This window comes from Aedes aegypti, chromosome 2 (assembly GCF_002204515.2).
Source record: "Aedes aegypti strain LVP_AGWG chromosome 2, AaegL5.0 Primary Assembly, whole genome shotgun sequence".
Classification (NCBI taxonomy): Eukaryota; Metazoa; Arthropoda; class Insecta; order Diptera; family Culicidae; genus Aedes; species Aedes aegypti.
Window position 1 is genome coordinate 305,762,329 of NC_035108.1, and position 60,948 is coordinate 305,823,276.

The window sequence follows — 60,948 nt, forward strand, 5'->3', positions numbered from 1 at the left end:
ATACATCCATGTTTCAAAATTTGTGCCCACCCTAAGGAAAGATCCACCTGGAATTTGAATTTTCCTACTAAAGAGTAATAGAAGCAGTAACGAAGAGACGGTATAGGGGCACACACACTGTATTGTTGTGTCAGGCAGAGAAGCCAACGTTCCCAAAATCTGCTACTACTGTTTCACTGTTGGAGTACTGTTCGCTAAAGCCGGTGTTGAACCAGATCATGCACCTCGATTAAAGTGTTCCGGTTTTTGAAACCACCGGACGCACCCAGATATGCTCCTCTATCCAACACAACAGCACCGCTCGAAAAAGCGTGCAAATGCACAGAGCAAAACAAATCGAGCGATAATAGTACTAGTCAGCTGTGACTGCAGACACTTCGTTGTGAATGTAACCGTCTATAACGTTCCAGCGCAACCACAACTACAACTCAGTTATCGGTACTTTTCGTTGTTTCCAGAGCAGTTTCCCCGGAATGGTACACAATTTTGAAACACTTTTGCACTTAAGTTTTAGTAGAATTTGCTTGATCTTCAGTCACGTTTTGCTTAGTGAGTGATACTTCTTCGGATTCCTTACGGGTTTGCCACTATCGATCCAAAAACAGATGGAAAAGCTTCAAATATTCGGAGGTGAGAAAAGCAAGTCTTTCACTAATTGGTATTGGTATTTCAATCAATTTGGTATTATCAATCCTATCAGCTCCACTTTCAATTATTTACGAGCTGACTGGAATATATATACAACGTATGTTGACTCTAATCTTGATGTTAACATTTCTTTAGAAACTAAACTTGATATTGACAATGCTCTTGAAACTTTAACAAATTCCATTGTTGAAGCCCGGAGCATTGCAATTCCAAAATGTGAAGTAAAATTTGAATCCGTGATTATAGACGATGATCTTAAACTTTTGATCCGTCTTAAAAACGTGAGGAGAAGGCAATTTCAACGCACTCGCGATCCTGCTATGAAAATTATATGGCAGGATTTGCAGAAAAAAATCAAGAAACGTTTTGCTCAATTAAGAAACAAAAATTTTGAAAATAAAATTTCTCAATTGGACCCTGGCTCTAAGCCCTTTAGGAAATTATCTAGAATCTTGAAAAAACCTAAGAAGCCAATACCGGCATTGAAAGAGGAAAACAAATTATTACTAACTAATTGCGAAAAAGCTCAAAAACTTGCTATGCAGTTTGAAAGTGCGCACAATTTTAATTTAGGACTTACTAGTCCAATTGAAAATGAAGTTACTCAGGAGTTCGAAAATATTCTCAATCAAGAGAACGTTTTCGAAAATGCCTGGGAGACTGATTTGGAAGAAGTGAGAACTATTATTAAAAAATTCTAAAATATGAAAGCTCCTGGCGATGATGGAATTTTCTACATCCTCATCAAGAAACTTCCAGAAAGTAGCTTATCATTTTTAGTTGATATATTTAACAAATGTTTTCAATTAGCATATTTTCCTGACAAATGGAAAAAATGCTAAGGTTGTTTCAATTTTAAAACCAGACAAAAATCCTGCAGAAGCTTCTAGCTATCGTCCAATCAGTTTGCTTTCCTCCATCAGTAAACTTTTTGAAAAGGTTATTTTGAACAGAATGATGGCCCACATCAACGAAAATTCAATTTTTGCCAATGAACAGTTCGGATTCCGCCATGGACATTCGACCACTCATCAACTCTTACGTGTAACAAATTTGATCCGTTCCAACAAATCTGAAGGCTACTCTACTGGTCTTGCTCTTCTAGACATAGAAAAAGCATTCGACAGTGTTTGGCATGAAGGTTTGATTATAAAATTAAAAAACTTTAATTTTCCAACATACATTGTTAGAATAATTCAAAGTTATCTGTCAAATCGTACACTTCAGGTTAATTATCAGAACTCCAGATCTGAAAGACTTCCTGTAAGAGCTGGTGTTCCTCAAGGCAGCATTTTGGGACCAATATTATACAATATTTTCACATCTGACTTACCTGAGCTACCTCAGGGATGTCAAAAATCTTTGTTTGCGGATGACACAGGCCTCTCCGCCAAAGGTCGAAGCCTGCGTGTCATCTGTAGTCGATTGCAAAAAAGTTTGGATATTTTTTCTTCATACTTGCAAAAATGGAAGATTTCTCCTAATGCTTCCAAAACTCAACTAATAATAATCCCACATAAACCAAAAGCTCTTTATTTGAAACCTTCAAGTAGACATGTTGTCACGATGAGAGGGGTTCCAATAAATTGGTCAGATGAAGTTAAGTATCTAGGGCTCATGCTAGATAAGAATTTAACTTTCAAAAATCACATTGAGGGCATTCAAGCCAAATGTAATAAATATGTAAAATGTCTCTATCCCCTTATTAATAGAAAATCAAAACTTTGTCTCAAGAACAAGCTTTTAATATTCAAACAAATTTTCAGGCCAGCCATGTTGTATGCTGTACCAATATGGACTAGCTGTTGTAATACCAGGAAGAAAGCTCTGCAGAGAATTCAAAATAAAATTTTGAAAATGATTCTGAGGCTTCCTCCCTGGTATAGTACCAATGAGTTACATAGAATATCCAATGTTGAAACATTGGAACAAATGTCAAATACAATCATTAATAATTTCAGGCAAAAATCGTTACAATCTTCTATTGCCACGATTAATACGTTATATGTTTAGGTTAAGTTAGGTTATGTATATTAAAAACGTTTTTTTTTCTCTTATAAGCAGGTGAAATCAACTCACCTGTAAAAAAACTGAACTGCTACGGCAAATGAAATGTGATATGTTGTTAACAAAATGTAAATTAAATCTTAAATTTATTTTACCAAATTAGGATGATAGTGTTGTCTAATAACACAGAACACCTAAATATAAGAAATGAATGTGATGTTATGAATGATACTAATAAAGATATTGAAAAAAAAAATGCTCTAAAGAGGTCAAGAGGCTTTGTTTCGTTTCAATATACCCGTTTTGCCATTAACGCATGGAAAGGTAAAATCAATAAACAAGGTCCTTAAAAATTCACAGTTTTCAATTTTATTTTGAATTTGATTTCAAACATTGGCGTAGCTAGGATTTATTTCTGGAGGGGGCCTTGTAAATACTTGTTTTACAGAAGTAATGTCGGTCGCAATAATCAAGATTATCATACATTTCGTTGTTTTAACAGATTTATATTGATTTTATTTATTTGCTATTTTGTCAGGAACATCAGTGTTAGTAAATTTCAATTTTCGCTACGGAAAAGATTCATTATGTTTGTAATCCAGCCAAAATACTTAAATGCTTCTAGAAAAAAAAAACTCACAAAGAATGTCCTTTGTGATTTTCCATGATTTATTTCAGGTTCAACCATGTGCTTTAAAGAGATTCCTACGGGAATTTCTTCATGATTTTTTTTGTACTTTTCAGTGATTTCTTCAAGAACTCACTGTGTTCTACCTGGGATTTTCTCTGAAAAGCATTCCCAGACTATCTGATCTCAGCAGAAAATTTCTTGAAAAATCCCTATCGAATTGCTTAAAAAATCTTTTGAAGAATTCCGCCAGAGAATGCTTTAGAAATTCATTAAATCATTTCTCCTGGAAGGTTCTCCACGTACTCATTGCATATAAATTCCAATTGTTAGTTAAAATTATTCTCCAGTTTTGTTCATTAATAATTTGATTAAGATAAAAAATAGTACAAAAAATTCTAGGAGTTTTATCTAAAACGTTTTCAAGATCATCAAGCAAGGATTCATTTGACGAGTTCTTTAGAAAGTTCGCCAACAGTTTTTCTTTTGAAATTCTTCCTAAAGTTCCTCTACAGGATTGTTTAAAAAATCGCAGCAAAAATTATCCAGACTTCTGAGAAAAAAAGATTGATTCGTCTAGGTGTAACTCTAAGAAATCCTCGTAATATTCCACAATAATTTCATGAGCAATCAAAAAAAATCAATTGGGAAAATGTTATTCATAATTTATCGAAAAAAATTCTCCGCAGACCAATCTGCATTTTTATAAATAATTATTTTATAGATTTCTCTAATATCAAGAAGCAACATCCTGCATTCTTCAAAACTGTCTCGAAATTAATTATAATAAACGTTTAAAGAATTCTATTATTCCTAGCGGAATCGTTCAAGTGTTCTTTCAAAAACTCTTCCGCGAGAATACCTAAAGATTTCTCGAGTGATTTGTTCAGGGATTTCTTAGAGAATTATATTATTGTTTCCCTAAGATTCTCCGGAAAAAAATTACCAAAGATTCGCCCAAGTATTTACTTGAGATTTTTTTAACCGCACTAATGATTCATTTGGGAATTATTGAAGAAATTTTTCATCAGATTTTGCAATTTATTCTTCAATTTCTCGAAAAAAAAATCTCTTGGAGCCCTACTAAGTATTCTTTCAGGTTCTAGAAATAACTCCGAATGGTTATCTCAGAATTCTTCCATAAATAACAGTATAACATTTATCCACTCTTCATTTTTGGTTCGAAGAACTACTCCAGGAATATCTCAAAATTTTTATGGATTGCTTTACAAATTCCTTCTCCCAATTATTAATTGCAGCATAAATATAATTCAGGAAAAAATACTAAATTTCTGTCGTAAAATTCAACAATTAAACTGCAGAATTTAGGAAATGTGATGACAAATGTACTGCCGTGAATCGCAAGTCAGTCCCATTTGCATTTTCGTCAAAATTGAGTTGAATTCAATTTTCAACATATCTTTCAATGCTCTTTCTAATGCCCTAATGAGATAGTACGATTTGTTCAGAGAAAATAGGGAAAAACAGCAAGACAAATTGTCCCATAATGAAAAGTAACCGCATATCAGTGTCACTTCAGATTTCCAAATCGTATAACACAAAAATGAACCTCGTTTTGGTCATCTTTATATTTTTCATGAAAAGATATCAGAGTAAAAAGCAAATTTCTGAAAGTTTCATTGAGATTGGAACATGTTTCAATCCACACCAATATTTTGATTTTTTGTATGGAAAACGAGTTTGAAAACTTCACAGCCCATTTTCGCAATGCCTACTTACTACAGATGGAACTGATTTGCGATTCACGGCAGTATACCTCACAGAAAAACTTAAGTGGTTCTTGTAGGATTTACTACAAAAATCTTGTTCTCTTTTCTTCGTCGTTTATAGTAGAAAATAATTGGCGTTAAAACGGGTGGAATTTTTACTGAAAGTATTTGTAAGTAAAATCTTAAATAATATTTTATATGAAATCCGAAGTTTCACGATACTATTGTGAACATATTGATGCAGAAAGAATTTTAATTTTTACCTACCTTTAGAAATTACAAACATACTTTTTTTTGAAAGGTCTATTACTGTAGAAGTTTGACGCTAAAATATTGCTGGTATTTTTTTAAGGACATTACCGAAGATGTATTGTGGTGAAATTCGTAGTGTAAGACTTTAATGAATTGAAATCTTAGTGGAAACTTTTGAATTACTTTGATAATATGTTAAAGAATTCCTGATGGACTTTCAGACGCCATACAAATAAGAATTCTGTATTTTTTTAAACTCCTATAATTTACTTTGTTTTAGATCATTTTAAATGTTGCTTTTTAGGGTATGGAAAGATTTAGATATAGAAATAGATGGGTAATGGTACAATGCAAGATCATTTATAATTTTTTATATATAGTTAAATTACAGGATAGTTAAACCTTTCTAATCAATTTACAAATTGAACAAATTTCTCAAGAAGTTCCATCAGAATCTTCTTTATAAATTATCCTTGAAATCTATCCTTCCTTGATTTCTGGTTTTTCTAGAATTCTGTCAGAAAGCCTTTAGAAATTTAACCCTCGTATCGCACAATACAGATCCCTCTACTGTTATGCTAATTTAGGAAGTAAAAATTTTCCTGGGAGTCAATTTCAAATATTGAATAATCCGGGGATTTGAAGCAAAATTAAAACAAACAAAATAACAGAAGAATTTTTCACACAAGTTGCGCGTGTTTTTTTTTTTTTTTTTGAAAACATTTCTTAAACACTTTTGATGAAATTCCCGGAAGAATTTGTATAAAAATTCGGGGGAAAACTATTAAAGAAATTTACAGAAGAATTTCAAGTAGAACTTCCAGCGAAATATCTCAGTATTAGATTTGACAGAATCAATGATTTTTTGGAGAAATTTCGAGGGAAAACTAAAATTTTTGAAGGATTATCTAACATGTTTTAGGTAAATCCGGGAACATATTCCAGAATTAATTTGCTTATAAGAAGTAGACATAGAAGGAATGGATGCTCGCCAGGAGGGATTCGTTTTGCAGGTCGCACAATATTGTTTGACTAATTTCCATAAGATTCCTGAAGCCACCCTTCAATATTCCTTGCAAAATTTGATTATACTAAGATTTTATAAAATAATATCGAAACATTTTTTGAAAAATTTTGCTACAAATCTTCAGGAAATTAATCAAATAATTTATGTAATAATAAGTTTTCTTATGAAATCATAATTTAAAACAATAAATTTACTCATGCGAAAATACCGTTTTGATTCATATTACGGACATTTAAGGCTTCAGTGAAGTGTTACTCATCAAAAAGCATATAAAATAGATCAATTTGTATGATTTCTCCACGTTATCGAGCCTTGAAAACCCTTATCTTTCGGATGGTGGGTGAATATTTTGATTCCGCAACATGAATAATTTTAAATAAATGGAAATGTGTGGAATTCCCATGATTCTTATTCCGGACGCTTCCTTACTTTTGCCTTGATTTCTGGACACTTTGATTCCAATTCCAGACAGCTCATGAAAATCATAAATAGAGAAGTCAAATAATCGATTGAAATCACCAAACCACTAAACAGACGTTGAAGGCAGTTGAGCATTATAATTTTTCATAGAAATTTATGAAAAATGCTTATTAAAATAAGCTTCGAAAGTGCGAACCTTTGGACGGCAAAAATTGAAACATTTCGTGTGAAATGTTTCCCATACAAAGAAAAGTGTCCGGAATTAAAATCTGTCCGTAATATGAATCAAAACGGTACTCTAAAAGTTTAATCAAAGAGAGAATTTATTGCTGGAATAGAACACTAAGATCGATTTTGTAACATTTTTTCACATCAGTAGGCGAATTGCGGCGTGTATTTTCTTCGAAGAAAAGAAAATTTTCTTGCTGGTAGGTACCGTTTTGATTCATTCTGTTCCTAAACCAATGATTTCAAATACTGGCTAATGAATTTTTCAATATTTTTTATTATGTCGTGAGAAATGTGCCACAGAATATACTAGAACAAATATATTGTTTTTATTAGGCACATTTTTAACAGTTTTTTTTTAATTGTTCAAAATTTTCTTTAACGAAATAATACGCCTTATCATTTTTATACATATTGTAAAATATATCTAATAATAGAATTGTTTGTGAGTTCGAATCAATATTAGTTTATTTATTTATTTCTTTTAAATATTAATAGTGCACCTCATGAGAGGTAGGTTATGTTTGTGTTGAAATGCAATGCGAGTATACGTAGTGTCGTAGTAGGTATAGAAAAACACAATCACCAAACAAATTATCGTTTTGTTGCATTCTTCTGCAATTGTTTAACGAGGAGATGGTAAACCTACTCTTCAGAAGCCATTCTGGTCGCTATTCTTTTATGTTTGGTTCAGTTCCGTTATCAAAGACATTATTAAGCTACATAGACATAGCGGAATTTGGGGCAAGTGTGCCACCCTTATTTTTATAAAAACTACAAAATATATTTTTTCTTTGAGCTTAACTATATGGTCCCTAATAGTTCATAAAACGATGATCAAAATTTGACGAAAATTGCTCTATTTTTCATGTATTTACATCGACTTTTGTAAGAACAATCAGATTTCAGTGAATTTTTATAAGATTTCGTTGTTTCTAAATAGCATGGTGAGAGGTAAATTAATAACAGATTTTTCAAACGTATTGTACATCGTGAAGCTATACAAAAGTGTAAGTTAAAAATATTTAGTTGAAATCTATACTTTTTGGGGCAAGTGTGCCACCTATTTGGTAAACAAAAATGGTTGGAGTGGAATTCATAAAAATGTAAACATCATCTACATAATCATAATAATGAACCAAAATGAGGCACCAGTAGTAGTTTCTGAAGTGTAGAACGGGAATAGCGAGCATTTTTGCGCCTAAAGTGATTTTTTCTCCAAATATTCGATAATAACATGGTTTTAGGCGTTTTAAGAACTGTTTCACTTATATTTATCAATATTTTACCGTGTTTTATTGCTGATCTAGTGTAATATTATACAGATCCTCCGTAATAAAAGGTTAATTCATATAGCGTATTAAATGAAGACAAAAATAACCATTCGAGTTATTCGAATACTACTAGTAGAGAGTTCCGCATGTAATGACCCTTGTTATAAAGCTTCCCCTTTTGACGGTAAACTTAAAAATATTTTTTAAATTATCAATAAGTCTCTGCTTTGTAAGTAATATCAATATGAAATAAAGAAATTTTTATTACAAGTAGAATTACATGTGATGTTCATTCGGTGGCCGTCTTGCCCCATATGGGTGGCACACTTGCCCCATAGTGTTGAAAATTAGGTAATTTTGGATGATTTTTGAGGAGCTTCAAAACTAATACTTTTTGAAATTATTTTCATTTTAAATGGCATAGTGCTTATGAAAAGATGCGAAACTAACATCGTGAAGCTAAACTGGTGGGTTTTTTTAAGCTTAAGACTAAGTTAGAGAACAATTTGCTTAAGGTGGCACACTTGCCCCAAATCCCGCTAACCGTGATCTTACTCGAAAACCACACTGCAACAGGTAGAATCACAATGACGTTGATTTGACCATACATTTCATCCATCGAATATCTGTATCTCATTCCTCCTCAAACCGTCGTTCTGAGCGGACCACAAGAGCCAATCAAAAAACCAAGAGTCAAGTGTAGTGAAGCATTTTCAAAACCGCGTGCGCGAAAACTTTTTTCCAAATTTAAATCTCTATCGCCATTTAACATTTCTTTTAATTAATAGTTTTATTTTTCCGTAATTTTTATAAAAAGTACATAGAAGAGAGAAAAATCGGCAAATAAGTGTTAGTTTATAATTTGTGAATAGAAATAAAAAAGAGTATTGATTAGTGTAAGCTAAGTTAAAAAAAAAAAGTGAAAGGGAGTGTAGAATAAGATAGCGATGCAATAAATAGATATGAAAATTGATAAATTATGTTGAAATACTTTTCCTGGTGAAAGAATCATAAATCATCTTGAATTAGAAACCCTCATGAATATGCCTTTACTCGGGAACGAAAACAGTCAATTATTTCTCCAATTTGCTTCTTCTTCATTGCTTCATTTTGCTTGCTTCTGATTGGTCGTAATAACTTGTTTTCTAATTGGCCGTTTCTTATTGGTCTTCGCTGCTTGTTTCTGATTGGCCGTTGTTCATCCGCCATGCTATATAAAGCGATGGCATTGCTCGATCAAGCTCATTCATCAGTGTAACGTTGTGAGTGACACAACTCAGCAGCAGCAGTAGCGGAGAACGGGAGAAAAGCAGAGAAACCAGTCGGCATTGGCAGAGCGTCGATAGCAGCAGCGGAGCGGCGAAAAGTGAGCTGAGCCACACAGTGACACATTGTCGGAGCGAGCTGGTGGCAAAGCGGTACAGTGAGGCGAAGCGATATAGTGACGCACACTGATACAGTGAGTATTGCGGTAAACTAAACGGCCCTTTTTTAGGGCCACAAGTTATTAAGAGAAATCAGTTCACAATGCAACAGTTCTTTTTAGAGCTACAAGATGTTAAAAAAAAAAATCCTAAACGGCCCTTTTTTAGGGCCACGAGTTATTAAGAGAAATCAGTTCACAATGCAACAGTTCTTTTTAGAGCTACAAGTTGTTAAGAAAAAAAATCGGCCCTTTTTCAGGGCTTCCAGTCATACCGGAAAAATATTCACGAAGATCAAGCGGATTCAACAGAAGCGGATACCAAAAAGGAACCTATCCACCATGTCCGGTTACGACAATGGCGCAGCCGGTAGCGAAGTCGACACGGAGGAAAATGTGATAAGGTGAGTAAAAGTATAAGCAGTCAGTGAAAAGTAGGAATCTGATCCCGAAGATTATTGAAATAAATGGACCTCGATTGGAAAGGCGAGTGTCTATATTTGACCCCGATTGGAAAGGCGGGTGTTATGAATTTAGACCCCGATAGGAAAGGCGGGTGTCATAAATCTGGACTCCGATTGGAAAGACGGGTGTCATGAATTAATTAGACCTTGGAACATGATCAAAAATGGAGATCAAGTAGAAAATTTTATTCTCGTGCGAAGTGTTGATTTATAGCATGAATCTAAGGAGAGTGTTGTTTCATTCTACAGGATTACGAGACGGAAAATTACGAAGAAGCACTTGGCTGACGAATTATCCAGAATGAAAGCAGAACTGGAGAGAACACGGCTGGAGAACGAGGAACTGAATCGAATGTTGGAAGACAAAGAACAAGATCAGAACGAATTCTGTGAAGCGAGATCGAGTACGATGCGTGAAAGCCAGACTGTCGCAAATGAGACCTTGCTCAGTACGATGAACAATATGTCCTTGAGCACCCTCAACATTCCCGAGTGTGTACCAACAGCGGGCGAAGCAGAGTTGAACAAGCGAGATTACGACCATTGGAAAAACGTTTTGGATGCATCCATGCATCTAATCCAAGCTACTGACGAATCGACGAAAATCTATCTGTTCCGCATCAAAGCTGGATCGTTGTTGCTTGAACTACTCGATGGTACCACAACTCAGCAAGGAATGCCTGACGAAAAGCAGTTGCCCTACTCAAACGCAATTGCACGGTTGGATGCTCACTTTGGTTCCAGAGCCTACATGCTATCACAGCGGAGCAAATTGGCAAATATGGTACAACGGAGCGGAGAGCTGAACGTCCAATACGTGAAAAGGGTGGCAGCAGCAGCAAAACTGTGTTCTTACAAATCTGATGAAGAATTCGAAGCTATTTCGCGAACTGTGACAAGAGGATCTACCGATAGTCGGGTGAGAACGCTCGCCTACAGAGTCCTAATCGATGGAGGTTCTTTGAACGAGTTGATTGACCAAGTACGCATCCGAGAAGTTGAACTAGAGAACGAAAATGACTACCATAGACTACACCAGCAGCAGTCCGCTACTGTGGCAGCCGTTTCGTATCATCCGGGCGACCATGTTCAGCGACAACGTGGTTCGTTTGATGCATCCAGAGGATACAACGGTGGACGTGGTAGAGGAAATTTTTCCCGTGGTCCCATGCGAAACCAACGGCGTGGCAGATCGTGCTGGAGGTGTTTGAGTATGTACCATGCAGCCGAAGATTGTTTCCATACCGATAAAGTATGTCGTAATTGCAATCGCCGAGGACACATTGCTCGAGCTTGCTCGATTCAAGTAAAACAGGAACCGCGTAAACGAAACTGGACGGGAGAAGAACCAGAACCACCGACGAAGATTGCGATGATCCAGAAAACGGAAGATGTTGAAGAAGACTCAAAGGTAAACGATACAAGTAATGTTTAAGATTTTGAAGTTGATTTTTATTTTATGTTTGCTTTTGAATTCACTGATTAAAACTGATTTATAAATGACTGAATTTCTGAAATAAACCCAAATGCAACAGAAAATAATGTTTGAAAATAATGGTGAACTATTACAGGTGACACAAAACATACAACGAGATCAAGAAACGTCGACCATTGACAGAGTCGTATCTAATGTCCCAGATGAAAAAGCGGCTCATGTCACGGCATATGTGGCTGGGATAAAGGTTCCATTTTTTATTGACTCTGGTGCATAGGTCAATACAATCACATCGGAATCGTTCAATGCTATTCTTCAGAATGGAACTTCCAAAAAGAGCTTGCACGAGCTACAATACGGATCTGATAAAGTCCTGCGCGCATATGCAACCCAGGGTAAGATTGACGTGATAGCGACTTTTTCGGCAGAGCTTTTTGTTTCGGAAGGCCTACGACAGTTGAAAAATTTTACGTTGTACGTGAATCGAGGGCACTTCTTGGATTCAACACTGCCGTCCGCTATAGTTTGCTGGCAGTGGGCATAGACGTTCCAGTAGTCGGAATGGATTCTGAATGGCGATGTGAATTTTCTATACGACACCTGCATGCAGTTTCCTCCCGGGAATTCCCGAAGTTCAACGTTCCTCCAGTTAAGCTGAGCTATGATAAATCGATGCCTCCTTCGAGAAACGTCTATACGCACATTCCGGCAGCCTTCAAAGATTTGACGAAGCAAAAGTTGAATGAGCTGCTAGAAAGTGGTATTATTGAAAAGGTGACGAAAGATATGGATAGAAGCTTTTGTTCTTCATTGCTAGTGATACCGAAAGCCAAATCAGATATTCGCCTCGTTGTCGATTTACGCGGCCCCAACAAATGTATCATCAGAACACCTTTCAGAATGCCAACATTCGAGTCAATATTGTTGCAGTTGCACGGTGCGCAATATTTTTCCACGATTGATTTAAAGAACGCCTTCTTCCACATTGAGCTCGATGAGAATTCAAGGCATCTCACGAACTTTTTTGCTGGAGAAGCACTTTACAGATGTTGTCGACTTCCGTTTGGGCTTACAAACGCCCCGGATATATTCCAGGAGGTTATGCAAACCGTAATTCTGGAGGATTGCGAAGGGACTGTAAACTATCTGGATGATGTAATGATATTCGGACGGACAAAAGAAGAGCATGATCGTAATCTTCAAAACGTCTTGAAAAGGCTTCAAGAACATAACGTAATGATTAACCACGAGAAGTGTTCTTTCGGAAAGGAGATTGTGACGTTCTTGGGTTTCCGAGTATCTAACGAAGGTTGGCAAATTGAGGACGAGAAAATCAGTGCAATTAAGGATGCAAGAAAGCCTGAATCAACCGCGGAGGTGAAAAGTTTTTTGGGCCTTGTTACGTTCATCGACCGGTTCATTCCGCAGAGGGCTGATAAAACTCTTCATTTGCGACAACTGTCCAATGCACACGATTTTTATTGGAACCAGGACCTGGAAGATGAATTTGAATACTTGAAGAGCAGTTCTTGGAAACATATCAAGACACTAGGCTACTATAGTCGAGACGACGAGACCGAACTATATGTGGATGCATCACCTCATGGACTAGGAGCCGTTTTGGTCCAACATGATGCAAAATCTAAGCCTCGTATCATTTCCTGTGCTTCTAAGGCGTTGACGGTAGCAGAAAAAAATATCCGCAAACACAAAAGGAAGCTTTGGCCATGGTCTGGGCCGTTGAACGGTTTTCTGTATACCTTTTGAACATCAGCTTTACGATTCGGACCGATGCAGAATCAAACGAATTCATTTTCGGAGGATCACATAGAATCGGCAAGAGAGCTGTATCAAGAGCTGAGGCATGGGCTTTAAGACTACAGCCGTACAACTTTAAGGTACGTACATTTGCATTTACAGTAAAGATTATTGTTAAGTTGTATTTCATATAGGTTGTTCGTGTACCAGGAGAAATGAACATGGCTGACGCATTATCTCGCCTTGTCAAAGAATCACAATCAGTCGAATCGTTTGATGATTCCAATGAAAAGCATCTTTTGTATTTCCTGGATACTGGGACGGTGGAATTCACTTGGAAAGATATCGAGATTGAAGCTGAAAAAGACGCAGAGCTAAATCGTGTTCGAGAAGCAATCAGAGACAATCGATGGGACAAATCTCTCAAGCGATATGAAGCGGAAGCTAAGAATTTGAGAGTTCTTGGAGGTCTGGTTTTCATGAACGACCGAGTGATTTTACCATACGCTCTTCGTGATGGAGCGCTAAATTCCGCCCACCAAGGACACATGGGTGCGGCATCGATGAAAAAGATACTCAGGAACTATTTCTGGTGGCCATGCATGTCCAAAGAGGTGAAAAGATTTGTAGAAGGTTGTGAAACCTGTTTCCGGCTATCTAGGAAGAATCCACCCATCCCATTGACTTGTCGTGAACTCCCCGAAGGTCCGTGGGAGATTCTACAAATTGATTTTTTCTCGTTCAAGGACTGTGGATCAGGAGAATTTCTTGTCGTGGTAGATACGTATTCGCGATATCTACACGTCGTTGAAATGAAAAACACAGATGCCGACAGCACTAACGCAGCGTTGTGCAAAATTTTTGAAGTTTGGGGATATCCTATTGCAATTCACAGCGACAATGGCCCGCCGTTTCAAGGCGATAAGTTTGTCAAAACGTGGGAGAACCGAGGCGTGAAAATAAGAAAATCAATCCCATTGAGTGCTCAGTCAAATGGAGCTGTTGAGCGTCAAAATAAAGGATTAAAAGACGCTTTGACCGCGGCTAAGCTTGATAACGTGAACTGGAAAAAGGCCCTAGAACAGTATTTGCATATGCATAACAAGGTCCGGCCGTTGTCGCGATTGGGCGTCACACCATTTGAGCTACTTGTTGGTTGGAGATTCAGAGGAACATTTCCCTATCTATGGGAAAACCTACCCTCGGATCAAATCGATCGGACAGATATACGCGAAAAAGATGCGGTAACAAAACTTGACAGTAAACAATACGCGGATCTGATTAGAGGAGCCAAAGAATCGGAAATTGCGGTAGGAGATAGAGTTCTGCTGGCTCAAAATACAAGACAGAAAGGAGAACCGATGTTCTCAGAAGACCGTTTCACCGTTCTAACAAGAGAAGGTGCAAAAGTTGTGGTACAAAGCGATAGAGGTGTACAATACTCAAGAAATGTACAAGATATTAAGAAAGTACCCATCATGCTGCGCGAGACTGGGGATGAAAAGTCGACAGATGGAGGAGAACATCCTGCTGAAGCTGAATTGCCTGATGTTCCAATAGTACAGTCGGAACCGGAAATTTCAGTCGAAAAACCAAAGCGGTTGCGGAAGAAACCCTCTCGTTTCAATGACATGGTTTTGTTTTATGTATACGATTAGAGAGTAGAGAAGTAGAGCATTGTAGAATAAGATAGCGATGCAATAAATAGATATGAAAATTGATAAATTATGTTGAAATACTTTTCCTGGTGAAAGAATCATAAATCATCTTGAATTAGAAACCCTCATGAATATGCCTTTACTCGGGAACGAAAACAGTCAATTATTTCTCCAATTTGCTTCTTCTTCATTGCTTCATTTTGCTTGCTTCTGATTGGTCGTAATAACTTGTTTTCTAATTGGCCGATGTAACTTGTTTCTTATTGGTCTTCGCTGCTTGTTTCTGATTGGCCGTTGTTCATCCGCCATGCTATATAAAGCGATGGCATTGCTCGATCAAGCTCATTCATCAGTGTAACGTTGTGAGTGACACAACTCAGCAGCAGCAGTAGCGGAGAACGGGAGAAAAGCAGAGAAACCAGTCGGCATTGGCAGAGCGTCGATAGCAGCAGCGGAGCGGCGAAAAGTGAGCTGAGCCACACAGTGACACATTGTCGGAGCGAGCTGGTGGCAAAGCGGTACAGTGAGGCGAAGCGATATAGTGACGCACACTGATACAGTGAGTATTGCGGTAAACTAAACGGCCCTTTTTTAGGGCCACAAGTTATTAAGAGAAATCAGTTCACAATGCAACAGTTCTTTTTAGAGCTACAAGATGTTAAAAAAAAAAAATCCTAAACGGCCCTTTTTTAGGGCCACGAGTTATTAAGAGAAATCAGTTCACAATGCAACAGTTCTTTTTAGAGCTACAAGTTGTTAAGAAAAAAAATCGGCCCTTTTTCAGGGCTTCCAGTCATACCGGAAAAATATTCACGAAGATCAAGCGGATTCAACAGAAGCGGATACCAAAAAGGAACCTATCCACCATGTCCGGTTACGACAGGGAGGAACGCCAGTTGTATGTTGGCAGAATCCCAACATGGACACCAAACTAACAGACGATCCAAAACTACCACCAGATGGATGGATTTACCCAACACAGACGATGAAGACCTATTCGACGAATTTTCCGAACAAGAACAGACACCAACACAACCAGAAAACCATCAACGGAAACGACGAGACAACGACACATACCAAGACAAAAAACAAAGCAGTTAAAACAAATCACAACCGCATACACAACTAGTTATAACTAGTTATAGCTCACCACCAGATTACAAACACAAAAACAAATAAAAAATTCAACAGATAACCTAAACTCAAACATCACAAACGTAAAATCAAACAACCAACACATTAACAACGATCGAACAATTGAGCCAATGGAAGTGGGGAAATTTCTCCACGACACAGGACTAGACCAATTTACAGAACTCAGAGACCAGGGCAACACCGATACAAACTAATTTACAGAAAACCAACAGACGCTGAAAAGCTATTAAACGCGACACAATTTCTCAAAAACAACAATTACACACACTTAAAATAAATCGCAGTATCCTGTGAAATAAATCACCGAAATTGAAGTGTAAACAGTAAAAATACAGATTTTCCTGTGAAATCTACTATTCTACCGACAAAATCCGTGAAATCAGCTATTTTACCGGAGAAAATCGGTGAAATCTACTATTTTACCGGAAAAAATCCGTGAAGCAAACCATTTTACTGTAACCCTGTGAAATACTAACGAACAGTTCGGTAAAAGCATTATTTTCACCGAACTTCTGTGAAATCGTGTGACAGCCGCTCTGGCAGGCATGAGCTTCCTTTTGTTTCAGTTTTTGCACACCACTTACAAGCAGTGTAAGCTGACTTAGTGGTAGCAAGCCTGCTTCCTGATCGGCAGGTCAGGAGTTCGATTCCCGGTTGAACCATTTTCTTGTTTTTCTTTATGATTGTGTTCATCGATTTTACAGATTGTTCGGTAATTTTTCACCGAACCTTCAGCTGTTGAGATTACGGTGAAATTTCACCGTAATCCGTAATTTTTTTAAGTGTGCAGAGCATTCATTCTAAGAATGCTACTGGAAACAACAGGCATAATTAAATATGTACCGATCTCACTCACAGAAAAAGAAATCTATCAAAACACAATCTCCGACAAAAAAAATCACAAAAATCGAATGAATCAAAAGACGGAAAGACCCAAAAGACCAAAAATCTGAATTAATTAACAGTCGGTCCATCAAAGTTACCTTCGAAGGACCAGAACTTCCACGAACTTTTTCAATCTACAGTGTTTTTTAAAAACCCGAACTTTACATTTACCCGGTAAGAATATGCACAAAATGCTGGCGATTAGGACAAAAAAACAGGGGAAAACCTGAATTGAGTGCGGTCAACAAGAAACTGACAAACACACAGAATGCGATAAGACTTGGAAGCAAATCTGTAGGAATTGTGGCGGGAAGCACCTTCCTACCAACAAATAATGTACCGAGAGGGTTAGGGAACACGTAAATGTAGCAATGACCCTTCCAAGAAGCCCAACAGCTTAACCCCAAACACACCCTACAAACCTCCAACAGATTCGCTTTGTTAGAGTCTACCGTTGAATTCCCACAGTTGAACAACAATGAAACGAGCATTGAAGTAATGAGAACCATATTTTTTTTTTAATTTACTATTCTAACCACGAATGAGATATCATGAACGCTTTTTATTTGCGTTTTGTTCCCTCTCCATCCAACCGTATCGATAGCCGTGCGGTATGCGTTCGCTCTTGACAATCGCCAGATCTTCGGTTCGATTCTGGCTGGCTGCAAGATTTTAACCATAGGGGACGGACCTGGTGTAGTGGTTAGAACACACGCCTCTCACGCCGAGGACCTGGGATCGAATCCCATCCCCGAGATAGTCACTTAAAATATCAGTGACGACTTCCTTCGGAAGGTAAGTAAAGTCGTTGGTCCCGAGATGCACTAGCCCAGGGCTAAAAATCTCGTTAATAAAGATAGAAAAAAAAATTAACCATGATATAGTACCGTTAAGTCACCAGTTACCGTGCGGCCTCCATTCACCGTGCACATGTACAAATTCATACAGAATGTTCATACAATTTTCACAAATTATTCTTTTGTCCGCAAAATAAGATAAAACTGATGAAATGAAGTAGTTTTTGTCACAAAGCATTTTGAAAAACCTAGTTTATGTAGTCAAAATCATGTGAATTCTGTATGGTAATGAGATTTTGCAACACTCTTAGTAAAAGCGCCAAAAATTTAGATTTGTCCTTTTAACGATAGAGTATGAAATTTTTAAAAATTTCAACAAGTTTTCACTGTGGACACTATTAGTAAGATGTATTCCATCGTATGTGCAATGAGATGTTATGCAAATTACACATTTTTAATGTGTTTCAGTCGAAACCCAAATGCACGGTGAATGGATCCTTTTTAATATATATGGTTCCTATTACCGTGCATTAGTGTAAAAGGCATGAAAATATTCGGTAATATTAGAATTATAATAATCGTCGTCATTAAACTACTTCATATTTAATTTTCCAGTGAATATGGAATGGTTTGGACAATACAGTCAAACCCCCTACAACGATCAACGATTTTAATGAAAAAATCATTATTAAGCCAATTTTTAAACTTTTTGTGGTTTGTATTGTAAATAAATATTTTAATGCTCTTAAAAATGGGTGCGCATACTACAATCAACATATTTACTCCATCAACAACGTTTCTATATGCACTATATGCACGGTGAATGGTGCACTAGTGTACACGGTAAATGGTGATATAGAACGGTACGAGGCGACCTTAACATGACATTTTCAAACATAATTTTTGAGTAATTTTTTGTTATGCATCACTAGTTTTAGATTTTTCCCTGAGTTAATATATAATTGCACACAACGTAGTGGTATTCTAGTACGCTTCAAATTATTTGGAAAAGTTATATAATTTTTTGAAGTGCAAATTTTTCTTAAATGCACGGTGACTGGTAGCTTGACGGTAATTTTTACTGTCGAAATGGTGCCATGGTAAAATTGAGTGCACAAAATATTTGAAATAAATTCGAATATAGTCTGCACAAATCAAGTGGCGTTGTGTATTTAATTTAACCCCCTGATATAGTAATTTCAACCGCAACGCTGTTTTCAGTGTACCCAGTATGATAAACACAAAGTTCAAACAAGTCAACCAAACAACTGAAAAACTGGACTACACAGATGAATCATTCGCAATAGGCCTTTTCATGTGACAGGTCCGTCTATGCATTAGTTTACATCGGTGGAGGACCGGTGCATACACGAGGCTGTCATTTTCATAGAAGAACTGTCGAAGAGCTTCCTGATCAGCTGTTTTGGAACGTCATGTGAATAGGCCTATATCACAAACAACGACACAGAAAGTAAACTCAAAATCAAAACAGAAACACACAAAAACACTTTTCCGACAGTTGACACATATCCCCAAAAAGTACACGTAATTGAGAACAATCCACATAAAGTAACTGAACCAGAAAAAAAATCAAACAGAACAATTAAACCTAGCAAAACATCATCGAGAAAATTACAAACAAAACTAATGACAACAAACTGGACTCGGACTTACTCCTCATTGAAATAGCTTCAATGATACAGAACCTAATAAATTTGACAAAATCACGTAAAACTAGTTACATCTAAAACTTAATTATGAATAATTGTTTTTTTATACGATCTAAATATATCTCAACTGAATATACATAGTATAAGACCTCTTCATAAAAAATTAAATAAAAACCTACCTTTAAATTAATAACATTCATATATTTTTACCTCAAGAGACCTGGCTTAAGCCAGATGAGAAATATAAATTTCTCAACTATCAATTCATGAAAAACTGTAGGCCAGACGGCTATGGTGGAACCGGAATCTTAGTACACTCTACATTGATATACGTAGAAATAACAATCCCAGATATAAAATGACAATAGTAAAAATTGAAAACCTCAAGCAACCAATTATATATTTATCTCGCTATATCTACCTCCAGACACACCAATAACATAAAGCAAAGAACCACTCAAAAAACTTTTTAACAACATCGAAAACAGTACCGTTCCAGTATTTTTAGGAGGAGATTTGAATGCTCATCACTCAACATTGGATAAAACTTCAAACAAAACTGACTGAAGAGGAGAGCCAATAAATGAATTACTAGGAAATCATGACGTCATATTCTTGAACACAGGAGTTGCAACCAGGTGGGAAGACCTAAATAACAATTCTTCAGCAATAGAATTAACAGTCACAACACCAAACCTAGGACCAATAACAAGTTAGGAAACCAGTTCACAAGATTTAGGAACAGACCATAAACTTGTAGAATGTCACATTATACAATATAACAAATTCAACAACCATGCACAAAAGACAATAATTAGCAAAAATAGAGCAATTGAAAACCTTAACCAAATTGACCCTAACACTCTCACAAATGTTGAAGACCTTATCAAAGAAATAAACAATGCAAGGAAAAAAGCAACATATGATATATAGCCAAATAGTAGGAAAAATATAAAACCTTACTGGAACGAAAACATTAAAAACTCCACGAAATAAAAACAAGAAACATATAGAATTCATAAACAATTTAACTCTAGCTAACAAACACGAAATCAAATAGCAGAACTAAACTTCAAAAAGGAAGGAAGAAGTATTTGAATATAGAGATAAAATGTCAAATGAAATAAATGAACAGACCAATGTAAACCACATGTGGATAATTGTCACACATAAATTATGTAAACGATAAAGTTAAAAAACGATTGAACGTAAAAAAAAGATACGTAAGAAAAACAAAGGTGCTCACCCTAAAACAGCACTAAAAATCAACAAAGCAATTATAAGATCACAAATTGACTACGGATTAACATTATATGGCGGAAAAGCGAAAACCAACTTAGCTAAACTAAACTCTTTGTTTAATACTTCATTAAGGACGTGCCTTAGATTGTTGAAATCAACACCCATAAATGTACTATACTCAAAAGCAGGAGAACTACCAATCAAATATAGAGCTAGATGGCTAGCCAAAAAATAGGCAATCAATACCTTTTTCCACAATTAACCAATCGTACAAATAATTTAAAAATTTTTGGAACTAGACGATTTACATAAAAGCTATACATTCTTGGAGTACATAATTTTCGAAAACAACAATTCAATAATAATAACCAACAACAAAACTGAAAATACAAATACTATTGAAGTAAATGAAATAATAAAGACCGAAATTCCTGGGGTAAAAAGCCAAGATATAAAAAATACTGCCATAAAAATGATAACAATAACATACCTAATCAAAATATACAATCAATTTCACAAAATATACACAGACGTGTTTTAGAAACAGCGGATGCTTGCGGAATAGGTAGGGTGCAGAGCTGCTTGGGCACTTCTATGATTCATTTTGGCATAGGGGTTTTTCTCAGCCGAATTGTCTAAAATTTTGCAATAGTACGACGCATATTGTGGCCAAATATGAGCTCGGTAGCTTTCAAAAAAACCCACTGCCGAAGTGCATCAAAAGTTACAAGAATGGGATCCGGCACCCTATATGGTACGAACAAAAAATTAAAAAAAACTCATATGTTAAGTCAATAACGCGATGTCAAGTATGAACTTAGAACTAATGGCTATAAGTACAGCTATAGACATAATTAATACCAAAGATACTAACAATTTTGTGATTTGCTCAGATTCAAAATCTGCACTGATAAGTATAGAAAATAACAACACTGATGATAACTTTATTGTAACGGATATTAAAAACAAAATAAACAAAACTAGAATAACTATAAACTTTCAATGGGTACCGGGTCATAAAGGTATAATAGGAAATGAAATAGCAGACACTCTCTCTAAAGAAGGATGTACTAACAAACAGATGATTCACACAAGAATAGCACTCAAGGACACAATTAATTTAGCGAAAATAGAAACACTAGAAGAATGGACACAAGAATACACCACAACATAGACAGAAAAAGGAGTAAAACATTGCAATCTTGTGTCAAAACCATCCTTCAAAACGTGGTTTGATAAGCTTGAACTACACGGAGCCGCAAATCAACTCAACCTTGAATTCTTTTGACGCAATTCGGCTCTTCCGTGGAATAACCCAAATTTGGGTTAACTGATATATACCTATCATTAGGTTGTTTCCATTTGACAGCGGCAAAACAAACAACTCAGTGCAAAAATAAAATCTACCCAGCGTTAGCTTTGGAAGTCTCCGTGATGGGTTAAAACAACTTAACGTTAGGTAAACTCGAAAGAACTCTAATTTGGCTTATTCCATTGAACTTCGAAGCTGGGTCGGTGCGTCTCTCTCTGTTTTTGACAACATTGCTGTTGCGAGAGAGGCAAAACAACCCAACCGTGGGTAAAAACTAAATGCAGTTTACCCAAATTTGAGTAAAAAGAACTTAATTTTTGGGTATTCTGATTTCTCCGTGTAGACACAATACAAATACACTCCCGTGCATAAGATTGGGTTCACCCCCTTGGTGGCCTACCCTATTAGGCCAGCGCGCACGTCTATCACCATGGTCCAGTGATGCATTTTGAACTGAACGCGAGCCAAAAGTGAACTGAACGCGTTCCAATTTTGCACGAGAACCTAGTAGACATTGAACTCTCGTGCAAGATTCTGCACCTGCTCAAGAACGGCCCGTTCACTTCAAAATACACATTGAAATTAAAAACCCGAAAAAAAAAACTACATCACAACATATTGAATTCATATCATTACAAATTTACGAAACCTTAAATGGTTCTTAACATCTTTGCATAACTTTCGCATTGAATGTCGTGTATTTTCCATGACGACGGTTTTCCCTTCGCGTTCAATTTTCAGCTCGCACGGGTTCAAATTTTTAAACTGCTCAATGTTCAAGCCTACTTGATCCCTCGTTCAAAGGTTTGAACTGGAACGCAAATTGAACGCGTTCAAATGCATGACTGCCATGGTCTCTATGTTGCTTGCAATCCCGCGTGCAAGACTGCCGCTGTGGTGATATGACATAGGAGTGACCTGTCATCAGGTGAGTGAAGGACCAAAAAGACCAAGTGTTAAGGGAAAAACGTGAATACGATTCCATCCTAAACTATGTGAATTTGAACCTAAACCTAGTGAATTATAAATACTTTATTACTATCTACTATTTACATGCTGAACTGGTGAGATTACCTACATGAATAATGTACAAAAAGAAACTTAATGCTAATCTTATACTAGGTAACCTAAATCGCAATACTTGTCATCCCTTCAATATATGCCCTGAGCATTCTACACTATATTACTGCCGGTAAGGTAAAGGTTAAAGAATAGCTTCGAAAAGGTAAATCTAAATATTGTCGCGCGCCCACCAAACCGGAACGCGCGTGTGGGACACGCGACGTGTGACTCGTTCCCGACATAACTGTCATAATGACATGTGTGGCGCTGCATTCTTACGATGTTTATGAACACAGCGCACTATTCAAATATAAGTCGCGACGCTTGGAGATTGAGAAAAAATATATTTAAAAAAAAAATGTTTGTCCTTATTTCTGTCGGATCCATAATATGTACATTTAAACATTAGATTCGTCCGCCAAACTCGTGATTGTACATTCTATGAACACACATAAAGGGAACTAAACGTTAGTCGCCATTAACCTATTTATAATATGAATTGGGCTGCCTGATATAGAGCGCTGCATATAACGAGCCTAACCTCACTTATTTGACAGCTGCTGGTCCTGTTGTTTACGTTTCGGACTTAGTCGTTTTTTCCATCATTTTTTCATCTTCGCATTTCTATCACCATCATGCTGATGGTGACGATTTTCCACGGTAGGAAGATAGAATAATACGATCCGTGGGTATCTGCAGTGGATTTGACCTCTCCTCGCAGCAAACTTTCACGAAATTAAGAACGATTCGAAAAAAGTACTAAGTCCAAACTGTAAACAACAGGACCAGTACCTGTCAAAATTGATGCGTGACGTCACAGTGCAGTGGAGTATTGCGAATCAGTGGTTCACAAGTCAGCTTTCACGAAGCATACGACTAAAGTAGTTCGTTAATCTTAAGTTTAACATTATATAATTTACAGGAAAATTATATTCTCTCTCTATCTGTCGAACGACAATCGGATTACGCGTCTTCATTTCGTTTCCAACTGAGAATTATAGTTTCGGAAAAGTCCCGTTGGATTAAATCCAACACCCCCTCAAAAACATACAAAAGTGTTCAGCCCATATCTCTGTGATTACACGTTCAATTGAAACTCTCTAAGCCACATTTGAAAGGCAAAGAGTTATTCTTACTTCGTATGTATTTTTCCAAAAACTTTTTTTTTAATTTTGTGTACTAAATTTGAACTTAAAGTTGTGACATTTTTCAAAAAACACACTGAAAGATCATGGCTAATTTCTTCAGCATTGGATCGACCAAAATTTTAAAACAAGGTGACATTAGAATCGTAGCAGTGTTGACCAGACTCATTTCTCCGAAATTCGAATTGTGAAGCCATGAACTGTTATAACTGTGCATTTTATTCCTGAGATGGAGGGGGAGGTGGTTGGGCTTGAGTGTTGCACATGGGATCCGACAGTTTCGATCTCGGTGGGCCGCAATTCAAGTTTCGGTGAAATGATTCGCACTCACTCATTTCATTTCACCGAAACTTGAATTGTGGCTCTCTGGGATCAAAATTGATCGATTTTGTGTGCAGTACTCAAGCTTAACCATCTGCTTTTCTATCTTAGGAGGATAGAGCATGGTTGTGGCTTCGTAGTTCGGAAAATGTTATTTTCGGGGAAATGAGTCTGAGCAACACTGAATCGTAATCTTATATTCTATGAAGATCACTTACGAAATTTTGGCGGAAACATCTGAAAACTATTCATCATCGATGAAACAGTCGTTCAAGTCATCGTGCAAAAATTTGGGTTTACCTGAGCCACGTGCAAATTCATTTTTGTCAATATCTCTGCCATTTTTCAACCGATTTTAATAATTCATAGCTTTTTCAAACGCAAATCATGGCGCGTACATGATTGGTTTGAGATTTCATAGAATTTTCCGAGAGACTAACCCAGAGACTTTGTAATTCAGTTCTAAAACGGTAAGTTGTGGGTGGTTGGTCTGTTCCACAAACTTGTTCAATTTCAGAAGTCACACAAATTTGCAAAACACACCAACTTTTCACGACTTACCGTATTCGAATTAAATTAAAAAGTCTCTCGGTTACATACTTTTGTCTTTGAACAACCCTCTGAAACTCTATGTAAAATGACTGCAATGTAATAATTCCTTTACAGGCAAAATTTCAAGTTTTTTGTAGTTCGTCATCCAAATTTCATCCAATTTGTACAACCAGAGGCTGTGATACAGCACCCCAAACTTGGGCATTTTGTATGAAAAAACAGCATTTGGTTACTAACTTTTGCCACTGACTGTATATATGGCGTTAAGTCAGAGTGGACCAAGTGACATTTTGAATATTTTAAGAAAAATGGGCATGTAAACTTTTTGAAAAGGTCATTTTGAACAGAATGATGGTCCACATCAACGAAATTTTTTGCCAATGAACAGTTCGGATTCCGCCATGGACATTCGACCACTCATCAACTTTTACGTGTAACAAATTTGATCCATTCCAACAAATCTGAAGCCTACTAGGGTAAGGGATCTAATTTTCGACACTGTGCTAATTTTCGACCCATTGATAGAACAAACATTATTTAAACTACTATTTAAAATTTTGAAACATTTATAAATCACTAGAACATGCCATTACTGTTATACCTGTTATGATCCAACAAAAATTGCATTTATGTAACTAAGTTTTGATTCAAAATTGATTGATCTGATTTTTCGGTGTCTACTGATTCAGACATTCCATTGATGAAAAATCGACACATTTGAAAAAGGCTCAAATCAGTATAAAAGCAGATTAAAGTGATGTCCAATAGATAAAGTTTAATGAAAAGAGATCAAATTAAGGCATATTGTATTGAATTTAGTGCATCTATAAGCAAAAATAAATTTTATTACGCGTTTGAAATTGTTCGAAAATTGAAAAACCAGGTGCTTTTTCATGCCATGATTTCAGCAGGTGATGTGTTTTAGTTTTCGACCCTTCATCAAAAGTAAACATCGTTCATAACGGTGGTGCCTCTTTTTTAGAGATAAATTACTTGCTTCAACTGTTCTTAATTAAAATGGTGAGAAATATACTGATCCCGCTTCAATTTCATCAAAAATATATGGAATAACATATTACAGCGCCCAGAACAGTACAGGCAAGTCAACGCAGATACCGACATCCAGCAAGCAGCATCAAAGGTAGTCAACAAGAACTCTGTTATGGAATTCCGAAATTTCGTATATTCAATTTAAGATTTGCAGTCCGTTTTTCGTCCTGGACAGGCCACAATGGAGGAAAAGACAGAATTTGAATTGTGAACTGCGGAATGAGTCAGCGATGGAAATGGCCAGTGAAACGTGACTCAATATCGTAGTATGTTAAAGGGTCTCTCGATACTGTTGAAGGACCCAACTATATTTAAAAAAAACATCCTCCAGGTGAATTGGTAGATCAAGATGGATGTAGCGAAGGAGAGAATACAAAATTAAGAGAATCAAGCAAAATTGAAAAAAAAAACAATGCACCGAAATGGCTCATAAAATCAATGCCTAAGAATAAGTCTAAGTCAAGCACTTAAAAAAGAATTTCAGTTTTTTGTTTGAACTATTAAATAATTGTGAATTTGTTTATCGGCATATCGGTCTATTTTGCTCGAAGTAAGAGGGAGCATGGAGAAGAAAGCAATGAATACTAGATGGATAGGTACCGTAAGGGAACGGCGAGAGAAATTGGATTAGATGTTGAAGAGGGCATACCATATTAAACAGTATTACTTGAAACGGCTGTCTTGGTAGTGTCATTCTCAAAACACACCCAAGCCGTTCCCATAGGGGACGTTAGCCACAAGGAAGTGACGTTTCAAGTAATACTGTTTAATATGGTATGCCCTCTTCAACATCTAATCCAATTTCTCTCGCCGTTCCCTTACGGTACCTATCCATCTAGTATTCATTGCTTTCTTCTCCATGCTCCCTCTTACTTCGAGCAAAATAGACCGATATGCCGATAAACAAATTCACAATAAAATTATCACGGTCGATACCTTTGTATCTATTAAATAATAAAATGTAATAAATGTTTTAAACAAAATGGTGTTACATGATTAAATGCAAATATTCCATTGCTGTACTATATCCTATCGCAATAAAAGAATGTCATGTAGTTTTTTCCACGTAAAATCGTTTCAGCGGTAGAAAAATCGATTAGTGTCCATGAATGTTGGTTTTCCGTTGTCATACAGGTTGTGCATAAATCATGATATCGTAGTGCACAACTCAATCACACAGTACCACAAAACAAAATATTCGATTTATTTATAATTACCATTTAAAAATGAAGCAAAATTATCGAAGAATATTCAATAATAAATTGATAATTTTCGCACATATATTAATGTTTAAAACTTCCCACATTGCCTTTACAAGTGCTCTCACAAAGAGGAAAAGTAAATTCACTCCCTTCAGATAAGCACCAACTTGATAAAAATTTCGTAAAATAGTGTTTCCGCAAACAATATACCGATAATATTGTTTCAATTTAGTACAGGTCGAAAATTAGCACATGCATGGGTCGAAAAATAAAACAATGGGTCGAAAAATAGCACAAAAAGATAAAATCATTTATCCCTAAAAATCACAAAAACACAATGAAATATCACCTGATAGAAGCTATACATGAATAAATATAAGGTTTTTTTTATTCGATTGCCAAATTTGAATATTAATTAATAATTTTTTGCAGGGTTTTTAGAAGTTTTTCACTCCTAAGCTGGTTTCATGGGTCGAAATATAGTGCTTTAACCCTACTGATCTTGCTCTTCCAAACATAGAAAAAGCATTCGACAGTGTTTGACATAAAAGCTTGATTGTAAAATTAAAAAAACTTTAATTTTCCAACATACATTGTTAGAATAATTCAAAGTTATCTGTCAAATCGTACACTTCAGGTTAATTATCAGAACTCCAAGTCTGAAAGACTTCCTGTAAAAGCTGGTGTTCCTCAAAGCAGCATTTTCCAATATTATACAATATTTTCACATCTGACTTACCTGAGTTACCTCAGGGATGTCAAAAATCTTTGTTTACGGATGACACAGGCCTCTCCGCCAAAGGACGAAGCCTGCGTGTCATCTGTAGTCGATTTCAAAAAAATTTTGGATATTTTCTCTTCATACTTGCAAAAATGGAAGATTGCTCCTAATGCTTCCAAAACTCAACTAATAATATTCCCACATAAACCAAAAGCCCTTTATTTGAAACCTTCAAGTAGACATGCTGTCACGATGAGAGGGGTTCCAATAAATTGGTCAGATGAAGTTAAGTATCTAGGGCTCATGCTAGATAAGAATTTAACTTTCCAAAATCACATTGAGGGCATTCAAGCCAAATGTAATAAACATGTAAAATGTCTGTATCCCCTTATTAATAGAAAATCAAAACTTTGACTTTAGAACAAGCTTTTGATATTCAAACAAATTTTCAGGCCAGCCATGTTGTATGCTGTACCAATATGGACTAGCTGTTGTAATACCAGGAAGAAAGCTCTGCAAATAAAATTTTGAAAATGATTCTGAAGCTTCCTCACTGGAATAGTACCAATGAGTTACATAGAATATCCAATGTTGAAACATTGGATCAAATGTCAAATAAAATAATTAATAATTTCAGGCAAAAATCGTTACAATCTTATATTGCCACGATTAATGAGTTATATGTTTAGGTTAAGTTAGGTTAAGTATATTCAGAGCATTTTCTTTTAATTTCTCTTATAAGCAGGTAAAATCAACTCACCTGTAAAAAAATCTGAACTGCTACGGCAAATGAAATGTAATATGTTGTTAACAAAATGTTAATAAAATCTTAAACTTGTTTTACCAAATTTGGATGATAGTGTTGTCTAATAACACAGAACACCTAGATATAAGAAATGAATGTACCCATTATAACATTGCACGTATTCTACTGCATAACAACAACATTGATGCAACATTGCTTTTATTCAACAAATTTCAAGAGCTGTCAAGCAATAAAGCATTAACCCTACATTACAAATGTATAAATGCACTAACATCACTTTATAAATTGTACAGATGCATTAATATAATATGCCGTAAGCCTACCATTAAAGTAGTTTAAAAGTGGAAAAGGGCACTTTTACAGTTAAATTAATGCAAGAAGGACGATGAAGCAATGAAGCAACTTATAGCTTCATTGCTTCATCGTCCTTCTTGCATTAATTTAACTGCCCAGACAACCAGAAGTCGCAAAACAGTTTACGAACAAAGTCGTTCATTTACTCAAATTTCATCACACCCGCACAACATGGTGGATGATATCGTTTGATCGATGAGTTTCCTCGCATAAAACGCTATTTTATGAGTTCATATGTACATTTCGTTTCGTCCCGTATACTCGTACAAAGTAAGTCGGATCAATCCGTAGCAGCTGTCAAATCAATTTTGTTATCATAAATTAAGTCGCATAAGAGTACAGACTAGTTCGCAATAAAATTTACACACTCGCATTACATGTTAGTTTTTATCATATAAAATATACACGTATATCACCTCCACTTTTGTACGCATAAGGCCTTTTCGCAACATCTTATATGTGAAACTTTGCGCACATAAGCATCGCATAACGCAAAAGGTGATTTCGTTATATGTACATTCTGGTTGTCTGGGTGTAAAAGTGCCCTTTTCCACTTTTAAACTACTTTAATGGTAGGCTTACGGCAATGCAGCTGCATTATATATGCAATGATATAATGCTCCATGGTTACTTGGGTAATGTTCGAAATGATACTAATAAAGAAATTAGAAAAAACAAAACATTCGTGCACTCATCAACTTTACGTGTAACAAAGGGGCGGTCCATTAATTACATAAGACAATTTTGGCGGTTTTTCGAAACCAACATCCCCCCCCCCCCACATGGTAAGATTTTTTGTATGAAAATTCAAATAATTTGTATGGCGCGTAAGAAATCTGAAACCCCCCCTCCCCCCATTATCCCTTACGTAATTAATGGACCGCCCCAAATTTGATTCGTTCCAACAAATGAAGACTTTTCTACTGGTCTTGCTCTTCCAGACATAGAAAAAGCATTCGACAGTGTTTGGCATAAAGGCTTCTTGTAAGAGCTGGTGTTCTTCAAGGCAGCATTTCGGGGCAAATATTATACTAGATTTTTTTAGTTTCAGGTGTAGTACTAAATTCGGTTTTTTCATCTACTTAAAAAAGCTCTTTATTTGAAACGATGAGAGGAGTTCCAATAAATTGATCAGATGAAGGTAAGTATCTAAAGCTCATGCCAGATAAAAATTTAACATTCAAAAATCACATTAAGGGCATTAAAGTCAAACGTAACAGATATATAAAACGTCCTCATCCACTTATTAATAGAAAATCAAATCTTTGTCCTAGGAGCCAGTCATGTTATATGCTGCTTTATTTTATTTTAGCAAATTAGGACCACAGTGGTTTCTAATACAGAACACCTAGATATAAGAAATTAATGTTATGTTTGAAATGATACTTCTAAAGAATAAAAAAAGACCCTAGAAGAATATAGGAAATTATAATATCATGTTTCAATATGATATGTATGGTTAGAATTATTTGAAGAATATTTGAATAAAATGGACATCTTATGAATACTCAACCAAAATCACTATTTCATGCCAAATCAACATTTTTCTGAGCAAGATAAAACCACGTGGTAAACATTGCAATACTGCCCATAACTGCATATTTGTAACATTCGACAAAAGTAGGCATTGAGTAAATGGAGTACCAAGTGCGCATTTTATAGCAGTACTAAAACTTCAAAAAATCACCGAAAACTCAAAAATAATTATTTAAGGCTGAAATTTTGCACAGCCAACAACGCATATTGGGTATATTATCAGAAAATAATTCTGATAGAAATTTAATTGCAACTACATTACGAGATGCATTTAAAATCTCAATGTGACTGTTATGCGGTTACAATTACCAATGTGACAAAACAACTTGGTATTTTTTTCGAATTTTCTAGAACAATCTCACAGATTTCAGTAAGTCGATCGAAAGTGTTTGTCATTTGTTGACTCTCCACGGTATTAACTCGTATTTGACAAAAATGTCGAATGTGACAAATATGCAGTTATGGGCAGAATACCCCCAGCATGGATTTTCGTGGTCATTTGGCCAGCACACCTCTCTCCATCAATGATCACGTGGTGTATAGACGGCCCCTTTCAAACTTCTATTGCCACTATAAATGCTTTATTTAGGGTAAGTAAGTTTTTAAGGTGATTATAGAACAAAGCCACACCTCAAATTTTCAAGAGCACAAGACTTGAGAACCAAACAGCGCTCCGCGTTGAAAATTTATCCCATTGGTCACCACCAGCAAGCAAGCAATTTGATTGGTTTTCAACGTGAATTGTTGTCAGGTTTTCCAGTCTTGTGCACTTGAAAATTCGAAGTATGGCTTCGTTTTATAATCACCTTAAATCGATTTTCTTAAAAATGTCTTAATTGTATTCCAGCTATTTTTTTATATCTGGGTGTATTCAGCCTAATGTTCATCCTAATTAGGTGAAACTAAATTAGGCTATTATAAATATTTCGTTAAGATTTGTTTTCAGGTAAATCGGATTCATTTGCTTTAGAGAAACAAAATTGCTTTGCACTAAACTTAAGGTAATTATAAAACGAAGCCATACTTCGAATTTTCAAGTGCACAAGACTGGAAAACCTGACAACAATTCACGTTGAAAACCAATCAAATTGCTTGCTTGCTGGTGGTGACCAATGGGATAAATTTTCAACGCGGAGCGCTGTTTGGTTCTCAAGTCTTGTGCTCTTGAAAATTTGAGGTGTGGCTTTGTTCTATAATCACCTTAATTTGAAGCGAAAAACTGCTATGAATATTCAATAATTTATGAAGAGTTCGCTTGAGAACAGATGACGATTTCTACATAGCACTATAATAAATGGATAGAAAAAGAGGAACAAACTTTATCTATAATAAATTAATGAGTAAGCTTTTTTTGTACAAAACAAGGAAACTAAAATGAGTTTCAACCTAAAAGAATCCCAAGCACAACCCATAAAATAAATATGCTTCCCGCATTCCACACCATCCTCCCCCGCATGTAATTCTCTCACGACGAGAGCCACACCCGACGAGAGTTCGGGTTCGTAACTTGTTTACACTGGGAATGTTCTTCAGTTACCCAAAACAATCCGTTGAAAGCGGAACGACACCGCAGACAGAGAGAAATAGATTGTTGCTTCGTTTCGGACCCCTGGCTCGGTGTGTTAATTTTTGGACATACAACCTGGATGTGTCAAAAGCGATGCCACGCTAGACAAAAGAGGCGGTGTACTGTTATTTGAAGGTAATTTGGATGGAAATTAAAGAGTGGAACCGAGAGGTCAATGGTTGTGTGCTTCTGGGTAGAACTTTGAAGTGACCATGAAAAGAGAATTAACTTTTATGTCTATGCGGCGGCGGCAGCAGACGATCATTCCCTTTTCGGAGTAAAACTGGTTTCATCGAGCGGGAACAAGACTGTTTGAATGGTGACGACGACTTTAAAAGCATTTCCTATCAGCTTGTGTGACGTGTGTGAATCAATCAATAAACCGGTAAGAAGGGAAAATACGACCTTAGAGCTGCATATTGTTGTGCTTTGCAATCAGTGTAAGCACTTATCAGTGTATTTTGTGGAATGTTTGAAGCCTTTGTTGTTTAATTAGTTCCAACTATCTGCTCTGGTAAGTTCCATCGAGTTTGGAGAATTTGTTGTGATATCAATCTAAACCTTACAGTGCATGAAGACGATAACACAACTCGCAGCATTTCGGTTTGAAGCTGAAGTTCGAATATTACCGTTAGGAGTGAAAAGTATATCATACCTGAATGCAATCAATTATTTCAAAGTTAGTCCAAACAAAACATGTATGTGAAACATATTCTAGGGATTGAAATGAACGAACATTTTATTCAGTTTCAATTTTTGATCTTTCGTAGTATGATCCATTAGACATTGATTGTTGGTAAATCGCAGTTCAAAAGTTATACTAAGATTTTTTGATTTTAGCATAAATTCTTGTTTTAAATGACATAGTTGATCAGGTGCTTTTTGTTGTTCCGGACGAAAAAAAGAAATGTTTATGTGGTTTTGGAAAAATTTCTTTGAAAAACTTATTCCAATCTACATATGCCTACATATGTTAGTGAAAAGTGTTATAAAACTCATATGACAAGAATTTAATTTGTGAGACAACCGATCCATGTAACAGTAAACGCTGTTTTCTTTTTTGTCCCATAACGCAGGTAGACCACCTTTACGTGTTGCGTTACGAGGTAAGATTTGCCGAACCATGAATTCTGCATGGTTATTTGTAAAATATGGTATCCTAGCTTCTTCTCTGTTTGTTCATCGAAGCAAATGCAAGTTATTGAAATTTTGACTTTTTAATTTAAATATATAGGGCCATTTTCGTGAATATTATCATATTTGAAAAAAAAAATCCGTATCGCCGGAACAAATGAGCGGTTCCATTTGAATTCGAATGTCGGTTTACTTTTGTATTTTTTGACTTGGATGAAATTTTGCACATGCTTTATTTATGCCCAAAAATGCCTTTTTGCATCATCGGCTCGCCATTTTGACTCTAGCCTTACTTTTGAGAAGGGCCTAAGAAAAAAACCCTTAATAATTTTCAAAAAATTATAACTTAGAAACGGTTTGTCCGATCAGTTTGGTGCCTTCCGCAAAGTTTTAGGTTATTGTTGGGACTATCTGGAAAAAAATATACACTGTAAAAAAAAAATGTTGTAATTTTTTATATATCGAAAATAAAGCTTAAAAATCAATTTTCTCAAAAATCTTATTTTTGGATTTTTTTCATTTTTTTTTATATGTTAAAGTAGACAAAAAAAGAAGTCTTTTGCACAGTGGGTCAAGATGGAGAAATCATGGACAAAAAAGTAATGATTTTTTAAAAATAGGTGAATTTTTGAAAATGGTCATAATAAACTTTTAAAATATTTTTCAACTCGATTTTATGAAAGTACGCAAAATTTACAACAAAAAAGGTATACTGAAAAATCAGGCTAACTTTTACCGTTTTAAAGATACAGCGATTTTAATACAAAATTATGATATAATTTTCAATTTTCGGTCATTATAATGTAACTTAGAAACGGTTTGTCCGATGAGTTTGGTGTCTTCCGCAAAGTTTTAGGTTATTGTTGGGACTATCTGGAAAAAATATACACTGTAAAAAAAATACACTGTAAAAAAAATGTTGTAATTTTTTATATATCGAAAATAAAGCTTAAAAATCAATTTTCTCAAAAATCGTATATTTGATTTTTTTTATTTTTTTATATGTTGAAGTAGACAAAAAATGAAGTCTTTTGCACAGTGGGTCAAGATGGAGAAATCATGGACAAAAAAGTAATGATTTTTTTTAAAAAAAAGGTGAATTTGTTGAAAATGGTCATAATCACAGAATCTGTGATCTTTCGGAAGGGAAGTAAAGCTGGCTTAAGCGTTGATGAGTTTGATATATACTGTCCCAGGTTGCAGTCTCTCTTGACGTCGGAATCTAAGACATCGATCCTAAGCCCAGTCGACGGTGAACACAACTAACATTGAACTGAGCTAGTTGGTCATAAAAAAGATGAGCTAGATGCTATCAGTTCCAAATGAATTTGTTGAACGGAATGGGAAACCCACAGATTTCAAATGCTCTTACCGTAAAATGTATAACTGAATAAAACAGTGTTTATAAATAAAATGCACAATTATCGCAAGAAGCAGTCTGTGAAACATAGCTCTGTCATTCGGATCGCAGAAAGTTTCAATAAGGTTTGTAGCAAAATTGTTTTTCAGTACAAGAGTACTTCTTTAAATTCCGTGAATTCGTTTTTGGTGGGAGATAAAAGCCCTCTCATATAAGAGCAATTCTCGCTGAAACCAGGCCGCCATCGGCACCCATCGTTAGAATTCCAATTTTATGTCACTGATCGCTAGTTTTTGATAAAACTTAAGGGTGGTACTTTCTGTTTTCTCAAATTGGTGGACCCCTCGTACACCAGCTAGCTGAACAGTTTGTGAAAAAGCCCATTTTTTGATAAATCTTGGGTATTTCTTCACTGGATATGTCTCATATTTCGCTTGGAACACAAAGCAAACTTAGTGGCATCGTATAGCCATCTTGAATTTTGTTAGAAAACTTGATTTTTCACCATTAGCGCACCGCTAGTTTTGAATTCTGAGATCACCATCAGAAAGCTGAGGAAAAATTGCGTAAGATACCCGACTAAGGGTACATAACAAAATTATATCAGCATATGTTATTATGTTATAAGTTTTTTTCGAACATAGGTTGTTACAAACTTGATGCAGGATGTTGTTAAAATAACTAAAATTATAACAAAAAGTGTATGAATAGTAACATAAACATAACAAAATATGTTTTAATTCTATCAAAAACATATCAAACCAAGTTATAATGTTTGATACAAAGTATCAAAATTATAATACTGTTCGATATACGATAATATTGTATATTATCGAAATGTATAACTATCTATTTATTTTGTTATAAAGTTGTTAAAAATGAATAAAAAACATATCTTAAAGGGAAATAAAACACATTATGTTATATTTCTGTTTTATTATGTTCTATGGAGAACGGAGCCTAACAAAATTATATCATAATATGATATGCATATCATATTCTGATGAAATTTTATTATATTTTTGTTACAAGCCTCTAGTCGGGTAGGCTACAGAAACTAGGTGAGCAATGGTATTTACCCTATCAAATGAACGATTTTCTAAGTCATGTTATACGATTTTGACGTATATGGCGAGTGCAATCAATACAAACATCATTTTTTGTACAACAAAGAAACAAGTTTTCAACCTTTGGTGTTTTATTCGAGTCGAGTAAAGAATAAGAATATTATTTTTAGTGAAAAAATCTGGCGGCCATCTTGGATTTTGACGCCATCTTGATTTTAGGTAGTAGAATTAATTTTTCACCTTGATAGCACTAAGCATGTCGAATTTAGAGGCTACCAATAAAAAACGGTTACTCTTCTTCTTGTTATTCTTCATTTTACTGACGTTACGTCCCTACTGGAACCAAGCCTAATACTCAGCTTTATTAGTTATAAATCCAGGTTATTAAGCAGGAATTTTCTTTTTTAATGCGATTTCTGACAACAGAATAATTCTTCGACATATCTTTGAATTCAGTAATAATGAATAAATAAATTCAATAAATGAAAACCGTCAAAAAACATTGATTGTATTAAACAAACATTTTTTTACCCTATGCATTGTTGATTGATTGATTGACTCTTTATTAAGGGGAAATTCAGCCCGAGGCTGGTTCATCCCCGCTATGCATTGTTTTTCATTGTATGAAGTTTATAGATTGCGTGTCGGGACATTAGTAAGCCTTGTGGTAATATCTGTAGTTCTAACGTAAAACATTGACAAAAGTGCATTAATTTATAATGAAAGTCTTAAATTTTGAAGCAAAAAACATCTTTGATTTTCTAAGCCATAAAGTATCGTTTTTAGTACCGCCCAAATAGCGAAATTGAATGATGAGAAGCAGGTTTTATTCTAATGTGGACGTAATGCCGAAACGCAGGTGTATAATTTCAACGTTAGAAAAACTGGCGGCCATCTTGGCTTTCGACGCCATCTTGGTTTTTAGCAGTTGCATGATTTTTTACCATCTCAGTGCTCATCATGTTGAATTATAAGGCCTCCGTTAAAAAAAAACAATCAGATTCTATCTTTCTTAAGCTGAAGGGCTGGCTATGTTCCAGTAGGGACGTAACTTGAGGAAAAAGAAGAACAAAAAGAAGAATAAGTGTAACGGTAGCATTGAAATTCAACATGTTGAGTGCTATCAAGGTGAAAACTCATTCTACTACTTAAAACCAAGATGGCGTCGAAATCCAAGATGGCCGCCAGATTTTTTCACTCAAATTAATACTCCTATTCTTCATCTGTCTCAAATAATACACCAACGATTGAAAACTTGTTTCTTTGCTGTGCAAAAAACTATGTTTGCATTGATTGCATTTGCCATATACGTCAAAATAGTAGAACATGATTTAGAAAATCGTTCATATCATAGGGTAAATACCTTTGCTCACCTATTTTTGGTAGCCTATCTTACGCAATTTTTCCTCAGCTTTCTGATGGTGATCTCAGAATTCAAAACTAGCGGTGCGCTAATAGTGAAAAATCGATTTTTCTAACAAAATTCAAGATGGCGGCCAAATTCAAAATGACCGCCAAAATTTTTTCAAGTTTAAATGAAAGCTATATCCTTTTTTCTATACGATGCCACTAAGTTTGCTATGTCTTCCAAGCGAAATATGAGACATATCCAGTGAAGAAATACCCAAGATTTATCAAAAAATGGGCTTTTTCGCAAACTGTTCAGCTAGCTGGCGTACGAGGGGTCCACCAATTTGAGAAAACAGAAAGGACCACCATTAAGTTTTATCGAAAACTAGCGATCAATGACATAAAATTGGAATTCTAACGATGGGTGCCGATGGCGGCCTGGTTTCAGCGAGAATGGCTCATTACAAAGTAATAAACCTATTGATAGGACTATAACAAAAACGTTGAAATGCACAAATGAATTCCAAACTCGTCATTAAGTAACCACCTTCTCAATTTAGTGTCTTTTCAGTCATGCACATCACCATGAACCATCCGCTGGGATGGCTTATGATAGCCACGGTCGCTTTGCTCATCATACATCAATCCTCAGCGTACACATCCAAATACGTTACCAAAGAGATTGCTCAAGATTTGAGCAAAGGTTTCAACGACCTAGCCCGAGATTTGGCTGTACAAATTCAATCCGACACCAGCAAAGCGGAAATCACCTCTCCTCTGAGCATCGCATCCTCACTTCTGCTCCTGATGCGAACTGCTCGAGGAGAATCCCGTGCCGACTTGTTACGCCTGTTTGGACTTGAATCCAAATATCCGGAAAATGACCCAAAAATTCCCAGAACATTCGGTAAGCTGATCAATGAGCTGCTGATTGATGATCGAAACCGCACCAGCATAATGGAGAATAGTGCTGCCTGGATAAATGAAAGCAAATGCGAGATTCCCACAGACTATCACTACGACGATGATTATGATCAGTAAGTTTTTGAAAAGTGTAAAAAAAATCCAAAAAGGTTACTAAATATACTTCTATTATAGGTTCAACCCCCTTGATGACATTCCCGAGGACCCACTGCAACAAAATCAGATAAAACTAGCCAACGCCATATTTGTTCAAGACAAGTTCTACAACAACACTAGACTGCAGAAACTGGTCAACTACTACTATCGCAGCTCAGTAGAGGGCCTCGATTTCTTCAACCAACCGGAAGCATCCAAGGACCACATCAACAATTGGGCGAAAAAGAACACAAACGGGCGCATCCAAGAGATAATAACCGATGAACTGAATCCTGAAACGACTATGATTGTGGCCAACGCGCTGTATTTCAAAGCTTTCTGGGAGGACGTTTTTCTAGCAGGGGCAACTAAAATGCGCAAGTTCTTCCCCAATGGAGAGAATGAAGAGTCCGTTGAAGCTGAGATCATGGCTCACGGAGGATGTTTCCCATACTACAGGTCACAAGAACTGGACGCAAGGATCATGGGTTTCCCATATAAGAATCGCACTTCCACCATGTACATCATCCTGCCGAATAACTCCTCCCGAGCGAAAGTACAGCAGCTATTGCAGGATCTAGATGCGTCCACGTTGGACAACCTAATCTCCAATATGAGAATGACTACGGCTTCCGTTCTGTTCCCAAAGATGCATCTTACCGGAACATTTGACCTGAAGATAGCCCTCCTAAAGCTGGGCATGAAATCAATTTTCGATTCAGAGCGAAGCAACTTTTCGTTGCTAAATCCCTCACATCCCAAAGAGAGCGCAACCGTATCGGGGGTGCTGCACAAGGTTGATCTTGCAATCGATGAGTCTGGAACCGAAGGAGCTGCAGTAACGGCCACTTTGCTAGATCGATCCATGCCGACGGTGAACTTCCGCGTGATTGTACCTTTCATACTGGCGATAAGGCATGACGCCACTAAGTTATTGCTGTTCTACGGACCAGTATATGATCCATCGGTTTGAAGTTTTTCATGTGAATTCTATATAGAACCTATTTATTTTATTATAGTGTGCGCCGTAGAAATGGCTTACCTCAGAATTAATATATAGATTAAAAACTCAAAACAATTCAAACACGCTTTTTTTAGACTTCGATTTTTAGATGTTACTCTTCACATACAAGCTTCTTGAAATGTTCGTACGAAAATCATGAGAGTTTCAAATTGACGGTAAAAAAATATATGTTTGAGAAGTTTATGAGAGATTTGATAAAATATCCACAATTCTAGACCCTTCCAAGGCTACAAAGCAAAGTTATGCTAAAAAGGCTTAAGATTTTAGTAATGGTATAGACTTTTATACCTTCATGTAATTAAATTGAGTGTTGCATTGTTTTGTACAGATGTTTTTGGACCTGTCCTGTCCTGTCCAGTTGTCTGGTCCTTCCATCGGACATAGAATCTAGAACGTAATCGGTGATCTATTGAGAATTTTAAGTTAGCGGAATTTGGAGCAAGTGTGCCACCCCTGATTTTTGTAAAAACTACAAACTATATTTTTTATTTGAGCTTAACAATATGTTCGCTTATAGTCCATAATACAATTGTCAAAATATGACGCAAATTGCTCTATTTTTTCTTATTTTCATCAATATTTTACCTTTATTTAGTGCTGATCTAGTGTAATATTATACAGATCCTCCATAATGAAAGAGTAATTCATATATCGCATTGAATGGAGACAAAAATAACGGTTATAGTTATTTGAATTGACTAGTAGAGAGTTCCGCATGTGATGAACCTTGTTATAAAGCATCCCCTCATGACGGTAAACCTAAAAATATTTTTAAAATTGTCAATTAGGCTCTGCTTTGATAGCAATATTAACAGGAAATAATGAAAATTTCATTTCAAGTAGAATTACATGAATGTTCATTCAGTGGCCGTCTTGCCCCATAAGGGTGGCACACTTGCCCCATAGAGTTGAAAATCGGGGTATTTTGGATGATATTTGAGGAGCTCCAAAACTAATACTTTTTGAAATTATTTTCTTTTTAAATGGCACAGTGCTTATGAAAAGATGTGAAACTAACATCGTGCGTAGTTACGGTATACTTCGTAGATTGGATACTAGCAACATTCATGTTTCTCTTTGATCATCTCATCCTGACTGCTTTCAGGAACAAGGCCGGGAATAAACATTGATCCAATCTTGAACAAGAATACTAAAAGCATGAATATCGCTATTCTCGACCACGCCCATCTTTACCGTAACTTGGGATAGGAGAAAAAATGTTGATGTAGCACTGATTTAATGAGAGGCCACCGACTCAGCAAAGCCCTCATAAGTGCTACGGAATTAGGGGTTGGGATAGGTATGGTCAGGATTCGCCAGAAAAGCTGGCGATACACCGAGGGCAATTGTTGTTCAAGTTTTTTAAATTCAATCTTTTAAATGCCGGCAATCAAAAGAGAAGATATTTGTTTTATTTATTTTACACATTATTTCGTTTCGAATAGTGCAATAAACCGGTTTTGTAAATGTAGAGTAGGTTTGAAATATCTGCTCAATAATAATTAAAAAGCAGATCAGCCTGGAGGGAGGCTTGAAAATACTCCTCGACATCATTAGAGTTCGGTGAAATACTCTAGATCAGCGTGCTGCCCTAGCATCTTTGCGAGGGAGCGAAAAAATGCTAAGCAGAGAGGCAACGAAAAATGAGCGAGGAAGATGCAGTGCAAAATACAACAGAGTAAAATTCCATCAAAAAAGGGTGCTCTCACAACTTCGCAAGGACTGTTTTGTTCAGGCGTCACACTCAAGATTGTTTTGTTATGTGAGTGAAGGTGAGCGTTACAAACAAAAGAGAGGAGAGAGAGAGAGAGAGAGAGAGAGAGAGAGAGAGAGAGAGAGAGAGAGAGAGAGAGAGAGAGAGAGAGAGAGAGAGAGAGAGAGAGAGAGAGAGAGAGAGAGAGAAGAGAGAGAGAGAGAGAGAGAGAGAGAGAGAGAGAGAGAGAGAGAGAGAGAGAGAGAGAGAGAGAGAGAGAAGAGAGAGAGAGAGAGAGAGAGAGAGAGAGAGAGAGAGAGAGAGAGAGAGAGAGAGAGAGAGAGAGAGAGAGAGAGAGAGAGAGAGAGAGAGAGAGAAGAGAGAGAGAGAGAGAGAGAGAGAAGAGAGAGAGAGAGAGAGAGGAGAGAGAGAGAGAGAGAGAGAGAGAGAGAGAAGAGAGAGAGAGAGAGAGAGAGAGAGAGAGAGAGAGAGAGAGAGAGAGAGAGAGAAGAGAGAGAGAGAGAGAGAGAGAGAGAGGGAGAGAGAGAGAGAGAGAGAGAGAGAGAGAGAGAGAGAGAGAGAGAGAGAGAGAGAGAGAAGAGAGAGAGAGAGAGAGAGAGAGAGAGAGAGAGAGAGAGAGAGAGAGAGAGAGAGAGAGAGAGAGAGAGAGAGAGAGAGAGAGAGAGAGAGAGAGAGAGAGAGAGAGAGAGAGAGAGAGAGAGAGAGAGAGAGAGAGAGAGAGAGAGAGAGAGAGAGAGAGAGAGAGAGAGAGAGAGAGAGAGAGAGAGAGAGAGAGAGAGAGAGAGAGAGAGATTATTTTTCGTAAGTTTTTAGTTTACAATAAATACTAAAATAAATACCGACTTCGACTGGGGTACACTAATCACATTTCTAGAATAGCGCCACCTTCGCATTTGCGTTTGATCACAAATAGGCTATCACTAAATTAAACTTTATTTCTAGTTATTTGTCCAGTTAAACTGTTATGAAATGAGTTCATCAAAAACACAAAAGTGTGTACACACACCTTTTGGTAAGAAATTCTTTTGTCAATACCCGGGTAGAGGTGAGTAACAAAATAATGGTAAAAGTTTTTGGGGGCCTTCCTGAGCCGAGTGGTTAGAGTCCGCAACTACAAAGTAAAGTCATGCTGAAGGTGTCTGGGTTCGATTCCCGGTCGGTCCAGGATCTTTTCGTAATGGAAATTTCCTTGACTTCCCTGGGCATAGAGTATCATTGTACCTGCCACACGATATACGAATGCGAAAATGGCAACTTTGGCAAAGAAAGCTCTCAGTTAAAAACTGTGGGAGTGCTCATAAGAACACTAAGCTGAGAAGCAGGCTCTGTCCCAGTGAGGACGTTAATGCCATGGAGAAGAAGAAGAACAAATATTGAAATCATATCTAGTTAAACCATTATTATGTTTAACAACTACCGAAATGCTAAACATTACATATAATTTAGCTTTTCGGTAGTTGTTAAACTTCCACTCGGCTGGTTGGCCGTAAACCACGATTCATAATTAAAAACAAGCATTATTATGTTATTAACCCCTCTACCGGCAGATTCATTTTTTCACCACAAAAAAATATTCAAACAGCGATAACTCTTTTTCTTTTTTGATATTTTTGTACCATTTTTTCACAGGCCCTCAAAAAACTCTTCTTTTTTAAGAATCTGCGTCAATATTTATCATTGGTCTTAAGGGTTTGAAGATATTCAGATGTTCCTTGGGGGACCGACATTCCCCATACAAAAATTCTTTAAGCGCCATTTTGTTTTTGGTCAATTTATCCAAAATCTAAACTGTGGGCTATACATTATCAGGTCATAAGGAGCTTCTCTGAAAAAATTATACAAATCGGTTGAGTTGTCTTTAAGAAATCTGAAAATTACAAAACGATGATTTTTGAAGCTTTAAGGATCTTCATACAGCTAGATTGGTACCAGACACATAAATGTTCATTAGTCGAAAACGGTTGCACCAATTTGCTTCATTTTTTCAAAACAAACTCACATTAAAGTATTATTTCGAACAGTGAATGACCGAACATGACATAAAATCTGTAGCCTGCGATATTTATGTAGGTTATAGAAAAACATCGGTCCCCCAAGAAATTTCGGAATATCTCCGGATCTAGATGACTAATGATCAATATCGACAGAGATAATTAAAATAGAAGAGTTTTTTGAGGACTTGTGAAGAAATGATGCAAAAACGTAGAAAAAGGAAAAAGTTATCGCTGTTTGAATATTTTTTGTTGTAAGAAAATGAAGCTGCCGGTAGAGGGGTTAATATATGACAAAAATATGTCATCAACAGCATAACATACAATCCTTGCAAAATTTGTCATTGGTATGTTATACTTGAAAGTCATGTAATAACTAATCAATTACAAAATATACTATCATGGTAAAATTAGTTATTTGTGCAAAAATGTTAAAAAAAAAAACATGAAATATCTAAAGAATAATAAACATCGCCATCACAGTAAAATATGTCATAATTTGGATGTTTGAAAACTTTATTCAAATAGTTCATGAGAACAAACCAATATCAAATTTTGCCATAATAGCTCATTTTACTATTTGTATGATATTCATTAAAGATTCAAAATGCAAAAGTTTTTTAGCAGGAAAGTATATTTTTTGATCATGCTAAATTTAGATAATAAAGCCAAAGAACTAAAATAACCGTTATTTTGAACTACTCGTGAATAGAGTTACTGTGCACGTGCTGTAGCCTTAGGTGCAGGTGCCTCATTGCTTGTAAGCGCACGGGCGCACTGCACTTTGTGAGACCTTTTTTGGTGCGCCTCACAGTGCTTCGTCCCTTGGACAAAAGTCAAAAAATCAACTTTCATATTCAAAAGAATCAAGTAGGCCATGATATTGACATATATTTTGAGCGTGTAATACAGATACTAGAAAGTCCGTGCGCTTATCAAAACAAACCAAAACACCGGGTGTTGACAAGTTGTTTCATCGTTATATATAATTTATTGTTTTTGTGTCAATCCAATCCCTTTTTAATTCGCTTTATTCCCATGCTAATCACATTTTCAAAGTGAAAGTCATTAAGGATCGTGTTGAAACAAGTAAGTAGGAGTCATTCCGTTTAATTTTCTGTGATATATTTTAAAAATTGTAGAAAAAGATGTTTCTGAACAATAAACTCTTTAATACATAACAAAATAAAACTCCTATCTTGTTCTAGCCCATACAAAAAAGTACCTCAAAGTACCTTTCTGAAATCCACTTTAAAATAAAATTTGAAGTATTTTTCAAATTCTGAAAGTGATTCCAGCTGCATATGTTTGCCGATTGTATGTCATTTTATGATTTTTAAGTTATGCTGCCACAATCATCAATAAAGATTGTTTCAAGCAATGGTATTCTGCCAATCCACGTATTCGAAAAAAATCATGTTGTGGATTCCATGTACGGTTGTTATAGCACTTATTCTTTCTCCCAGATATTTGAAAACAAGTTAAATACGTTTAGAAAATTTTATTGCTGCAAAATACACCAAAATAGGGTAAATATAGAAGATTATACGATATTTTTGTGAAGCAAAACTTCGACTGATTAGCAAAGCCAGTTTTGCTTCCGCGCCAACAGAAAATTGGCGATGCAGAGTTTTTCCTATTCGGCTGTATGGGAAGGCCTTGCATACCGTTCAATGAATGTTCAAGAAAAACCTATATATATCTTATCAACAATAATGAACCTGAAGAGCTCGCGTTCGTAGCCTATGTATCAAATTGTTTCTAATAATCATCAAACAGAAACCCACGACATTTCAACTATCTTTGTAGAAAAGAAGATAATGATTCGATTGATATGTTTTTGGATGATTAATAGCTGATAAATGAATTGTATTGCTAATAAAAATAAATTTTATATAACCTTTTTTATTGGGTTTGATTTTAGTCGTTGGATTAATCCGTGCTTTAATATGTTTATAAAAATTTGGTTATTGAGACACTTTTACATTTACGCATACCACATACATCGTTTATGCAAACGACTCAAGTACGTTTTCATGCGTTTTTATTTTAAACATTTATTTAAAATCGAGCACTGTTCTATGGTGTCAAATGTAAAACGTGACGTATAAATCACTTATGCCATTACTGATGTAATATGTGTCATTCATGCCAATAATGAGATTTTTTGTGTATAACGACTTTCTCCTCAACTTCGTAGAGCAAAACCGCATTAAACATCCAGTTCTGACTTTTGTCCCCAAGTGCCATACGTTCGAAGCACTGTGCGCCTCATTTTTCTTGAGATGTGTCTCACTGCGGTCTCATGCGCTACGTCACATGTGCTGCTAAAACTCAGCGCAATAATTGAAGTGATTACAAAAGTTTTCAACGAGGATCGAAATTGAAACTCTTGGATCTCGAGTCTCCGATCATATCATGTAGGCCATCTAGACACCTCGTAATGAAGCGAAAATAGTTGTAGAGGCTCTTCGTTACTAAGCAGTTGTTTCACAACTTGGATACCGATGGCGAGCCGTAGCGCCGAGCAGCGCATGAGACGAGTCTCCCCGAGAGCACATCACCTAGCGCGCGCTTTTAGAATTTTCGTGAGCCTCCGTCTAGCGCAGCACACTAGGACTCCGATGAGCTGAGAGACGGTTTGGTTGGGGGCTCGCCAGTACATTTATGTGCTCCTGAAAAACATGTAACCCTACTCGTTAATAGCTTATTTAGTTATTATTTTGTTATCAATATCGAAATAATAACATATTTTGTTATTTACGGTTGCCGATATTTGTGCTATTATTTTGTTATTACAATGGCAAAATATGTTATGATTTAGTTTTTATGCCATACAAACTTAGTTATTATTTTTGTTATTCTATGTCTTATTTCAAACAAACAAAGAACAAATTTTGCTATTTAAACCTTATATTTAATGGTATGGGGCCCAGATAGCTGTAGCGGTAAACGTGCAGCTATTCAGCAAGACCAAGCTGAGGTTCGTTCAAAATCATGAAGTTTACATGAAAATGTGCTCACTCTATTCTATTCTCCAACTGAAACATAGTAAATACATTTTCGTAGAACATTTTTTTATTTTGAACAGAAAAATCAAAGACAAAATAAAGACCTTCATGTCCCTTGCATTTGCTCAAAATTGTATAGCACAAAAGGTAATAGAGCAAAATCTAGAATGCCGTGAAAAGTGTACGAGCCTATGCATGCCATAAAAAGTTTGACTTTTACTGTGCGCCCTGTTTTCAAGTTACCCGTGAGAGGGAGCGAGACAGCACCAACACACGGCGCACAGTAAAAGTCAAAAGAACAAAAGAATTTATGACACGCGCAGAGGCTGACTGCGTTCCTCTGCAGTACCTAGGTACCAAATGCAGTACTAGAAGTGGTACTCAATCGGAGCCCGAGTGAGACGGACGTGGAAAAACTGTTGTTGAAGTTTCAATGATGACGATGATTACGATGATAAATCCTTGAACGAAAATAAAACATGAGTAGTTTTTTACGTCCCGAATATTTGCATATATTTTCCTCTTCTAAGTCTTAGCATGAGCATGAACATTGATGACCGTACAATTCGTAGTTGCTACTCCGTGATTGACCAGAGTAATCGAAATTGCACAAGTAACCAACAGATGTACCTTGAGATTAGCTTACCATCAAAGAAACAATTTTGGCCTTAAGAAAAGTTTCTCAGAGCTGTTTTATTAAACTGTTAGTCGCTTTCTTATTGACTTAGTGAAAATAAAACTACTATTCAAGCCTTATTCGCCCAAAAATGGAGAATCTATTCAACAATTATCATTTTATTAATGTAATGTAGTACATGTTTATTCGATGATATTACCACGGCTGTTCAACAGTAGTAGCATCATAAATAGCTACTACAATGTTTATTAAATATTTACTGGGATTCCTACAATAATTTCTCCAAGGGTTCCTCTGGAAATTTCCCTAAGGATTGCTCCGGGAACTTTTCCAGGAAATTTTCCAGAGAATGCTCGTAGAATTCCTCCAGAGATTCTTAAAGCATTATCTCCTGATATGTGCTTAAAGGTTTTCCCAGAAATTATTCCTGAGACTTCTCCAATGATTCCTCCAGGAAAATCTCTACCAGGATTATTGTAGACATGTCTCGAAGGCTTACTCCAAGAGCACCTCAAGGGTTCACACTAGGACAATCTCTTCAAGGTTTTCTCCATTCATTTATCCAGAAATTCCTTCATGGTTTCCTCCTGCTATACATGCAAAGATATCCCCAGGTAGTCCACACGAAATTCCTCCAGGAATTATTCTAAAGATTGCTTCAGAAATTTCTCCAAGGATTCTACAATAAATTACTTCACGAATCCCTTAAAAGTTTGGTCCATGAATTCTCCCACATCCACACATTCAAGAAAATCGCTACATGAGTTACTCCAATGATTTTTGTAGGTAATCCTACAGGAATTCTCCCAGAAAATTTTGGATATTTTGCTTTAGGCCTCCAAAAATTCCTCCGAGGAATGAATTTCTTTAGTAATTTCTCCAGGAATTTTCCTATTGCCTAAATTACCCTTTGCATTTTTCCAGGAATAACATTAGGAAAATCTCTACATGGATTCTTCTAGAAAAATCTCTCAAGTAAATTTCTTCATGCGTTCCTGGAAAAAAATCTCTATGGATTCCTCCAAAGAATATTCCAGGAGTTTGTAAAAAAAATTTCTACAGAAATTTCTCTGAGAATTCCTCCAGCAAAATCTCTACAGTAATTCTTCCAGGGATTCCTCCAAGCATTACACCATGAATTCCACTAAGGATTCTCAGAGATGCCTCTAGAGATCCCTCCAGGGATTCTTTCAGCATGTAACCCAGGTAATTTTTCAGAGACGTCTTCAGAAATATACCCAGGTAATCTTTCATTGATTCCTTCCAAAATTTACTTAGCTAATACTGCAGAGATTCCTACAGGAATTTCTCCAGAGACTACTACAGGGTTTTCTTCAGGGATCCTCCAGAGGTTTTTTCAGCAATTGTTCTAGAGATTCCTGCTAGGATTATTCCAGAAAAAATTTCTACATAGATTCCTCTTGGGGGCCTTCCTTAGCCGAGTGGTTAGAGTCCGCGGCTATAAAGCAAAGCCATGTTGAAGGTGTCTGGGTTCGAATCCCGGTCGGTCCAGAATCTTCTCGTAATGGAAATTTTCTTGACTTCCCTGGGCATAGAGTATCATCGTACCTGCCACGCGATATACGAATGCGAAAATGGCAATGAAAGCTCTCAGCTAGTAACTGTGGAATTGCTCATAAGAACACTAAGCTGAGAAGCAGGCTCTGTCCCAGTGGGGACGTTATGCCAAGAAGAAAAAGAAGAAGAAGAAGGTTTCTCTAAAAAATATACCAGGATATTGATGCATTTTTTATTTATTGTCGTCAATCATGTTTGTAGACCGTTACATAGAATTGCTTATGTGCTAGTTTCACTATTACATTCAATTTTCCTACTTAAGATAATGTGTGGAAGTATTGTTTTAGCTTCGTTTCGGACCAAGTTAAGTCAATTAAATCATAATGTTTATTATAAGTAGTCATCATTTGGTTCATTGGCCCAAATTTTGCATAATTAGTACGGTGATAGTTGATTGCAAATAGTTCTCGATGGCATAAACGTCTTGATGGTACATAAAAGTTTAATTTAGATAATAATTCTGGTGAATCAACTTTATGAGAAACAATATCGTTTATAAATGAAATCATAGCATATTCGCGACGCTCTCTTAGTGTTTGAATATCAATCAACATACATCTAGCTTTGTAAGATGGTAATGGAAATTCAGTCCAACCTAATTTGCGAAGAGCATATAATAAAAATTGTTTTTGTACCGACTCTATCCTTTCTTCATGTACTGTTGAAAAAGGTGACCAAATTATGCTGCAATATTCAAGTATCGATATAACGTGGCAATGAACAATATTTTTATTGTGTATGGATCATTGAAGTTATAAGCGAAGCGTTTAATGAAGCCTAACATATTATTGGCTTTATTTACCATAGTGTTATAGTGATCAATAGAAGTAAGTTTTGAATCTAAAATTATGACTAAATCTCTGATTCTATTACATTTTTCAACATTCTGATTGCCTAAAGTTATTGTTATATTAGGAATGTTTCGTTTCCTGTTAAAAGATATCAGGTTATATTTTTTTACATTCAGTTGTAGTAGACTTTTCTGACACCATGTGTGGAAAATTTGTACTTCATATTTAAAAGTATGTATGTCCTGTGCAATTTTTATTTCCAGATAAAGTTTCATATCGTCAGCATATATTAATACTTTTAGTTTGTCAAGAATAAAAGACAGGTCGTTCACAAACAGTATAAACAAGAGCGGACCTAAATGAGAGCCTTGTGGAACCCCTGAAGTGGCATGTATGGGAGTTGACCTATTTCCTTTGAATTTCACTATTAGCTCGCGAGTGGTTAAATATGATTCGATCCATTCCAGCAGTTTGGCTTCAATACCCATTTTCCGCAGTTTAAATATAAGCATGGGTATATCAACACAGTCAAATGCTTTACTAAAATCTATGTACAAAGCTTCCACATGATTTCCATTTTCCATAGCACTCAACGAATAGTTTACAAATTCAAGCAAATTAGTGGTTGTCGATCGCCCTTTAAAAAAGCCGTGCTGCGATGTAGTTATTCTATTTTTGATTTGGATGAATACTTTTTCATTTATGATGGCCTCAAAGAGCTTCGGAATGCACGAAATAAGGGCAATGCCACGATAATTAACTACATCAGATTTTTTGCCTGATTTGAAAATGGGAACAAGGTATGAGCTTTTCCACAGTTTTGGAAAGACTCCAGACTCCAGTGACATATTGAAGAGCCAAAATAAAGGAGTAGTTAATTCAGTTGCTAAAGTCTTCATGAAAATTGGCGGAACTCAATCCGGTCCATTACCTTTGGTTGCATCCAAGTTTTTCAAACCATTCAATATTTCTTGAACATTTATATGACTGATACCAACATCGTTAGGAAATTCAGGATGGAAATCGAAATATTCATAATCACGATCAGCTTCAGTGAATGTTGTGTAAACTTCTTGAAAAAAAATTGAAAATAAGTTACATATTTCTTGTGAGGTATGGCCAACCTTATCATTAAAATACATTGTAGAAGGAAAGTTATTGGATTTAAGTTTAGATTTAACATAGTTGAAGAAATTTTTTGGACAGTTTTTGATTTCTTGCTCAGTTTTGGAGTTGTAGTTCTCATATGCCAATCGCATTGCTGAATTAAGCTGTTCACTCATGTTCAGATATACTTGTAAATTCGCTTGACTTTTATGATTTTTGTAAGTTTTATGTAGTTTCTGTTTACGATTCTTCAAATTTATTATTTCTTTATTGAACCAGACAGGATGTCTTGAAAAACCACTACACCTTCTTTTAATGATTGGTATTTCTTCTAATATGATTTTGAACAAACAATTGTAGAATACTTCAGTTGAATTATTTACATCATCTCTACTTCTCAAAATCGATTGCCAGTTTATATTATTTAATTTATTTCTAATGTTGTCATAGTTTGCTGAATTATAGTCAAATACTTCCTAAAATTCATTGTCAATATATAAATCTGTATTAGAAATAAACTGAGAAAATTCTATTGCCGTGTGAAACACTTCATTTCTCCAAAGTGGAGTCAATGCCTAATTGACACAAAAGTCATCAGAGACGTTCGTTAGCAAGAGATCAAGATAGCAGTTTTGTTGATTTTTTACATGGTTGATTTGATTAAGCCCTAAGTTTGCAATTTTGTCAAATATAAACTATAGCAATTCGCTTTCTCCAATGATTGGGAGTAATATATTATCATTGTCCATATCTGATATAAATTCAATATTGCGTTGATTAAAATCACCGTAAATATGAACCTTAACTTCAGGGGGTAAACTAGACATAACATTTTCCGCTACACTAAAAAACTTATCGTATGTTTCTTTGCACGCATTGTTAGGAGGAAAGTATACGGAGACAAAAATATGTGTCTCACCTGACAATTGCACTTTTGCCCACACGTGCTCAAATTCTTTAAATTTAGTGGTAACGACACGTTTAACACGTTTAGTTCACTTTTCAGCTCAATTTGTTGAACGCAGTGATCGATAAGGCTTGAACATTATTCGGTTCAAAAATATTAACTCTATGCCATAGTTTTGTTTTTTTATTCTCAGAATGTTAAAAACATGTATTATGTGCAGGTATTTAACCAAAGATTCATCAAAGGATTCTCCCAGGAATTTCTCTAGGGATTCCTACATGAAATCCTACAGGAATTTCTCCATATTTTTTTCGAGAGGTTCGTCCAGGTATTTAAAAAAAATCAAGAAGACTTTGTTGGCGCGTTAACCGTGGCCAACTCCGGTCGGGTCGGGGTGGACTGTATTTTTCGGAATGAAAGGAACAACACCACTGATTCTGCTAGTCCACAGTACACTTTATTGCACTACACTACACTACACTGTTCACTAGTTACACTACTGTTCACTATACTTTCACTTTACTTCACTTGGATCGGTATAAACTTCGCGGCGGTAGAAACAAGACTGACTCAAAGCGGGAAGGTGTTACGTATTTATAGCACCGGGCCACGTGCTCTAGAACGACGCGGAAGCTTCTAGAAGCACGTGGAACAGACGCGATGCAGGTAGTTCGGTCACTCACTCGTGGAAGGGAACTCACGAGATCATTCGGTAACTCACGGAGTTCATTCGCTCACTGTGGGAACTCTCGACCACAGAGGCGTCGGCAGGGTGGGTCGTGTAAGGGGCTGCACTCGGATGTATTTTAAATCGCACATGTTTACGGCACGTTCCGTACGGAACATACTCCCCCCGGTTGATACGAAGTTTCAACAATATGATTTCGGGTTTGTGGTACTCCATGGTAATTTTCTTCGGCGGGCGGAATCTAGGTCGGATAAGTCGGAACTCTTTCGCATCGCTTTTACTAGTTGGATATTGGACGGGATTCGGTGAGCGGAATTTTCGTTCGGAGAGGTTGTCAGCTGAGTGGACATCCTGTCGACTGGGTCTGGGTTTCTTGGAGTCGATCGGTATTTTCTTCATGGTCGGATGAACTATGGTGTACGGCGATTTGTCGGAAACTTGATGGCTCGAAGGTGGTGCATCTTCCTGTCGGTCGTATTGGTAAAAGTCTAACTCGTTACTCTGGAAGTGTCGCTGCTCTGGACTGTTGTTCGATGACTGCTGTGTGTTTGCTGGCTTCAGTATCTGTTTGTCGGTTGGGTTGGATTGAGTTTCGTGCTTTTCCTTAATTGGTGGACTTAGATCAGGAACCTGGTGTCGATTACAATCTTCTGCTGTTGTTTGGAAGTGCTTCGGATGTGGATCGGATGAATTTCGATTTGGGATCTCAAAGCTCTCCACCGGAGGACTCCTCGGTTGTGCGTGGATCAAAAGTTCGTGGATTTTCTGCGACTCCAAATCGATCTTTTTTGGCTCCTCGACTACGGATGCTAGGAAGTAAAGCTTCGTCCAGTCGGCGCGATATTCATCGACATTAGGGATCGGGTCGTCGAATGGTTGTTGTGGATTCGGATCTCTGGCCGGACTTATTCTTTGGGCGACTGTCAGGTCTTCGATCGTCTTGCGTACAACATTGTATCGGTCTTCGAAATCGGCGAATACTTCTTCCTGGCGTTGTAGAGCGGTGTCTGGAACAAAGGCAATCACCTTGCTGTGTACGGCGGTGAACTCGGCGTGAGCGTCCTCAACGTTCTTTAAGTATGTCCTGAGTCGAGGTGTGCTCACCTGATTCATGTCGGCAGCAAGTGTGCTTTGTACTCGCTCTAGTTTCAGGCTCACGTGAGTTTGGAGGCGTGATAGCGACGAAAACTCCTTCAACGTGTTCGGATCAACGGTTGTCTTCCAATCGGCGTTTGGGTCGATCAGAGCGGCGTCCTGGTTGTTCGGCTTAGTGGATCTCATTTTCGGCATACAATTCTGCTGCACAGCGTCTCCTGATGGAATTCGGAACTCCATGGCGTTGGGATTCGTGTCGGGTCGAAACAGTCACTCTGAGCAGGGATTCTTCGGCGTTTGGCGGGTGTCGAACAAACACGGTGACGGATGCACGTCCTGGTCCAAGCACCACGCAGACGTGTCGAATGGTCGGGTTACGGTTCCTCCTATTGCTACACGCTTTGGGAAAGTGTCACAAAACGTGTCGGTGATTCGTGTTGGGCAGCGGAACGAATGTCTCCCTCCTGGGCGACACACGTCTCGGTATGGGTACCGTGCAGACGTGTCGGATTATTGGCGGCTGCGAGACAAATCAACTCTGCTCGGCGAAACACGTCCCGGTATGGGTACCTCTTGCAGTACACGTTGTGGTCACAGCACCACGAGAACGTGTCGGATTGGACGACGAAACGGATACTACTATCCTCGGTTGAACACGTCCCGGTATGGGTACCGCGCAGACGTGTCGGATTAGTGGCGACGATAGTGAACAGCTGGAACACGGTGTGGTACAGGCACCACGGAGCCGTGTCGGATAGGGCGGCGATAGTGATCCTCTCCTCTCGGAATGCACGTTTGGGTTCACAACCAGGCAAACGTGCCGGAACTACTCGCGGTGAGTAGCGGTGTTGGTAGATGATCACTTCCTCGGCGGGCGGTACACGTATTGGTGAGAGCACCAGGCAGACGTGTCGGCGGCGATGACTAGTAGAATCCTCCTTGGAATACACGCTCTGGTCTGGGTCACCACGCAAGCGTGCCGGAATTCTCTCGACGAGCGGCGGATGTGTCGATTCCTTTCCTACGGCGGGCGGCGCTGGATCCGGCTCGAAGGACCAGTATGTTGGCGCGTTAACCGTGGCCAACTCCGGTCGGGTCGGGGTGGACTGTATTTTTCGGAATGAAAGGAACAACACCACTGATTCTGCTAGTCCACAGTACACTTTATTGCACTACACTACACTACACTGTTCACTAGTTACACTACTGTTCACTATACTTTCACTTTACTTCACTTGGATCGGTATAAACTTCGCGGCGGTAGAAACAAGACTGACTCAAAGCGGGAAGGTGTTACGTATTTATAGCACCGGGCCACGTGCTCTAGAACGACGCGGAAGCTTCTAGAAGCACGTGGAACAGACGCGATGCAGGTAGTTCGGTCACTCACTCGTGGAAGGGAACTCACGAGATCATTCGGTAACTCACGGAGTTCATTCGCTCACTGTGGGAACTCTCGACCACAGAGGCGTCGGCAGGGTGGGTCGTGTAAGGGGCTGCACTCGGATGTATTTTAAATCGCACATGTTTACGGCACGTTCCGTACGGAACAGACTTCCTGGAGGAATTTCTGGAAAAAATGATGGAGGAATTCTTAGGGTAATTTAACATTAAATTTAAAGAGTAAATCATTGGGGGAATTTCTAAGGTAAATCTTGAAGGGAAACCCAGAGGAATTTTTGGAAGCCAAAAAAAATTCTGGTTAGATTCTAGGGAAATCCCATGAGGATTACCAGGGAAAATCCTTGGAGTAACTCATGTAGCAATTTGCAATAAATCCTGAAGGAAGCTCTTGAGAAATCCCTTGAAAAATTTGTGAAGTAATTTTTTGTAGAATCACTAGAAGAAACCCTGGTGGAATCTCTGAAGGAATATCTGGAGTAATCCTTGAAGAAATTGTCCTTTTGTAACTCCTTGAGGAATTCCTGGAGAAAAATAAAATATTGTTTTAAACGTGATTAAAACATGTAGAAAACAAAATATAGTGTACAGTTGCAAGTGATGAATGCGAGCACTTGTTTTAAAACATGTAACATTTGCATTTACCAATGAAAATTTCAAGATATATAAAATAAATAAAAAATTAAATAATAGAGTTCCAGAAGTTTCAATGGATTTTTGTTTTTATTCAATCGCTCGATAGAGTATGGTTTTGTATCCTCTTTGGAATTTCTTTTCCTGCTTAAATAACAGCTAATTCACAATTATTTATTTATTTATTTATTTAACAAAAAATTGGAAGAGGTAAAACCTCTTTGAGTGATTTCTATAGAAATCTTTCTCAAAGAGGCACAAAACCTCTTCATCTTTTCCAAAACGTAATAATATGAATATATAATCTATAGGCTCCAACTGACATAAACCATAACAGGGCCAAGCGCTTAAATTTCCAGGGTAACAACATCATATAGATAAAGGAGGGTCATCATGAAATTATGGTACTAATCTGAAAATAAACAAAAAAAAAAAATGCGCGGGTATCAAACAATATATGAAATTTCATTCAAAAAGTCAAATAATAATTTCAAAATAGCTGCCAATTAGCTACCAAGTATATCACGAACAGATCCAGGAATACAATTCATAATGTTTTTGAGCGATTCTCAAATTCAATTCTAGGTAGGACATATTTCGAACATACAAATACAATATGATCAATATCTTCATAAAAATCACCGCAATCACATAAATTTGAATCCTTCAAATTTATACGGCTGGCTGTTACAAATATAATGATTTGAAATCAATCTTGAAAAACAACAAATGAAGTTTCTACTAAAACTTATATTTTTAAACCAGGGAGACTAATTTACTATAGGACAAATAGAATGACACGTCCTTTGTCGAGCTAATTCACAATTAATGATTATGAATTTTTATTCGGGTTGTACACGAGACCGTCCTAAAATCATTGAAATCGGGAAATCTAATAGGGTTTTGTTCTACTTCGTCGTAGGCGCTACTATTCGTCGTATCAAACTTTAAATGTTCCACTACGGCGGATATTCAAACTTACCTGCAACATAGATCCAAGTGTACACCGGTTACACTATCATGGGTCACCCACTATTATGGGTCATTTCCATTTGAATTGCGTGTAGAATAGAGTGACTAATAATCATGACAAAGTGACCCATAATAGTGTAGGCAGTGTAATTTTGTGAAAGCTGTTATGGTTTGTACACTTGTACACCAAAAATGCAATAAAACTACTGTATTTCAGTAAATAACTTCAGTTCAATTATCCACTTTGCACTTTTTCACCGAAATCGCATGGACGAACACGATTTGAGTGAAATGCTTAGCGATCGACTGAGCCACACCACTTTCCAACACAAACTTCTTCCCGCCCCGTGGGTGACTTACTTCGCCGGGCACTTATTTTCACTATGGAAAACCTTCGTACTTCTTCACTGAAGGATTGCATTCCAATCACACGCCGTAAAACTTCAATAAATCACCAAATTTTACGAAATTTCCTCAACCGCCGCGTATAATTGAGAACGTAAACAAAGTTCAATCCGTCGTACTGAGAAAAAAAAGCTTGTGCGCATCAATGTGTGTTCGACGCTCGACGTAAAAATACGGTTCCTTTGATTGTGTTGTTTTCGCTGTACTGTGAGCAAATGCCATAATTGTACGGTCAAAAGGAATTGTGTTCATATGTTCGGGCGAATATTTTGATGACGAACAATTAATTTTCAAGAAAATTAGTATATAACATCATGCTGAAGGAATGGAGGGAGATGCCCGTAGATCTATATATTCTAGTAAAACATTTTATTATAGCGTTGATATGTTGTGTTTTAACCACTGTGTATTGACACACAGTGAGCCGTAAGTTGTGAGAATCTGGAAACTGATTGCGACGGAGTTGAAAACGATACGACGGATTGAGAATACGGTAAGATGCTTTTATTTTGCATTATTTCCAAAAAGAGATCAAGATTTATCAAAATGTTATTGTACAATGCTAAAGCCGTTTTGAGAAAGAATAGTTTGGCATCGGTTTGTATCAGCATCACTCACTGCAATACTGGGAAAATTGCAGTTCTCACTGATCAATGCTTAATACGATGGATACTAGCACATCACCCTAGCATATTCAAACAAAGAGTCACAGTTCAATTTTCATCAGCCTAATAGCATTCTAGCATCGAATTAGTCGCTTTAGATCTGTAGCTTTTGAATCATATAATTTATTAGTCCAATTTGTACATTGCTGGAATTGTCACTTCCGGCACACTGTGTCGCAGAGTGTTACTTGTTTCAATTTGAAATTACTTTGATGATCAAGTTTATTTGTTAACAGCAAACAATCGCATTCAGCACGTTTTGATTGCAATCAACTAATGCATTTCCGGCCAAATTCCCTTTTAATGTGCAGCCCATTCAACTGTTAATCCGGTTGTGTCGCAACAAACGAACTAAAGACATTTGAGCTTACAAATTCAAATGTGCAAATCTGATTCATAATTACTATTAATATTCTGTGTAAACCTAGCCGAAGTTTGTCCCCGAGTTTGCAACATTCGAGGTTGTCTCGAGATGAACTCTGTCTTAAGGAAGTGGTTAGATATTTCCATCAACTGTTCCAGTTGAATACAAATCAGCTATGAAGGATGGCCCATGTATGCATAATATTTCAACCCATAAAGATTTCATTCATTTAAATACGACTTCTCCCCACGGATGTGCAAATACCCCCTAGGATTACAATTTATTGACATATTCCGCTTGAGTAGCATCAGACGCGAGGTTTCTCGTTTCGGAACATTAAACAATTGTCGCGTAACAGAAGTGTGAATGTTTTCGAGTCAAAGGTATACGGTAGAAGCACCGGTTTTGGGCATACGCCAGTTGTAGCCATAGTGGATTATACACCGTTTTACATAGCCAATCAGCATGAAACCTTTTGTGTGCAGTAGATCACATTCATATGACAAAGCTACATTCATTTACTTGTCCAAAGTGATTCAAAACATAAGAAAAACAATTAATTTTCCTTATAAGTTTAACTCCCATACACCTAATTTGGCCAGGGCACTTCTAATTTGGCCACTCTCATGAGAAATCAATGCAATTGGCCAATTTAGGAACCGAAGTTAAATCTCTGGCCGAAACTGGTTCCGTTGGCCTGTATTGACCAACAGAATTTTCAAAGCGAAAAAATGGTTTTGATATTTTACACATGTAATATGGATTGAAAGCTTGCATTTGACATATTTGTTGTACAAATACGGCTTCCCATTCAGTTTTTATTGACATTTTCTCTTATGCTGGCCAAAACCGGTGCTTTAACCCTGATATTGGAATGCCTGTTGAAACGAGTGGAAATCTACATGAGTCACGACTGTTCATCGGAGGATACAAAAAACGACATACAATCGGCTTTCGTATTGAATACGAGGGAGGAAAAAACGTAAAAAATCAACAACTATTATCCGACGATAATGAGCCGTACCGCATGCAAATTTTATCATTTCACAACGTAATTTGTGGATTCAGAGGTGTCCAGTAGCATAATCAGGAAATGGGTAGGTGTATATTTTCTTACTATTCGATTTGCGCAACTATACACTGTTTACAATACAAAATATATGTAAGTGAGTTACCGCAGATTGTAGATCTGGTAGAGTACAATCAATTGATCATGGATTGTGATACTTTGATATTTCGACTTCCAATACTCCCAAAATTTAACTAATTGTTCAGTTTTCCTACATTTATTTTACGGTGCTCGATAATTATCGGCTTTGCTTCACTCCCAAAGAGGGACGTCACTTCATAGTCATCAACGATGATCTTGAGTTTGGGATTTCCCACAACGTGTTCTAAGTACTACACTACTGGGACCAATCGCCAAATATAATCACAGCTACTAAAGTTTAACACACCGATTAAGCCAAATTTGGTTCGTTTGGTTTGTGTTATGTGTTATGAACTACGCTAGAAATTTTGAAGTTTTTTTAGCTGATTATTTTACTCGAAACCCAAACAGATATCGATCGTCCATTTGATAATTTTTTTTTAATTCCTTTACAAGTATCGTTTCAATTATGACAGAAATGTCTTATACCTTGGTGTTCTGTGCTAGAAAACACTATCATCATGATTCGGTAAAACTAAAATAGGCGATCGTATACATTTTGTTACCAACAAATTTAATTATTTATTTATTTAAGATTGCAACTATTTATGTTCAAAGTTATACATATTTTTATTAAACATTTGTACCAATGTTTCAACGTTTGATATTGCAATTTATGTATCTCATTAACATCCTTTATAACTCTATACCAGGGAAGGTGATTCAGTATCATTTTCAAAATTTTATATTGAATCCTCTGCAGAGCTTTCTTCCTGGCACTACAATAGCTAGTCCATATTGGTACCTCATACAAAATGTACAAAAGTGCTTTTGGTTTATGTGGGAATATTTTTAGTTAAGTTTTGGAAGCATTAGGAGAAATCTTCTATTTTTGCAAGTATGAAGAAAAATATCCAAACTTTTTTGCAATCTACTACAGATGACACGCAGACTTCATACTTTGGCGAAGAGGCCTGTGTCATCCGCAAACAAAGATTTTTGACATCCCTGAGGTAACTCAGATGTGAAAATATTGTATGATATTGGTCCCAAAATGCTGCCTTGAGGAACACCAGCTCTTGTAGGAAGTCTTTCAGACCTGGAGTTCTAATAATTAACCTGAAGTGTATGCTTTGACAAATAATTTTGAATTATTGTAACAATGTATGTTGGAAAATTGAAGTTTTTTAATTTTACAATCAGGCCTTCACGCCAAACACTGCCGAATGCTTTTTCTATGTCTAGAAGAGTAAGATCAGTAGAATAGCCTTCAGTTTTGTTGAAACGGATCAAATTTATTACACGTTATAGTTAATGAATGATCGAATGTCCATGGCGGAATCCGAACTGTTCATTGGCAAAAATTGAATTTTCGTTGATGTGGGCAATCATTCTGTTCAAAATGATCGTTTTAAAAAACTTACTGATGGGGGAGAGCAAACTGATTGGACGATAGCAAGAAGCTTCTGCAGGATTTTTGTCTGGTTTTTAAATTGGTACAACCTTCGCATTTTTTCATTTAACAGGAAAATATGCCAACTGAAAACATTTGTTAAATATATCAACTAATAATTATAAGCCACTTTCTTCAAATCAGTCTCCCAGGCATTTTCGAAAACATTCTCTTGATTGATAATATTTTCGAAGTCCTGAGTAACTTGATTTTCAGTTGTACTAGTAAGTCCTAAATTAAAATTGTGTGCGCTTTCAAACTGCATAGCAAGTTTTTGAGCTTTTTTGCAATTAGTTAGTAATAATTTGTTTTCCTCTTTCAATGCCGGCATTGGCTTCTGAGGTTTTTCCAAAATTTTAGATAATTTCCAAAAGGGCTTAGAGCCAGAGTCCAATTGAGAAATTTTATTTTCAAAATTTTAGTTTCTTAATTGTGAAAATCGTTTTTTAATTTCTATCTACAGATCCTGCCATATAATTTTCATAGCAGGATCGCGAGTGCGTTGCAATTGCATTCTTCTCAAATTCTCACGACGGACAAAGAATTTAAGATCATCGTCTACAATCACGGATTCAAATTTTTGGTATTGCAATGCCCCTTGCTTCCAAAATTGCATCTGTAAAAGTTTCTAGAGCATTGTCAATATCGAGTTTTGTTTGCAAATAAATGCCTTAATATGTGTTCAATGTATGTGTTCATATGAATTCAAAAAGGAGCTGATAGGATTGAGAATCGCTTCATGGGATAATTGAAATGTTACATGGCCATGATTAGAATCGAAATCAGCGTGAGTAACCAGTTGGCTACAAAGGTGACTAGAGTTGGTTAGGACCAAATCAATCCACTGTATTTTATTTCGTCGATTTCATGCGCTTTTTGAATTTCGTCTTGGGCAAAGTTGTAGAATTGGCAATTTGAAACAACTTTGTCGAAGACACGATATTTCTATCTCTGATAATTTGTGAGATATATGCCGTTGTATGTGAATGACCCCTGAAAATCATATATTTTTATCATAACTTTTTTCCAAGATTTTTAACATTTTTTGTGTTTTTTACAAAGTTGTTTGTCATAAAAAAAATCCCATGTTTTTGCTGAACATA

General features: G+C 36.6%; 1 protein-coding gene across 5 annotated transcripts; it reads left to right on the top strand.

Moving 5' to 3' along the window:
- Nucleotides 1-32,244: 32,244 nt before the first annotated feature.
- On the top strand, nt 32,245-39,466 carry LOC5563807 (serine protease inhibitor 28Dc). 5 transcript variants are annotated; one of them, XM_001648043.2, is made up of 3 exons: nt 32,245-32,424; nt 37,761-38,237; nt 38,299-39,466. In XM_001648043.2, exons 2-3 carry the CDS (start codon nt 37,774-37,776, stop codon nt 39,230-39,232), a joined length of 1,398 nt encoding a protein of 465 aa, XP_001648093.1. In that variant the 5' UTR covers nt 32,245-32,424; nt 37,761-37,773; the 3' UTR covers nt 39,233-39,466. The 5 variants fall into 5 exon arrangements, with proteins under 5 accessions (XP_001648093.1, XP_021701299.1, XP_001648092.1 ...); XM_021845607.1 differs by having other exon boundaries at nt 37,772-38,237; XM_001648042.2 differs by lacking the exon at nt 32,245-32,424 and adding an exon at nt 32,439-32,674.
- The last annotated feature ends 21,482 nt before the right edge of the window (nt 39,467-60,948 follow it).

Coding starts and splice junctions, on each gene's coding strand:
- LOC5563807 (XM_001648043.2), top strand. CDS start 37,774: ATGCACATCACCATGAACCATCCGCTGGGATGGCTTATGATAGCCACG. Junction 38,238..38,298: donor TACGACGATGATTATGATCA/GTAAGTTTTTGA, acceptor CTTCTATTATAG/GTTCAACCCCCTTGATGACA.